Source organism: Bos grunniens, chromosome 1 (assembly GCF_055505025.1).
Source record: "Bos grunniens cultivar Pamir isolate PY7600 chromosome 1, Bosgru_T2T1.0, whole genome shotgun sequence".
In the NCBI taxonomy this organism is placed as follows: Eukaryota; Metazoa; Chordata; class Mammalia; order Artiodactyla; family Bovidae; genus Bos; species Bos grunniens.
The window spans coordinates 55070345-55142433 of record NC_141165.1 but is presented as its reverse complement, the minus strand read 5'-3'; the positions used below and the strand labels follow the sequence as shown (position 1 = coordinate 55142433).

Genomic DNA, 72089 nt, shown 5'->3' with positions numbered 1-72089 from the left:
AAAAGGAACACAGCTCTATTAAGGATTAGGGGTTTTCCATTCAGTCATTGAAAAAAAATATGAAAAATATTGCAAAAATACAAAGGTAAGTGTTTCTAGAACTCTTTAGAATAACACTAACATCTTTTGGAAGCTTGTAATCAATTAATATTTATAAAGTAGATATAAGTAGCTTTGGACTTTGTATATGAGTTATTTATAGCTTATTTCTACTTCTACCAAACCTTTCCTAAAAAGTATCCTATTTCTCTGTACCATGTAGGGCTTCCCTTGTAACTCAGCTGGTAAAGAATCCACCTGCAATGCAAGACCCTGGTTCCATTCCTGGGCTGGGAATGTACCCACATGTACTATATGATACTTGAAATTAGTTTCAGTTTTTCTAAAAAAATGTTCATTCAGCCTACATCAATAATAGCTTACAAGGTTATTGGAGACATTCCAGATTTTCTTTTAAATTTTTGTGAGAAATAATCCAGAAGAAGTAGTAAAATAGCAAGTTGTATGTAATAAATAATGAGTATGTAATAAGGAACTTAATGCTTCCTTCACTGTTCATCCTAGCTTTGGTAACATTTAATACTTACTAAAATTGTCAGGTTAAGAAAAAGTATATATAGGAAACTTTGAGCCTGGTAGGCTACAGTGCATGGGGTCGCAAAGAGTCAGACACGACTGAGCGACTTCACTCACTCACTCGCTTCTTCACTGACCATTTTGTCGCTTAGTGGTAAGGAACCTGCCTGCCAATGCAGGAGACATAAGAGACATGGGTTCGATCCCAGGTCCAGAAGATCCCCTGAAGGAGGAAATGGCAACCCACTCAGGTTATCTTTGCCTGAAGAATTCCATGGACAGGGGAGACTTGCAGATGACAGTCCATGGGATCACAAAGAGTCAGACATGACTGAAGTGATTTAGCAAACAAGCAACTAGAAATATTAGTAACATAGTTACTTTAATAGGGAATTGACTTTAAAGAATTACCAATATGCATTTACTACTCCTCTGTAAGAATTTCAATGGGAAAAAATCACTTCTCCAAATTGTCAAAAACGTTTTTATATATTCTAGATAAAATAACATTTTTCTAAGGTGAGTTTTTGCTGGCACTCACTTAAAACAGTGGTATATATTTGAGAAAATAAATTTAATGATGATATTGATGATGATAATTTTTAATCCCATGTGACAAAAGTTTTTGTCTTGAGTGAGACAAATTCAATTGCCATAGATAATTATAATATTCTTATTAATACCAGCATTGTATTTGCATATTTCTTGAGTAATAAACTTTTACAGTGTCATCTCAAGACAGAGCACATATGGAAAAGGAAACGTTCTGTGAGATATGATTTTAACTAATTTAATTTGGATGAGTAAATACAAAAATTTTGAAGTGAAATACTAATTAAATGTCTTTATCTGAGCTTAAGGAAATTTTTTTCTGATCTCAATGTTTTTGTCCTTCAAAAGTCAGTAATATGCTTGAACTTAAGACAATTTACTTACTAACTATGGGGAACCTAGAAAATAGTGTTTATTATCCCAAATCATAAATATACATCATATATATATATACATATATATATATAAACTGCAATGTAGAGTATTAAATACAATTAACTTTTATTGAGAGCTAACTATTGACCAGGTACTCTTCTAGATCAGATAATACTCTAAACTCATGCTTATTCCATTTTATTTTCAATCCACCTGCAGTGCAGGAGACCAGGGCTTGATCCCTAGGTTGGGAAGATCCCTTGGAGAAGGGAATGGCCATCCATTCCAATATTCTTGCCTGGAGAATTCAGAGGAGCCAGAAGAGTCTGGCAGGCTACAATCCATGGGGTTGCACAGAAGTCAGACAGAACTGAGTGACTAACACTCACTTTTGATAGTTGCTGAAGTGAAAGAAAACAGATTTTCCTGTAAGAAAAGCCTGTCTTTGCCCAAGCTTATTGGACCACTCCTGATATCTTCGAACTGGACACTTGAGTTCCACTTGAGCCATTGGAATTATTTAACTATGCATGATGTGAAGAAATGGTAACTAGAAATTTGAAAAGAGGCATTTATTTGGTTTTGCTTGGTAACTAAGTACAGTATGGAGTGTTTGTTTTACTTTTAAAAAGCAATTTTCCTCAGAGCCAGTAAGACATCTGAATTTAAATAAAGATATCTTACAGAAGATAGTGCTTTTTAGGGAGATTATACACTCTATAGCCACCACCAAGAGAGAATAATAATGAACTGCATAAATAAATGGTAAACCAAGCAATAAAAACTCTTAAAATGTCAGTGAGTTATTATTTAATCATGCATATTCATCCATGGTTATATGTTACTCTGGTATCGACGACAGACTAAATGTCATTTCAGCATTCCTCAAAGTAGTATATTGGGAAATAATAGAAAAAAAATCCAAACAAAACAAACCAATGCAGCTTACATACATACATACACAGACACTGATCTGTTGTAATGAAAAAGCATTCTATATTTCAACAAGTAAAGGAAACCTTGGTACAAACAACTGAATAAATAATTTTACAGATGGATTTCTCAGATGCTTTCATCTATGTATTTATTATTTTTTAAAATCATTGATTTTTAGCCTTTAAACTTTTAATTTTGCTTTTTTAGCTGCATTTTGTGGCTTGTGAGATATTATTTCTTTGACCAGGGATCAAACCTGTGCCACCTGCACTGGATATGTGGAGTCTTAACTACTGAATCACCAGAGAAGCCCCCTTGGATGTTTTAATTTATAGTGCTACTATGACAATGTGCACTGAGGATCTCTAAGAAATAGGCACCTGAGTATTTTCACAAACATGCATATTCAGGGAATGCTGCTTCAGGTCACTCCTCTGAACATCTCTCAGAAGAGGATTACTGAGTTGCATCAATGTATTAACTATATGTGGTTTTAGAAATTGATGTACATTAAAGATGTATGGCTAAGTATACTATAGAGCAAAATTCAGTAATAGCTAGTCTAATTTGTGGCAATGTAGCTGGATGATTATTCGCAAAGCTTTTAAGCCAATAAGAATCTGTTCTTTTGCTATTAAGGGATAGGATTTGTAACTAACTGAACAATCAATAGGGAAAGACAGAGAATATATTGTGATATGGAAGTTATACTAGAGGAGAAAAGATGAAGTTTGTCATCAATTTTTTAAAACATTTTATGTTAAGATACTTGAAAAAAACAGGTTAGAAGCTAAAATTTAAGAGTGATAAAAGTTAGATGGTAGAATTAGTGTGCTCTGGTATATTTTCCCCTCTCAATAAGAAATATAAATTATGCAAAGTAATACAAACTACATAAATAATTTTTCTGTTCAGTCCTAGTGAATGATAACTTTAATAATAAGCTTACACATTCTTTTAAAAAGTACAATAAAAGCATGATCTGTGAATAAAGACTAGATGTGGAGAGAAATTTTAAAATCTCCAGAAGATACAGAAAGGTTTACTTTAGCAAGAAAATTTAATGGTCATAATTTTCACTAATTATTGCACACCCATACTTTCCTTTATCTTAAGTTTTATTTTGAAACACATACCTGGACTGAAGACATTCAGTTCTTATGGGGCTTGATGTCCTTTATTGCTTCTCTCCTGAAACAAATAAGTACAGTCAGCCCTTCGTATCCAGAGGTTCCAGATTGAAAGATTTAACCAACAGCAAATGGCAAATATATATTTTTTTAAATTCCAGATATTTTCAAAACACAAAACTTGAATTTGCCCTGCTTGCAACTATTACAAAAGAATTACATTGTATTGACATTAGGTCATTATAAAATAAGAGACTTGAGCATCCATGAATTTTGGTATGAAGGAGGGTCATGGAACCAATCCCCTACCATAGCTATATGAGTTTTGGAATATTTGTGTATGTCTCCATATAAAATTTCTTAAATACAGATAATAGCTGATAGGTTTTCAATAACAATTGTTACTGAATTATCTTAATTTTATCTGTATCAGTTTACTAGAATATACAATATTACAGGCCAATGCTATGGCTTATTCTATGTTCCTCTTCTCTACCTTGAATTCTGTAATTCTTATTTTATTCTTTGTATTTCTTAAAGTAGTCGTGAGAAATGATATTCAAAATCTACTATCTGGAAGATAGTGTGCTTGTTATTCATGGAATTGGTCACTGTTCCCATACCTATTGTAATGAACAGAACTAGAAAATATGCATAATTTAAAAAAGGAAGTATTTTGGGAATTATATTGATATTTCTAGTTTAAATGTAGAATTGTGTGGTTTTATTAAATCCTTAATATATTGTAACAGGAGGTAAAGGGGGAGGGTACAATTTTTGAAAGAATGACCTAACCAAAAGACACAACATAAACTGATTAGAATCAAATGGGATCAAGTTGGCAGAAAAGACTAGACCTTGATACTCAATCAGCAAGTGAAATGACACACCCAGAGGTGCCATGACAGTTCCAAGGCACTGCTAAACTACCAAGGAATGGGTGGTGATCCAAATCCTAGAAATCTCTACCCCTTCCCCCAAATAATCTTCCCACTCATTAGCATATGAAATTCCCACCCTATAGAAATTAACCATGCCAAATTTTGGGGCCACACTTGCTCTCTGTGATGCCCCACACTCTGTCTATGGAGTGTGCTGCTCTCTGAATCTGAATAAATCCACTTCTTACCTATCACTTTGTCTCTCACTGAATTCTTTTAGTGATGAGACATCAAGAATCTGAGCTTCAGATTAGGGTTAGGGTTAGGGCTAGGGTTAGGGTTAGGGTTAGGGTTAGGGTCCTAAAATCAGGCACCTTGGGTTTTGGATTTGTTTGTGTCCCAGCTACATGAGTTCAAGTCCCCAGCAGGGTTTTGGCTGGATTCGAGTCCCAATCTGTGGTATATGGTTTCAATATCATCTATTTTCTCTTACACTTAAAATATTAGTTCCCTAAACATTACTGAAACTATTTGTGATGCTTATTTCAAATAGGTATTGACTCTAACAGTATCACTAAAAGCTGTTTAAGATTTTTTTCCTTTTTTCTCCCAATTATTTTTATTTACAATCAAATTTTATATTTTAAGCTCAGTTAAAATATTTCCTCTCTGCATGGTAGAGCTATCTGCTCAACTTTAATTACTCTGTTTTGTTCACAGATTATAGGTGTTGCTTTTTTTCTCCTTTGATTTAATTTTGTTTTATAATTATGCAAAACTTTTACATGCTTCTAATGCCAAATCTACAAAAGAGTATATTCAGAGAACTGTAGCTTCTGTTTCCTTCTTGTTTCTGTCCTCCATATTGTCAACTTAAGCACTTAATGAATTATTTTTCCAGTTTAAAAAGGTAAGCAAATATGTATAATTTAAAATTTTATTTCTAATATACCTGTTGCCATAAATAATGTTTTAATAATTTGCATACTTAAATTTATTTTATTATAACATCAGAGTCTCATGAAACTCAAAATTACACTAAATGACAATAACTCAGCAAAAGGAGACTTCTGGGATGGTGGATGTAAAGGTAGACATATTATATGTAACACAGCCTTTGGTTGAAGGAAATAAAAGTTATTAAGTACTCAAAAGGTATAGTAAAACTTGTAGCTAAGCAAAATAATTTGTTTTGTTTAAACTTCAAGATGACAAAATATAGCTAAGATCGGTTTTCATATGTGGTTTATGGGTCAAGATAGAATGTCATGATAGTCAAATGTTATAGAGAAAATTAATCATGTTTTCATATATACGTATGCAGAGAAAGATAAAATTATTAAATAATAAATAGAAATAGAAACTAAGATAATTTAGTGTGTACACACATACACACACAGATAAAGATCGAGAGAGAGGAAGAGATAAGGAAAGAATAGAAAGCAAGAGATACATAATTAGAAACCAAAAAAAGATTTATATTAAAAAGCATATGCTTCATAAGTCTGTAATATTTATTTAATGCAGATTAAATATTTGACTTTGGTACTCTTTTTCTATTATTGCTTGAAGTGTAATTGATATACCATATTATATTAGTTTCAAGTGTACAACATAGTAATTCAATAGTTTTATAGATTATGCACTACACAGTTTTTTTTATAACATATTTAGTTATAAATATTTTTCACTTTATCAAAGGAATATAGTTTATATAATTCAATATTACTATGCCCACTAAAGAATCCTTAAAGGCCTAGCAGAACAGAGAGTATATAGAAATGTTCCAATATTATATTATTATTTCGTCAATGGTGGTGCCAGTGGTAAAGAATCCACCTGCCAATGCAGAAAGAGCAAGAGATGTGGGTTCAATCTTAGGGGATCTCTCAGGAAGATCCCCTGGAGAGAGAAATGGCAACCCACTCTCACATTCTTGCCTGAAAAAATCCCATGGACAGAGGAGGCTAGCAGCCTAGCAGGCTACAGTCCATGGGGGTCACAAAGGGTTGGACATAAGTGAACACAAACATACATATTTTACCAATGAAGCATCCAAATTTCAAAGATAACAAAGATGTTCATAAATATAACAAATTAAAGATTAAAAATCAGAGGAAAGCCTATATCTTTTAATTCTATTTTTATTGTACCATGCCATCTCTGACAAATAGGTACTAGAAGAATCTGACTCATTTAAGATAATTATATGTGATATAATAGCTTGTATTACTCCTGTGTGGTATCAAAATAAATGAGAGCTAAGAAGTCTCATAATTTCAAAATTAGTCAAATTATTTTTCATGCATTGTCTCATTTAATACATACAGAAGCTTTGAGATACAACATTATTTACCCCATTTGTTACATTAGAATCAGAGTGAACATGTGGCTTCTCTAAACTCTCATAATAAGAGAGTATATGGGTTAAGAAGGGATTCATAATTTGGAATTTTGATTCCAAAAAAAGCATTCTTTCTACTAATATATAATTTTAAATGTTATAACCACTTAATCTATTGGTTGAGTCATTTATGCAATAAACATTTATTGAACAGAAGTTGGTATGAATTATTTGACATATTATCAATTATTATCTGAAAAACAAAAATTGCAATAAGATTTAACTTCTGTTCAACAAGAACTCACAATATACACAGGAAATAAAGTGAAAGTAGACCAAAGTTAGTGCTCCAAGTATTCTAGTAATCAATTCTTTTGTTGTTATAAACTTTTTGTTTCATAAGTGGTGTCAAATGGTAACTTCCCAAAATTTGCACTATTCTAGAATACTGTATCTTTAATTTGCTTTAAGATGCATAAATGAATGATATCATTAATAATATCGTTAAGTACAATGACTGACATAAGAACCATTATTAGTTATAATTGCAGCAAGAATTGTTAATAACTATTGTAATAAAGCTAAGAAATGTTCATAATTTTTATTCATGCTGTTAAAATAAAAATTCACCTTGGTTAAATAATGTATGCTAAGTTGAAATTTTTCACAAAAGAGTTATCTCCTCTCTCTTTAAATAATCCTACTGACAAGAGGTCAAATAATAACCACTGTGAAACTGAAATATATCAAAAGAATTATTGGAATCATTCATCATTTACATATTGTATTACTAAAGTGCAAGACTTTTTTGGACTTTAATGAATTCCATGCTTATCTTTGAAATTTTGACTTCCCAGTCATGATATATTCAGTGTCTGAATTGGAATTTCTTTTTCCATATGTAAAATAGATACCAATGGGAATTTGCTGTATGGCTCAGGAAACACAAACAGGGGCTAGGTATCAATCTAGAGGGGTGGAGTGTGTCGGGAGGTGGGAGGGAGATTCAAAAGGGAAGAGATATATGTATACCTATGACTGATTTATTTTGAAGCTTGACAGATAAAAACAAAATTCTGTAAAGCAATTATCCTTCAATAAAAAAATAAATAAATAATCTTTTTCAGTAAAATGTAAAACACATTTAAATAAACATTAGGAAAAGTGGTCACTTGCATAGGATATGAGAAATTCCTTTTGTTTTGATTTTCTTTTTTTCCAGTTTAATTTGGTCCCCACCTTCATTTACAATGCTTTGGGACCTTTCCTATTTTTTCCCCCATAATTAAATGATTCTAGATATCCCTTTTGAAATCAGATTCAGTTGCAATTTGGGAACTGATTCAAACTAACTATGTGTCTATGGGGAAGTCATAACTTTTATATGATTTACTTCCTTCTCCTGTAAGATGATGATTTTTTTAAAAAGCCTCAGTTACAACAACAAAAAAAATCATTAAGTGTATGCAGTATATATGCTCCAATTTATAACATTTTCTATGGTCCTTTTTAAAGTAAGAGTTAAACTGAGAGACGTGAAGGTATTTTAAGTAAAATTAAACAACAAAATAATCCTGTGTTTAAATGCATAGTTATAGCTGCAGGGAGAGAGTCCTCCTCCTCCCTACATACAATAGTGTTTTTCTTCTGAACCAAAGGAAAAATTCAAGAATCCTGTGTTTATTAAGAATGTACCTTTCGTTTTGGACAAACCTATCCATTTAGTAAACTTTATCTGGCTTCTTTCAGTTAACTTACCTACTTAAGAAATAATATCTTAATAAACAAAAATTGTTTTTTTTTTTTTTTTTTTACTCTAGAAGTTCACTAGCCCTACTTTGGAATAATTTTTTTCCATGAAATTGAATAATTTTATTGCTCATTACTTTTATAAATGACTTATTTTTAATGAAAATGTGAATTTTTATAGCATTGTAAAAACAAATACATGTATAGTAACGTACAGTTTACGATTTCTTGGTGGTGCAGTGGTCAAGACTCTGACTGCCAAAGCAGGAGACACAAGAGACATAGGTTCAATCTAAGGATTGGAAAAAGCCACTGGAGTATGGAAAATCCCATGGACAGAGAGCCTTGGTGGGCTATAGCCCATGAGGTTGTAAAGAGTTGGACATGACTGAGCACATACACACTTTCAAATAAACTGATGTGCTACAACTGTTATATTATTCCTAAGCATTATTACTCCTCATAGTGTTAATTACTCACTTGTGTCTGATCTTTGCAACCTCATGGACTGATTGTAGCCCATAAGCTCCTCTGTCCATGGAATTCTCCAGGCAAGAATACTGGAAGATCCCCTTCTGCAGGGGATCTTCCTGACCCAGGGATAGAACCCAGGTCTCCTGCATTGCACGCAGATTGTTTACAATCTGAACCACCAGGGATACTCATGACTTCTCTTGGGCAGTTGTAAAACGAAGATGTATACTCAGTTATACTCTACTTTGAGGGAATATGTATTTAAGCATATTTAAGGATGTCAGAATGTGGCAGCAAAATTTCCTCAGGGGTTCTTATGCCTTTATGTTATATTCTCAATAGATAACCTAATAGTTAGTGTTTATTTTTTCTTACAGATGTAGCATTGATTTAAAGCCAGTAACAATATCCACAGGAACAAATATGAGCCTTTCCAACTTTAAAGTTCTTAGAAAAGAGATCAGACCTACATCAAATGCAGTTAAACAAACAAAAAAAAAAAATCAAAAAAGGACACCTGTTTTTTCTTTTCACATAATGGTGTGAATAAAGTGAATAAAACCTATATATCCTTTGTCTATATTTTATATCTAGTTCTGGGTAATCTAGATTTGTTGCTTAAAAAGACATAAAGAATATTTTAATGATTTTTTCCTACAATTCTAATTTTTAACTATTAATTTAATTTTTAATTATTTTCTTTTATATGCAATTCAGTTATCATAGTAGTTTCTGTCTTTCAATAGCCTTGTTAATTATTAAATTTCTCTTAGACTGTATTAATAACTTCCTAAACAATTTGAACCTATACTCAGTCTTGATTAGTGAATATAATTCCTAAAATATTACATTCATAAAATCATTCACTTTATAATAAAAAACATGCTGTGTGGCCCAAATGTCTATTGGATGAAAATTCAAGTGAATTGTGCTGGAATTAAAAATCTCCATTACCTATGTCCAAACAACAATTCTAAAGTGTTTGCTAACAGCAAATATTTAATGTCACAAATTTGTCTACTTAGTTGCCTATTTAGTAAGTCATGTGTAATATGATAGTATGAGCTATCATAGTTGTTGAAGTAATCATAATCAGTTCAGTTCAGTTCTGCTCAGTCACTCAGTCATGTCCGACTCTTTGCATGTCTGACCCCATGAACTGCAGCAGGCCAGGCCTCCCTGTCCATTACCAACTCCCGGAGTTTACCCAAACTAATGTCCATTGAGTTGGTGATGCCATCTAACCATCTAATACTCTATTCTCCCCTTCTCCTTCTGCCTTCAATCTTTCCCAACATCAGGGTCTTTTCAAATGAGTCAGCTCTTCACATCAGGTGGCCAAATATTGGAGTTTCAGCTTCAACATCAGTCCTTCCAATGAACACCCAGGACTGATCTCCTTTAAGATGGACTGGTAGGATCTCCTTGCAGTCCAAGGGACTCTCAAGAGTCTTTTCCAACAACTCAGTTCAAAAGCATCAATTCTTCAGTGCTCAGCTTTCTTTATAGTCAAACTCTTACATCCATACATGACTTCTGGAAAAACCATAGCCTTGACTAGATGGACCTTTGTTGACAAAGTAATGTCTCTGCTTTTAATATGTGTCTAGGTTGGTCATAGCTTGCCTTCCAAAGAGTAAGCATCTTTAATTTCATGGCTACAGTCACCATCTGCAATGATTTTGGAGCCCAGAAAAATAAAGTCAGCCACTGTTTACACTGTTTCCCCATCTATTTGCCATGAAGTGATGGGACTGGATGCCATGATCTTAGTTTTCTGAATGTTTAGCTTTAAGCCAACTTTCTCACTCTCTTCTTTCACTTCTATACTATCTGCCATAAGGGTGGTATCATCTGCATATCTGAGGTTATTGATATTTCTCCTGGCAATCTTGACTCCAGCTTGTGCTTCCTCAAGCCCAGTGTTTCTCATGATCTGCATAGAAGTTAAATAAGCAGGGTGACAATATACAGCCTTGACGTACTCCTTTTCCTATTTGGAATCAGTCTGTTGTTCCATGTCCAGTTCTAACTGTTGCTTCCTGACTTGCATACAGGTTTATCAAGAGGCATGTCAGGTGGTCTGGTATTCCCATGTCTTTCAGAATTTTCCATAGTTCATTGTGATCCACACAGTCAAAGGCTTTGGCATAGTCAATAAAGCAGAAATAGATGTTTTTCTGGAACTCTCTTGCTTTTTCAACAATCCAGTGGATGTTGGCAATTTGATCTCTGGTTCCTCTGCCTTTTCTAAAACTAGCTTGAATGTCTGGAATCTCACAGTTCATGTATTGCTGAGGCCTGGCTTGGAGAACTTTGAGCATTACTTTGCTAGCGTGTGAGATGAGTGCAATTGTGAAGTAGTCTGAGCATTCTTTGGCATTGCCTTTCTTTGGGATTGGAATGAAACTGACCTTTTCCAGTCCTGTGGCCACTGCTGAGTTTTCCAAATTTGCTGGCATATTGAGTGGAGCACTTTCATAGCATCATCTTTCAGGATTTGAAACTTCTCAAATGTAATTCCATCACCTTCACTAGCTTTGTTCTTCCTGTTGCTTCCTAAGCCCCACTTGACTTCACATTCCAGGATGTCTGACTCTAGGTGAGTGATTACACCATCGTGATTATCTGGGTCATGAAGATCTTTTTTGTATAGTTCTTCTTTTTATTCTTACCACCTCTTCTTAATATCTTCTGCATCTGTTAGGTCCATACCATTTCTGTCCTTTATCAAGCCCATCTTTGCATGAAAAAATCCCTTGGTATCTCTAATTTTCTTGAAGAGAACTCTAATTGTTCCTATTCTATTGTTTTCCTCTATTTCTTTGCATTGATCGTTGAGGGAGGCTTTCTTTTCTCTCCTTGCTATTCTTTGGAAACTCTACATTCAAATGGGTATATCTTTCTTTTTTCCCTTTGCTTTTCACTTCCCTTCTTTCCACAGCTATTTGTAAGGCCTCCCCAGACAGCCATTTTGCTTTTTTGCATTTCTTTTTCTTGGGGATGGTCTTGATCCCTGTCTCTTCTACGATGTCATGAACCTCTGTTCATAGTTCATCAGGTACTCTGTCTGATCTAGTCCCTTAAATCTATTTCTCACTTCCACTGTATAATAATAAGGATTTGATTTAGGTCTTACCTGAATGGTCTAGTGGTTTCCCCCACTTTCTTCAATTTAAGTCTTAATTTGGCAATAAGGAGTTCATGATCTGAGCTACAGTCAGATTCCTGTCTTGTTTTTGCTGACTGTATAGAGCTTCTCCATCTTTGGCTGCAAAGAACATAATCAATCTGATTTTGGTATTGACCATCTGGTGATGCCCATGTGTAGATTCTTCCCTGTGTTGCCATGACCAGTGCGTTCTCTTGGCAAAACTCTATTAGCCTTTGCCCTGCTTTATTCTGTACTCCAAGGCTAAATTTGCCTGTGACTCCATGTATTTCTTGACTTTGCACTTTTGCATTCCAGTCCCCTATAATGAAAATTGAATGAAATAGATTGTAGGATAATATATTCATTCAGTTTGTACTCTCTCCTGAGGGTCTCTTGGATTGCAAGGAGATCATGTTAGTTAATCCTAAGGGAAATCAGTCCTGAATGTTCATGTAAGGATAGATGCTGTGCTGAAGCTCCAATACTTTGGCCACCTGATGTGAATAACTGACACATTGGAAAAGACCTGATGCTTGGAAAGATTGAAGGCAGGAGGAGAAGGGAACGACAGAGCATAAGATGGTTGGATAGCATCACCTACTTGATAGACATGAGTTTGAACAAGCTCTGGGAGATGTTAATAGACAGGGAAGCATGGCATGCTGCAGTCCATACGGTTGCAAATAGTAGGACATGACTGAGCACCTGAACTGAACTGATGACCTATACTTTTTGAATACTTTTTGTTGTATGGCAGAAATCACTACAACATTGTAAAGCAATTATGCTTCAATTAAATTTTTTTTAAAAAATTCAAATGATTCAACTGAAAAAACAAAACAAAACAAAAAAAAACTGACCGAAATAACTTCACATGTTCTTATAGACAGATCTGGCTTGAGAAGTTGGAAGAAATCTAGGATGAAATTAGACTTTTAGAACTCGCCCAAAGATAAACCAAAAAGTGACTGTTTCACCGACCACACAATTTAATTTTTGTTATCAAACCTTGACGTTATTTGAATTTCAAGAGAAATCCAACAGATATTATTTATCTTTGTAAAATTTGGAAAGTAATAGTTATAGCTGCTGCTGCTGCTGCTAAGTTGCGTCAGTCGTGTCCGACTCTGTGCGACCCCAGAGACGGCAGCCTAGAGGCTCCCTTGTCCCTGGGATTCTCCAGGCAAGAACACTGGAGTGGGTTTCCATTTCCTTCTCCAGTGGATGAAAGTGAAAAGTGAACGTGAAGTTGCTCAGTCATGTTCGACTCTTAGCGATCCCATGGACTACAGCCCACCAGGCTCCTCCGTCCATGCGATTTGCCAAGCAAGAGTACTGGAGTGGGGTGCCATTGCCTTCTCCCAGTTATAGCTAATGAAGACCAAAACAAGAAGGCTCAATATTGAGAAACTGAATATTCAGCTTTTGTAATATCCATAAATTTGAATTACTGAAAATTAACATCTCTTTACTTGCAAAAAGTAAAAGATAAAATACTTTGTTAATGAAGTTTTGAAAATATAAAAGAGGCATTGTTAAAATCATGTTATAGATGGGAAATCTAAGACTGAGGAAACCTACTGATAACTAGCCTCAACTCAGATAGAGACAGATGGTAGAGACAGAGATTGCATATCGGCCTTTGAAAAGCTGAACTATGTTCTTTTTAAAGGGATAAATCAGTAAACTGTGGCTCAGTAAGAAGCAGTTTTTCAAGCCTAATTTAGTCTGTGCTCATTTAATAATGTTTACCTTGTTTTCGGGCTCAATCCCTGAGTAGGGAAGATCCCCTGGAGAAGGGAATGGCAACCCGCTCCAGTACTTTTGCCTGGAAAATCCCATGAACTGAGAAGCCTGGTAGGCTACAGTCCATGGGGTTGCAAAGAGTCGGACATGACTGAGGGACTTCACTTTAACTTTGACTTTCACTTTCTTTCACCTTGTTTTCTACTACTTATTTTATTATATAAACCATTAGCTTAAGTCAAAGTCAAATTTGTTTCTAGAACACTTTTTAAACGGTTGAAATATCTTTAGTTACCATATTCTATCTTCTGGAGTTTCTAGCTATTGAATTATTATTTGCAATTCAAGGATGTTTCAAATATAATTCTTCTAAGGAACTTCTATCCTGACATAAAAATTACTTAAATGATCCTAGGAAATAGCTCAGTAGCCATGTGACTATTAGCAAATTATTTCTTTATTCTGAGTCTTGCTTTACTCTTCTACCAGATGAAGAGGTTGAATCAAATAGTCCCAACATTATCTTTTGTAAGTACTATGATTGTCAATTAATCTTCAAATTAGTCTTTCTAATTCTCAATTAATCTGTAAATATATATAATAATAATGCCTACCAGACAGGGCTATGAAAATTAAGTTTGATTTTATTTATAAAAGGATTAAACAAGAGAATTGGGCCTAATGAGTATTCAACAAATGGAATTATTATTTCTGTTATTGTTATTATCATAATCAGAATATACAGTATACCTTTAGGAATAATTACAGATACTGAATCAATATTTGGTATTTAATAAATATTAATAGACTATTTGCCAACATTTATTCTTCTGCAGTTTATTTGTACCTTGAGATTTGCACATATGGAAGGCACACTATAAAGTTTTTTCAGTGTAGTACTTTTGAGTTTGCAGAGAGGAGGTAATCAAGCCCAATGTTTCAAGGGCAGCCACCTTCTCCAAAGCTCAGTTACAGGCTCACATTAAAATATAAACAGATAGCAGTTCAAAGTTTTATTGGCTGGAATGTTTTTTATTTTAATGACACAAATCCCTAAAGTCATGCTGATAAAATTTTAATGTAAGTTCATGCAAAACTCTGACCATTTGAAGATAATTATTTGGAAAGCAATTACTTAGAAATACAAACTATTTGTGTATCTAAATTTCCCTTTCATCTAAATTTGAGCTTTGCCATAAAATTGTAATTGTTCTATCTCCCACAAAGAACATCTGAAATCATCTTCTTTGAAGCAACACCTTATCTTCTGTTCACCTTTTTTACTTGTGCATTCATTTTGCCCTCTTTTTGTGCTTTTCCATAATAATCAACCTTCTGAACCAGTATAGCTGCCCCCTTGTTTCTGACATTTCACTCGTTGTCAATCAGGCAATTCTTGAAGTTTTGTCTCTGCCCCTCCTTGTCATTCATTGTATATTCTAGAGAAGTCAATTTCTTCTTTCATTTTTTTACTCAAACATTGCTTGGCATTCTGGATGCCCAATATTATTATCCTTTTCTTCTCTACTCAATTTCAAAATTATATTTTCCTTTATTAGTTTTATTTTACTCCAAAAATATCTATCCCCAGCAAGCATATTCCCTAACCTATAATCTTTCCCATCTCTTTATTTTATTTTTTATTTATTTATTTATTTTTTATATATATTTTTTTAAATTTTATTTTATTTAACTTTATAATATTATATTGGTTTTGCCATATATCAAAATGAATCTGCCACAGGTATACATGTGTTCCCCATCCTGAACCCTCCTTCCTCCTCCCTCCCCATACCATCCCTCTGGGTCGTCCCAGTGCACCAGCCCCAAGCATCCAGTACTGTGCATCGAACCTGGACTGGCGACTTTTCATATATGATATTATACATATTTCAATGCCATTCTCCCAAATCATCCCACCCTCTCCCTCTCCCACAGAATCCAAAAGACTGTTCTATACATCCGTGTCTCTTTTGCTGTCTCGTATACAGGGTTATAGTTACCATCTTTCTGAATTCCAGGACTGGAAGAAACACAAACTGGAATCAAGATTTCCGGGAGACCACTTCATGGGAAATAGATGGGAAAACAGTGGAAATAGTGTCAGACTTTATTTTTCTGGGCTCCAAAATCACTACAGATGGTGACTGCAGCCATGAAATTAAAAGACGCTTATTCCTTGGAAGGAAAGTTTTGACCAACATAGATAGCATATTCAAAAGCAGAGACATTACTTTGCCAACAAAGGTTCGTCTAGTCAAGGCTATGATTTTTCCTGTGGTCATGTATGGATGTGAGAGTTGGACTGTGAAGAAGGCTGAGCGCCGAAGAATTCATACTTTTGAACTGTGGTGCTGGAGAAGACTCTTGAGAGTCCCTTAGACTGCAAGGAGATCCAAGCAGTCCATTCTGAAGGAGATCAGCCCTGGGATTTCTTTGGAAGGAAGGATGCTAAAGCTGAAACTCCAGTACTTTGGCCACCTCATGCAAAGAGTTGACTCATTGGAAAAGACTCTGATGCTGGGAGGGATTGGGGGCAGGAGGAGAAGGGGACGACAGAGGATGAGATGGCTGGATGGCATCACTGACTTGATGGACGTGAATCTGACTGAACTCCGGGAGTTGGTGATAGACAGGGAGGCCTGGCGTGCTGCAATTCATGAGGTCGCAAGGAGTCAGACATGACTGAGCGACTGATCTGATCTGATCTAATCTGATGTGTTAGTATACTGTATTGGTGTTTTTCTTTCTGGCTTACTTCACTCTGTATAATAGGCTCCAGTTTCATCCACCTCATTAGAACTGATTCAAATGTATTCTTTTTAATAGCTGAGTAATACTCCATTGTTTATATGTACCACAGCTTTCTTATCCATTCATCTGCTGATGGACATCTAGGTTGCTTCCATGTCCTGGCTATTATAAACAGTGCTGCGATGAACATTGGGGTACACGTGTCTCTTTCAATTCTGGTTACCTTGGTGTTGATGCCCAGCAGTGGGATTGCTGGATCATAAGGCAGTTCTATTCCCAGTTTTTAAAGGAATCTCCACACTCTTCTCCATAGTGGCTGTACTAGTTTGCATTCCCACCAACAGTGTAAGAGGGTTCCCTTTTCTCCACACCCTCTCCAGCATTTATTGCTTGTAGACTTTTGGATCGCAGCCATTCTGAATGGCATGAAATGATACCTCATAGTGGTTTTGATTTGCATTTCTCTGATAATGAGTGATGTTGAGCATCTTTTCATGTGTTTGTTAGCCATCTGTATGTCTTCTTTGGAGAAATGTCTATTTAGTTCTTTGGCCCATTTTTTGATTGGGTCATTTATTTTTCTGGAGTTGAGCTGTAGGAGATGCTTGTATATTTTTGAGATTAGTTGTTTGTCAGTTGCTTCATTTGCTATTATTTTCTCCCATTCTGAAGGCTGTTTTTTCACCTTGCTTATAGTATCCTATGTTGGGCAGAAGCTTTTAAGTTTAATTAGGTCCCATTTGTTTATTTTTGCTTTTATTTCCAATATTCTGGGAGGTGGGTCATAGAGGATCCTGCTGTGATGTATGTCGGAGAGTGTTTTGCTTATGTTCTCCTCTAGGAATTTTATAGTATCTGGTCTTACGTTTAGATATTTAATCCATTTTGAGTTTATTTTTGTGTATGGTGTTAGAAAGTGTTCTAGTTTCATTCTTTTACAAGTGGTTGACCAGTTTTCCCAGCACCACTTGTTAAAGAGATTGTCTTAATCCATTGTATATTCTTGCCTCCTTTGTCAAAGATAAGGTGTCCATATGTGTGTGGATTTATCTCTGGGCTTTCTATTTTTCTGTCTTTGTGCCAGTACCATACTGTCTTGATGACTGTGGCTTTGTAGTAGAGCCTGAAGTCAGGCAGATTGATTCTTCTAGTTCCATTCTTCTTTCTCAAGATAGCTTTGACAATTCGAGGTTTTTTGTATTTCCATACAAATTGTGAAATTATTTGTTCTAGCTCTGTGAAGAATACCGTTGGTAGCTTGATAGGGATTGCATTGAATCTATAAATTGCTTTGGGTAGTATACTCATTTTCACTATATTGATTCTTCCAATCCATGAACATGGTATATTTCTCCATCTATTAGTGTCCTCTTTGATTTCTTTCACCAGTGTTTTATAGTTTTCTATATATAGGTCTTTAGTTTCTTTAGGTAGATATATTCCTAAGTATTTTATTCTCTTCGTTGCAATGGTGAATGGAATTGTTTCCTTAATTTCTCTTTCTATTTTCTCATTATTAGTGTATAGGAATGCAAGGGATTTCTGTGTGTTGATTTTATATCCCGCAACTTTACTATATTCATTGATTAGTTCTAGTAACTTTCTGGTGGAATCTTTAGGATTTTCTATGTAGAGGATCATGTCATCTGCAAACAGTGAGAGTTTTATTCTTCTTTTCCAATTTGGATTCCTTTTATTTCTTTTTCTGCTCTGATTGCTGTGGCTAAAACTTCCAAAACTATGTTGAATAGTAATGGTGAAAGTGGGCACCCTTGTCTTGTTCCTGACTTTAGAGGAAATGCTTTCAATTTTTCACCATTGAGGATAATGTTTGATGTGGGTTTGTCATATATAGCTTTTATTATGTTGAGGTATGTTCCTTCTATTCCTGCTTTCTGGAGAATTTTTATCATAAATGGATTTGATTTTGTCAAATGCTTTCTCTGCATCTATTGAGATAATCATATGGTTTTTATTTTTCAATTTGTTAATGTGGTGTATTACATTGACTGATTTGCGGATATTGAAGAATCCTTGCATCCCTGGGATAAAGCCCACTTGGTCATGGTGTATGATCTTTTTAATGTGTTGTTGGATTCTGATTGCTAGAATTTTGTTAAGGATGTCTGCATCTATGTTCATCAGTGATATTGGCCTGTAGTTTTCTTTTTTTGTGGGATCTTTGTCAGGTTTTGGTATTAGGGTGATGGTGGCCTCATAGAATGAGTTTGGAAGTTTACCTTCCTCTGCAATTTTCTGGAAGAGTTTGAGTAGGATAGGTGTTAGCTCTTCTCTAAATTTTTGGTAGAATTTAGCTGTGAAGCTGTCTGGACCTGTGCTTTTGTTTGCTGGAAGATTTCTGATTACAGTTTCAATTTCTATGCTTGTGATGGGTCTGTTAAGATTTTCTATTTCTTCCAGATTCAGTTTTGGAAAGTTGTACTTTTGTAAGAATTTGTCTATTTCTTCCATGTTGTCCATTTTATTGCCATATAATTGCTGATAGTAGTCTCTTATGATCCTTTGTATTTCTGTGTTGTCTTTTGTGATCTCTCCATTTTCATTTCTAATTTTATTGATTTGATTTTTCTCCCTTTGTTTCTTGATGAGTCTGGCTAATGGTTTGTCAATTTTATTTATCCTTTCAAAGAACCAGCTTTTGCCTTTGTTGATTTTTGCTATGGTCTCTTTTTTTTCTTTTGCATTTATTTCTGCCCTAATTTTTAAGATTTCTTTCCTTCTACTAACCTTGGGGTTCTTCATTTCTTCCTTTTCTAGTTGCTTTGGGTGTAGAGTTAGATTATTTGACTTTTTTCTTGTTTCTTGAGATATGCCTGTATTGCTATGAACTTTCCCCTTAGGACTGCTTTTACAGTGTCCCACAGGTTTTGGGTTGTTGTGTTTTCATTTTCATTCGTTTCTATGCAAATTTTGATTTCTTTTTTGATGTCTTCTGTGATTTGTTGGTTATTCAGCAGCGTGTTGTTCAGCCTCCATATCTTGGAATTTTTAATTGTTTTTCTCCTGTAATTGAGATCTAATCTTACTGCATTGTGGTCAGGAAAGATGCTTGGAATGATTTCAATTTTTCAGAATTTACCAAGGCTAGATTTATGGCCCAGGATGTGATCTATCCTGGAGAAGGTTCCCTGTGCGCTTGAGAAAAAGGTGAAATTCACTGTTTTGGGATGAAATGTCCTATAGATATCAATTAGGTCTAACTGGTCTATTGTATTGTTTAAAATTGGTGTTTCCTTGTTAGTTTTCTGTTTAGTTGATCTATCCATAGGTGTGAGTGGGGTATTAAAGTCTCCCACTATTATTGTGTTATTGTTAACTTCTCCTTTCACACTTGCTAGTATTTGTCTTACATATTGCGGTGCTCCTATGTTGGGTGCATATATATTTATAATTGTTATATCTTCTTCTTGGATTGATCTTTTGATCATTATGTAGTGACCTTCTTTGTCTCTTTTCACAGCCTTTGTTTTAAAGTCTATTTTATCTGATATGAGTATTGCTACTCCTGCTTTCTTTTGGTCCCTATTTGCATGGAAAATCTTTTTCCAGCCTTTCACTTTCAGTCTGTATGTGTCCCCTGTTTTGAGGTGGGTCTCTTGTAGACAGCATATGTAGGGGTCTTATTTTTGTATCCATTCAGCCAGTCTTTGTCTTTTGGTTGGGGCATTCAACCCATTTACGTTTAAGGTAATTATTGATAAGTATGATCCTGTTGCCATTTACTTTATTGTTTTGGGTTTGAATTTATACACCGTTTTTGTGTTTCCTGTCTAGAGAATATCCTTTAGTATTTGTTGGAGAGCTGGTTTGGTGGTGCTGAATTCTCTCAGCTTTTGCTTGTCTGTAAAGCTTTTGATTTCTCCTTCATATTTGAATGAGATCCTTGCTGGGTACAATAATCTGGGCTGTAGGTTATTTTCTTTCATCATTTTAAGTATGTCTTGCCATTCCCTCCTGGCTTGAAGAGTTTCTATTGAAAGATCAGCTGTTATCCTTATGGGAATTCCCTTGTGTGTTATTTGGTGTTTTTCCCATGCTGCTTTTAATATTTGTTCTTTGTGTTTGATCTTTGTTAATTTGATTAATATATGTCTTGGGGTGTTTTGCCTTGGGTTTATCCTGTTTGGGACTCTCTGGGTTTCTTGGACTTGAGTGATTATTTCCTTCCCCATTTTAGGGAAGTTTTCAACTATTATCTCTTCAAGTATTTTCTCATGGTCTTTCTTTTTGTCTTCTTCTTCTGGGACCCCTATGATTCGAATGTTGTAGCATTTAATATTGTCCTGGAGGTCTCTGAGATTGTGCTCATTTCTTTTAATTCGGTTTTCTTTTTTCCTCTCTGATTCATTTATTTCTACCATTCTATCTTCTAATTCACTAATCCTATCTTCTGCCTCTGTTATTCTACTATTTGTTTCCTCCAGAGTGTTTTTTATCTCATTTATTGCATTATTAATTATATATTGGCTCTTTTTTATTTCTTCTAGGTCCTTGTTAAACCTTTCTTGCATCTTCTCAATCCTTGTCTCCAGGCTATTTATCTGTGTGATTCCATTTTGATTTCAAGATTTTGGATCAATTTCACTATCATTATTCGGAATTCTTTGTCAGGTAGATTCCCTATCTCTTCCTTTTTTGTTTGGTTCGGTGGGCATTTATCCTGTTCCTTTACCTGCTGGGAATTCCTCTGTCTCTTCATCTTATTTAAATTGCTGAGTTTAGGGTGTCCTTTCTGTATTCTGGCAGTTTGTGGAGTTCTCTTTACTGTGACGTTTCCTCACTGTGTGTGGGTTTGTACAGGTGGCTTGTCAAGGTTTCTTGGTTAGGGAAGCTTGTGTCGGTGTTCTGGTGGGTTGAGCTGGATTTCTTCTCTCTGGAGTGCAATGAAGTGTCCAGTAATGAGTTATGGGATGTCTATGGTTTTGGGGTGACTTTGGGCAGTCTGTATATTGGAGCTCAGGGCTGTGTTCCTGTGTTGCTGGAGAATTTGCTTGGTATGTCTTGCCCTGGAACTTTTTGGCCCTTGTGTGGTGCTTGGTTTCAGTGTAGGTATGGAGGCATTTGATGAGCTCCTGTCAATTAATGTTCCCTGGAGTCAGGGTTTGGACTTAAGCCTCCTGCTTCCAGTTATCAGTCTTATTTTTACAGTAGTCTCAAAACTTCTTCTCTGCAGCCATTGATAAAACATCTAGGTTAAAGATGAAAAGTTTCTCCACCGTGAGGGTCACCCAGGGAGGTTCACAGCATTACATGGAGAAGAGAAGAGGGAGGAGGGAGTTAGAGGTGACCCAAATGAGATGAGGTGGAATCAATAGAGGAGAGAGCAGGCTAACCAGTAATCACTTCCTTATGTGCACTCCACAACTGGACTGCTCAGAGATGTTCACTAAGTTATACAGAGAAGAGAAGAGGGAGGAAGGAGACAGAGGTGGCCAGGAGGATAAAAGGAGGGAATGAAAAGGAGAGAGACAGATCCAGCCAGTAATCAGTTCCCTAAGTGTTCTCCACGTCTGGAACACACAGAAATTCACAGAGTTGGGTGGAGTAGAGAAGGATTAGGGAGGAGACACAGGCGATGTGGTGGAAAAAAAGGAGAATCTGAAGGGGGAGAGAGCAGTCAGGCCAGTAATCTCACTCCCTAGTAAAAAAACGGGTTCTGAAGATTGGGTTCTTAAAGGTACAAAATTGGTAACAAATACCTAAAAGCAAAAATTAAAAATCTAGAGTAAAGTTTGGAATTTCAAAAATACAATGTTAAAGAAAAGAAGAAGGAAAAGAAAGAGAGAAAAAGAAAAAGAAAAAAAAAGTCACAAAAATTATGAAGAAAATGTAAGTACAAATTTGATAACAAATACCAAAAAGCAAAAGTTAAAAAATCTAGAGTAGAGTTTGGAATTTCAAAAATACAATGTTAAAGAAAAGAAGAAGAAAAAGAAAGAGGTAAAAAAAAAAAAAAACAAAGTCACAAAAATTATAAAGAAGATGTAGGTACAAAATTGATAACAAATACCAAAAAGCACAAATTAAAAATCTAGAGTAGAGTTTGGAATTTCAGGAATACAATGTTAAAGAAAAGATGAAGAGAAAGAAAGAGAGAAAAAAAAAGTCTCAAAAGTTGTAAAAAAAAATAGGTACAAAATTGATAACAAATATCAAAAAGCTAAAATTAAAAATCTAGAGCAGAGTTTGGAATTTCAAAAATACAATGTTAAAGAAAAGAAAAAGAAGAAGAAAAACAAGGTCACAAAAGTTATAAAAAATATATATATGAAGTTTGCTTTTTAAAAAAAAAGGGTCTTTATTTTTTTTTTTTTTTGCAAAGTAATAGTAGGTTATAAAAGTGAAAATTAAAGGAGTAATAGAGGACTTAAATTTTTTTAAAAAAATTAAAAAAAAAAAAAAGAAAGAATGATCATTAAAATAGTAAAAAAATATATAGGACTTTCTCTGATGTTGTTGTGGGTGTTGTGGGTTCAGTTCATTTTCGGCTAGGTTCTTGTTCCGGCTTATAGTCCTCAAGATCTATAGGCCCCTTCCTATGTAGTCGGTACTAACCACAGGGTTTTAATCTATTGCCTGTCGCTTCCAAGGCGGTTCCCTCTGTTATAGCTTCTTCTGTTTGCTGGTCTCTTCAGTGTCTGATTTCCGCCCTGATACAAAGGGGGCGGTGGTGGACACCTTTTGTTTTGTTTTGTTTTGTTTTTAAGGCTCACTTTTTCAGTCGTGCTGTGGGGAGGGAGGAACACTGCAAATAAATAAGACTGGCATGTGCTCGCAGTGCCTCAGCCACACTGGGCCTGCCTCCACTCACAGCGCGTGTAGCCTCCCTGCCCACACTGCTCAGGCTCTAGATTGCTCCGCCGGGAACCATCTGTGGCCGGCCCTGGGCTGCTTGCACCTCCCAGGTCTAAGCCGCTCAGGTTCAGGCACCCGGGTAGTGTTCAGAGGCACAGACTCGGTTGGGCCTGTGTTTTGTGCCCTTCCCAGGTCCGAGCAGCTCAGACAAGAAAGACAAGCATATACTTGTCTTTCAATGATGAGGTGTTTGGCTAGCGCGGTTGCTGTGACTTATCACCTCCCCGCCGCTGGGTTATCTGGGTATACAACCGGCACACCTTCTCAGGCGGATGTTGACTGTCCAGAACCCCAAGAAGTTTTAGTTAGCAAAGAAGCCTGCTTACAGTTTTGTAGATAATGTCTCTCTGGGGCTGCAATTGCCCCCTTCCGGCTCTGGCTGCCTGTCACCAGAGTGGGGACGGTCTGCAGCCGGCTATCTCTGTACAGTCCTTTGTTCCGTGCGCAGGCCTGGCCATGTCTTAGGTTAGGGCTGGCTTTTTGCGTGGTAGATATCCCACAGTCTGGTTTGCTAGACCAAATTATTTCGCTCAGGTAGCACTCGGGGTATTCAGGCCAGATCCTTACTCTAAGTGATGCAGTCCAAGCCGTGCCTCCCTGCCCAGCCCCCACTTGCTAATGGCGGATGCAGGCGTCTGCGCTGCTACTCCGCTGGGGGAGTTACCGTAGGGCTCCCCTATGGTAACTATGGGTTTTAATTGTTTATTTATTTTTCCTCCCTGTTATGTTGCCCTCTGTGCTTCCAAGGCTCAGCACAGACTCGGCAGTGAGAATGTTTCCTGGTGTTTGGAAACATCTCTCTTTTTAAGACTCCCTTCCCAGGACGGAGCTCTGTCCCTCCCTCTTTTGTCTCTTTTTTTGTCTTTTATATTTTTTCCTACATCCTTTCAAAGACAATGGGTTGCTTTTCTGGGTGTCTGATGTCCTCTGCCAGCATTCAGAAGTTGTTTTGTGGAATTTACTTGGCGTTTAAATGTTCTTTTGATGAATTTGTGGGGGAGAAAGTGTTCTCCCCGTCCTATTCCTCTGCCATCTTAGCTCCTCCCCTGTTTCCCATCTCTTTAAATGCCACAATCATATAGGAAGCTAAATCCAAAATCTAAAAGTTATTATTGTTGCTTTTCTTTCCCTCAACCCCATATCAATCATCTTCACAAGAACACCTCAAATCTGTCCATTATTTTTTTATATTTACTGCCACCATCTTAGTGCCACCAGTCCTCATTGCTTCTTAACTTCTTCTGTTTTCTTGTATGCTTTTTTCCAGACCATATTCTATACAATATTCCAAGCGATCTTCTTAGAATAAAAAAACTGTATTTTGTCCTTGCTTAAAATATTACAGATTTCTCATTGTAGCTATAGCAAAATTCAAATTCTTTTACCTGTTATACAAAGTTTTTCGTGATCTGACTCCTGCATACTTCCCCAAGCTCATATCTTGTTATGTTCTCACTTGTTCACTTACTTTCTAGTCTTGACTCAAATTACAGTTGACTCAAATATAGTGGAGGTTAGGTCACCTATTCTCTGCAGTCAAAAATCCTACACTGAAAAAACTTCACAGTCCACACTCTGCATGGTTCCACAACCTGCAGATTCAACTAACCAAGGATTGTGTAGTACTGCAGCATTTATTGAAAAACAAATCTGTATATAAATGAACTTGCACAGTTCAATCTCATTTTGTCCAAGGGTCAATTGCATTTCAGTTCTTTCAACAAACTGTCAACTTGATTTCTGCAAGGCAGCAGCAAGATCTTATTCCCTGACCAGGAAGTGAACCTGGGTAGCCTTGATGAGAACCAGGAATCCTAGTCATCATACCAGCAAGGGTTAGAGGTTAGAAGTTATTTTTCCATGGAACTTTGTCCCCAGGGAAAAATATATTTATCATGGAGGCAAAAATTGTAAATGTAGGTACAAGTTTATTATTAGAGACATAGCACAGCAAGTGGGAGAGCACCTAGAGAAACAGTTTGTTTAGTTAAGACAGAAGCAAGGCAGAGATGCACACCTAGGGAGAAAGAATGTAAGCATACCTCCTAGTGAAGAGGAGCACAGTAAAAAGCCGTTAGGTCATTTATAAAGATCAGCTCTTCTGGGTCTTTGTCTTCCTTCAGGCCAATTATCTGATTTCTTTTTCCACACCTGACCTAGCCTGGGACCCTCCCTTGGGTGTGTATACACCTCTCAGTCAAGATGGGTCTCAAAATGAAGGCTTCTGGGAGGAGCAAGACTCATGGAATCTTTCTGCACATGTGTAGTGTCTCCCTTGTCCCAAAAGAAGAGATAAGGAGATACCTTAATCCTTTACTCAGACAGGGTTTTACCACTATGCCTTTGCCATGACTATTCCCTTAAGGTGTTTACAAGAGATAAACACTGGCTATTTATTGTTTCTGTTGTTACTTCCATTTCAGAGGGCAAACAGGAGGCTGATTATAAATGCCTCAAATCACCAGAGGGTCGACACCTAATGGAGACGCTCTATACAGTCAGTAAAAACAAGACCAGGAGCTGACTGTGGCTTGGATCATGAATTCCTTATTGCCAAATTCAGACTGAAATTGAAGAAAGTGGAGAAAACCACTAGACCATTCAGGTATGACCTAATTCAAATCCCTTATGACTATACAGTGGAAGGGAGAAATAGATTTAAGGGACTGGATCTGATAGACAGAGTGCCTGATGAACTATGGATGGAGGTTCCTGACATTGTACAGGAGACAGGAATCAAAACCATCCCCCCCCAAAAAAAGAAATGCAAAAAAGCAAAATGGCTGCCTGAGGAGGCCTTACAAAGAGCTGTGGAAAGAAGGGAAGGGAAAAGCAAAGGGGAAAAGGAAAGATATACCCATTTGAATGCAGAGTTTCAAAGAACAGCAAGGAGAGATAAGAAAGCCTTCTTCAGTGATCAATGCAAAGGAATAGAGGAAAACAATAGAAGGGGAAAGACTAGAAATCTCTTCAAGAAAATTAGAGATACCAAGGGAACATTTTAGGCAAAGATGGGCTCAATAAAGGACAGAAATGGTATGGACCCAACAGAAGCAGAAGATATTAAGAAGAGGTGGCAAGAATACACAGAAGAACTGTACAAAAAAAGATCTTCACGACCCAGATAATCATGATGGTGTGATCACTCACCTAGAGCTAGACATCCTGGAATGTGAAGTCAAGTGGTCCTTGGGAAGCAACAGGAAGAAGAAAGCTAGTGGAGGTGATGGAATTCCAGTTGAGCTACTTCAAATCCTGAAAGATAATGCTGTGAAAGTGCTGCACTCAATATGCCAGCAAATTTGGAAAACTCAGCAGTGACCGTAGGACTGGAAAAGGTCAATTTTCATTCCAGTCCCAAAGAAAAGCAATACCAAAGAATGCTCAAATGAAATGAAGTCGCTCAGTCATGTCTGACTCTTTGTGACCCCATGGACTGTAGTTTACCAGGCTCCTCTGTCCATGGGATTTTCCAGGCACTAGTACTGGAGTGGATTGCCATTTCCTTCTCCAGCAGATCTTCCCGACCCAGGGATCGAACCCAGTTCTCCTGCATTGTAGACTGACGCTTTACCTTCTGAGCCACCAGAGAACTCTCAAACTACCACACAATTGCACTCATCTCACATGCTAGTAAAGTAATGCCTAAAATTCTCCAAGCCAGTCTTCAGCAATACGTGAACTGTGAACTTCCATATGTTCAAGCTGGTTTTAGAAAAGGCAGAGGAACCAGAGATTAAATTGCCAACATCAGCTGGATCATCAAAAAAGCAACAGAGTTCTAGAAAAACATCTGTTTCTGCTTTATTGACTGTGCCAAAACCTTTGGCTCTGTGGATCACCACAAACTGTGGAAAATTCTTAAAGAGATGGGCATACCAGACCTCCTGACCTGCCTCCTGAGAAATCTGTATGCAGGTCAGGAAGCAACAATTAGAACTGGACAGGGAACAACAGTCTGGTTCCAAATAGGAAAAGGAGTACACCAAGGCTGTATATTGTCACCCTGCTTATTTAACTTATATTCACAGTACATCATGAGAAATGCTGGGCTGGAGGAAGCACAAGCTGGAATCAAGATTGCCAGGAGAAATATCAATAACCTCAGATAGGCAGATGACACCACTCTTAAGCCTGAGAGTGAAGAAGAACTAAAGAGCCTCTTGATGAAAGTGAAGAGGAGAGTGAAAAAATTGGCTTAAAGCTCAACATTCAGAAAACGAAGATCATGGCATCCAGTCCCATCACTTCATGGCAAATAGATGTGGAAAGAGTGGCTGACTTTATTTTTCTGGGCTCCAAAATCACTGCAGATAGTGATTGCAGCCATGTAATTAAAAGACACTTACTCCTTGGAAGGAAAGCTATGACCAACGTAGACAACATATTAAAAAGCAGAACCATTACTTTGCCAACCAACGTCCATCTAGTCAAGGCTATGGTTTTTCCAGTAGTCATGTATGGATGTGAGAGTTGGACTGTAAAGAAAGCTGAGTGCTGAAGAATTGATGCTTTTGAACTGTGGTGTTGGAGAAGACTCTTGAGAGTCCCTTGGACTACAAGGAGATCCAACCAGTCCATCCTAAAGGAGATCAGTCCTGGGTGTTCTTTGGAAGGACTTATGTTGAAGCTGAAACTCCAATATTTTGGCCACCTGATGTGAAGAGCTTACTCATTGGAAAAAACCCTGACGCTTGGAAAGATTGAGGGCAGGAGGAGAAGGGGACAACAGAGGATGAAATGGTTGAATGGCATCATCAACTCAATGGACATGGGTTTGGGTGAACTCCTGGAGTTGGTGATGGACAGGGAGGCCTGGCGAGCTGTGGTTCATGGGGTTGCAAAGAGTCAGACAGGACTGAGCGACTGAACTGAACAAATGGAGCCCACCTATCCCTTGTCTCAAGAAATGCAAACAGGAGGCTCATTGTAAACATCTAAACTGGAACCCATAGATATCCTACATCACACTGAAAAAAATTGCCCATACTGAGAGGGTAACAGGCAGCAAGGCTAGGGGTCTCCCAACAGAGGAAATAGGCTGGAAGTGTCAGACATTTTTCTCTCTCTCTTCCTGCAGAAGGAAACAAAAAAGTGTTAACTTTTTTTCCTCTTCTCTACACAAATTTAAAAAGAGGTTTCTCTTAAAATTCTGTGTTGCCATGAAATCAACATGAAGACAAGCTGAACTTAACTTTTCTCAAACCTTGAGCTAACCAATGCCTTTTTCTTAAGGAAATGTTTATCTTAAGCTATGTAAATGAGGAATATATTTACCCTAGATTCTGACTTCAAGTCTTTGAGGATTTGAAATTGCTCAACTGGAATACCATCACCTCCACTAGCTTTGTTCTTCCTGATGCTTCCTAAGGCCCACTTGACTTCACATTCCAGGATGTCTGGCTCTAGGTGGATAATCATGATACCATCATGATTATCTGGGTCGTGAAGATCTTTTTTGTATAGCTCAGGGTATTTTTGCCACCTCTACTTAATATCTTCTGCTTCTGTTAGGTCCATACCATTTCTGTCCTTTATTGTGTCCATCTTTGCATGAAATGTTCCCTTGGTATTTCTAATTTTCTTGAAGAGATCTCTAGTCTTTCCCGTTCTATTGTTTTCCTCTATTTCTTTGCATTGATCACTGAGGAAGGCTTATCTCTCCTTGTTATTCTTTGGAACTCTGCATTCAAATGGGTATGTCTTTCTTTTTATCCTTTGCCTGTAGCTTCTCTTCTTTTCACAGCTATTCGTAAGGCCTCCTCAGGCAACCATTTTGCCTTTTTACACTTTTTTCTTGGGGATGGTTTTGATCCCTGCCTCCTATACAATGTCATGAACCTCTGTCCATAGTTCTTCAGGCACTCTGTCTATCATATCTAATCCCTTGAATCCATTTCTCACTTCCACTGTATAGTCATAAGGGATTTGATTTAGGTCATATCTGAATGGTCTAGTGGTTTTCCCTACTTTCTTCAATTTAAGTCTGAATTTGACAGTAAGGAGTTCATGACCTGAGCCATAGTCAGCTCCCAGTCTTGTTTTTGCTGACTGTATAGAGCTTCTCCATCTTTGGCTGCAAAGAATACAATCAATCTGATTTTGGTATTGACCATCTGGTGATGTCCATGTGTAGAGTCTTCTCTTGTGTTGTTGGAAGAGGGAGTTTGCTATGACCAATGTGTTCTCTTGGCAAAACTCTATTAGCCTTTGCCCTGCTTCATTCTGTACTTCAAGGCCAAATTTGCCTGTGACTCCAGGTATTTCTTGACTTCCTTCTTTTGCATTCCAGTCCCCTACAATGCAAAGGACCTTTTTTGTGGAGTGTTAGTTCTAGAAGGTCGTGTAGGTCTTCATAGAACCGTTCAACCTCAGCTTCTTCGGCATTACTGGTCAGGACATTGACTTGGATTACTGTGATATTGAATGGTTTGCCTTGGAGATGAACTCCAATACTTTGAAACTCCAATACTTTGCTACCTAATGCAAAGAACTGAGTCATTTGAAAAAGCCCTGATGCTGGAAAAGATTGAAGGAGAGAGGATAAGGGGACGGCAGAGGATGAGATGGTTATATGGCATCACTGACTCAATGGACATGAGTTTGAGTAAACTCTGGGAGTTGGTGATAGACAGGGAGTCCTGGCATGCTGCAGCCCATGGGGTTGCAAAGTGTTGGACATTACTGAGCAACTCAACTGACCTGAACTGTCTTCAAGTCGGTTCCACCTAAGAATCAGAAATGACTTGACAAACCAGTGTGTTTTACCCACACATTGTTCTCCTAATCTGTGTTACCTGGTGCCGATGTTATCTCAAAGTGCATGTTGTGGGTGAGGGGCTTATTGCTGCTCTGAGTTTCCGCTTTCTATAGTTAACAGCTTGCTCATAGCTATATAGCATTGGGCTAAAGACTAGCAGGGGGGCACTCTTTCTTCCCTCTTCTGAAGCTTTCTCTATTTCTTTTATACTTTAATAAAACTTTATTACACAAAGCTCTGAGCAATCAAGCCTCATCTCTGGCCCCAGATTGAATTATTCTATTTTGTAGGCCAAGAATCCCAGCATCTTTCGTGGTTCAGCAACAACCTTTCAAAACTAAAAGTTGAGATTATGTTTTCTTCAGCTGCCTTTCTGAAGACTTCCAGCCTAAGAAGTAATCTCTCAGATAGCTTAAAGGGACTGATCCTAATAGGTAAGGGAGGAGCCAGGATATATAAATATTTTTGCAAAGAAGACCAGAAAGTTGGTACATCAAAAGAGAAAGAAAGTGTCACTCAGTCGTGTCTGACTCTTTGAGACCCCATGGACTGTATTCTGCCAGGCTCCTCTGTCTATAGTATTTCCCATGCAAGAATACTGGAGTGGGTTGCCATTCCCTTCTCCAGGGTATCTTCCCCACCCAGGGATTGAACTCAAGTATTTTGCATTGCAGGCAGATTCTTTATTGTCTGAGTCACCTGGGAAAATCAGTATATCAATAAATTACTGCTGAAAACAAATACAAATAAACAAACAAAAAAACCCAGAGATCTCAAATTAATGAATTTGGCATTTTTCTATGTATAAGAAAATGTCAGACTTTGGGCTCATTGAAATCCTTTTGATATTCACCTTAGCTATCTAGGACCAGTATGTTTCCCAGCCTGCATTCCCTTAAGGTTCACCTTGAGAGGACTGCAGTGGCTTGGTAGCTGCAACATCCTTTGTTTACTGATCTGGCAAGCAACATTTCTCATTCACAAAGCTGTACCATTTTCTACTGGAAAGACTTTTCTTATCTTTGGGATCCTATCTGGAATGATTTTCCTCCTATTTTTTACTTGGACAGTTTCATCTCATCCTTCAAGTCTTATTTTAAATTTCAGTTAAGTCAGGAGGAATTCTCTGTTCACTTGATTTAAAAGCCTAATCCTCTCCCTCAGCCCTTTTCTCTATCTAGCCCCCTTTTTTTCAATGCATATTATCCCTGTTTATTTATATAATATTTATCAGTGCTCTTACCTTTTATTTAGGTTCCTGTGCAGAAATCATGCTTGTTTCATTTTTCAACAAATCCCCAGTGATTAGCACTGTACCAAACTTATATAAATTGTCAGGTATGATTTGTTTAGTGAAGCAGTAAATAAAGCCTGAAATTCCATCCTATGGTGTTGATTTTTTACATTAATAGAATGATAGAAACTGTCTAATGAGAATTCTTTCAAATTTCTACTTTTCACTTCAAATTTCTTCATAATTTAAATTATTTCTTCTCTCTCCATTTTCAGAGAAACACTTAACTACTTGAATGACTGGTCTTGTGTCTGCCAACCCTCCCAGAATTTTTCTTTTCCCTTTGTATTTTTAGGTTATCTCTTTTCCTCTAGTGACCTTGGCTTCTAAGAACTCAAGAAATTCAACCCTTGACTATGCTCTTTCTCGCCCTTGTATGCTTTGAAAGCATAGGCTATACTCTATAGTATTTTACAACCCACTCCATCACCTAACATGGCCTCTGCCAACAGCCCTCTCACTAAAATGTTTCTCAAAAAAAAAGATTGATTCATCAATCACAAACCTCTCTCTCTTTGGGTTTATTCTGGTTAATCTTACTATTGCATTTGACTTTGAGGCTGCCAGTTTGAGATCCTTGTGGTAATCTTAACTTTCAGTTGATTTTTCTCTGTATCTTTTGATAGTTTCTCTTCTTACTCTGAATCTAAAATGTGGAAGCATTTTTACTGCAAATTCTCAACTTTTTGTTTTTTTAAAACTATTCTCTGTGAAGCTATACATTGATTTCACTGTTCAACTCTGTATAGAACAGAGTTTCATTCATTTTTATACTTTATATATGAAAAGTTTTCAATAAACATTTCTTAAGTAGAATTGATTTAATGTAGTATGCTTTATTCTTAACTGTAGTTTTAGATTTGAATCTGTTAAGTGGTACTGATACGGCCACCCTCAAAATATCTGCTGGATCAGTTGGATCAGTGGGGCATAATATGAGTTAATGAGCCTTTCTTTTAAAGATGATACAAGCTGCAAAAGAAATAAAACCCTTTTCTACAAATTTCCTACATTAGATAACCATATTAGTCACTTCTCAGAAATAATGAAGAAAAATAAATATAAAGAGGACTGCTAGAGATAGCATAGATTTTATGCAACAATCATATTATTCTTTTAATATTGAATAATAGATGCTGGTAAAGGTTCAATGTTAAATTAAGTATACAAAATCTTATAGATCCATTTTAAATCTAATTAAACATAACTCATACCAGGTAGAGTTTGGGTCCTTCTACCATACGGCATACACACCTGCCCCACTGATATTTTCTCAAGCCTTCTGAGACCTGAGCCATCTTTAGAGATACTGCTACCTATATTATACTAATACTGCTACTTACAAACAAATTGTGCTACTAGGTCTCAGTCTTAAATGAGTTCTCTGGTATTTGTAACTTTCAAATATATATGGAGATTCTAAAAGCTACAGCATAATCCTTAATCAGAGAAATAAAAAGTATGTGACTAGGAAAAGTTGCTTTAAAAGTGGAAGGAGAGATGGAAATTTCCTAGTGGTCCAGAGGATAAGACTGAGATCCCACTGCAGGAGACCCAGGTTCAATCCTTGGTTGAGGAACTAGATCGCACATGCTTGCTGCAACTGAGTCCTAGGGCAGACAAAATAAGAAATGATGTTTTAAAAAATGGAAGGAAAGAGATTGGACTAAGGTGGTAGAGTGAGCCTGTGAATCAATTCCAATGAAAATAACAGGACATATTTACAAAAGACAGCCATCGTGGCTTTAAAAAGACAAATATCATAGATAGACTTTTTGAGATATACCTAAAAGAAAGTTGTAAGTTCAAAGGGACAGAGAATTTCAAGGTACTTGAATCACTGCCTGGATTAGGTAGAAAGAGAAAAATAGAATAATTATTGGCCACAAAACAACTAACACCATAATGGTTGGGACATTAATAATTATCTTCATGATTAACTAAAATATTGCATTTTAGAAAACCTGGTTCAGGGGGATCCTTATATATGCCAGTAGGTGACATTAAAGATGGTTGGTTACTCTAGCTGAAGCAATGGTTGCTTCTACTTTCCAAAGCTTGTGAGTAAAAGACTAGGTAGATGCTGAGTAGTCTTACTTTGTGTGCATGCTAAGTTGCTTTGGTCATGTCCCAGTCTTTGCTACCCTATGGACTGTAGCCCGCCAGGCTCCTCTGCCTATGGGATTGTCCAGGCAAGAATACTGGAGTGGGTTGCTGTGCCCTCTTCCAGGGGATCTTCCCGACCCGAAGACTGAACCCATGTCTCTTATGCCTCCTGCATTGGCAGGCAGGTTCTTTACCACTACACCACCTGGGATGCCCAGTCTTACTTTGCACCTTCACAAAAACAATAGGAGAAGGAACGGAAATGGAAAAATGATTAATCTGTGCACTTTCTTTCTGAATAATGAAGTGGTTTTAACTTAGAGTGTTGCTGAAACAGATACTGGGGATATGGAAAGAGAAAAGGGCCCAGACATAAAATAACCTAGATGATTATGAACTTTGACAACTGTAAATCAAGCTATATGTGTATCTTGCCACTTCATCTCATATGTCCACCATGTCCACATTAATACCAACCGTAAGATCCTGTAATGGAGAGCTCTGTTTACCACTGAATGTACACTGATTTTCATCTAGGTGACAACATATATTTACTTGCTTCTGACTTTAAGTATGATAAAAAAATCTAAATATATGTAATGCAATTCACCAAAAGTGAGGAGGGCAATCCAATGAAAAGAGGTTGTTAACTCTCAGAATTGTAAAATAGATCTCAATGAAACAGTTAATAGAGGAAATACTTTAAAAAATATAATTAAAATACCCTCAATATGATTCTAACCTAGATAATAGTGAATCTACAGAAAATTATCAAATTATCATAAAAGTCTTCATATAAAAATATCAAGCCAGAATATATGGATAAATATTTTTCCTAAGGGAAAAATGTCTTTAAAAAGAGAGACAAAACATGATTGAATTAATGAGTTAGAAAAGGGAGCTGATGGATTTCTGAGAAAAGTAGTCTCTAAAACTCTCAAACATGTCTTTTCAAAATGTCTCAAAATACCTTTACAAAAAGGCAAAGACATAAATACTGAAAGAGAAATAAAAGGAAATATGAACATTTTTGAATATGATAAAAAATCCATAAGGGAGAGCAGACTGGATAAGAGAACAAATACGAAAAAAAAAAAAATCAAAAACATTTCTCTTAGTTGAAAATAAGTATAAGATTATGGTTTGAAAGGAAGACAAACAGAATTTCTGAATAATGCATCACACTTACAAGATAGAAGGAAAATCCTTAAAGTTTCTTTCATATGAATGAGGTTATGAATAATACTAGATGAAGTTCATGGATAGTTTTAATGTATTTGATGCAATGTATTAGAAGACAATTGAAGTTGCTAGTCATTAGATACTTTATATAACTTCTACTAAAAATATGGTTAGACTTGTTGAAACTAAATCTTATATTTAATATTTACTTTATAACAGTAAACAAAATAGTTACATGTAAAATTTATTTAAATATATAGCATTCATTGTTTTTTTCAGGAAGTATGTGTACTTAGGGAAATTCATCAACAATGTAAAAAGCATATTGGGGAAATCTAAAAATATAAAGTAAAACTCTGTTTAGCAGTCTATATCAATAGTTTAAAGTAGAATTTCCCAACTCTGCATATGAATAACCACTGGGGAGATTTAAAAAGTATTACTTCTAAAGACCTATTTCCAGAGATACTGACTAAATTGCATTGGATGGCACCCCTGGAATGACAGCTTTTCAAATCTCCCAAGAGATTCTGGTGTTCACCCAGGAATGAAAAATACTGATTGTAATTAACAGTATAGGTTATTAGTCACTATTAGTATGTGTGTTAATCACTATTAGCACATGCAGTCTTAGCACTATTAGCCAACATTAGTCACTATTAGAATGAGGACCTCTTTCTTTCCAGCACTTTGCTCCTGTTCCCAGTCAAGTTTCCCCTGGTACACCTAGAAGAAAATTTGGTACCATTTGTATATGTACTGATGCTGCCTTCATACTTTTATTTATCTTTAGAATTAAATTATTTATTTCTTCCTCAGTACGTTGCATTGCTTTGCTCAGCAGAGGAATGATGCAGGAAAGAAAATGCTTTTACTTCTTGCATATCATCTCCACAATGTTAACTTTGAGAAAATAAACTTGTGCCTTTATGTGGATCTGTTTGTGTGGAAGCTTTCTTTTTTATCTTTTGAGAATAATCAGAGGAAACAGATAGATAAATAAAAGAAATAAAAAGTCAGCTAAATGCTAATATTGCATATTAGTCTTCCCAGAGTTTGTGGTAGAATTGGAGGAATGGGAGGTTTGAACAACTGGGATTTTCATTGGCTCCCCATGGGCACACTCATACTCTTATTCTTGGTTACTTCTCTAGGGATTTCCTTTCTTTCATGTGTGATAGCAGTTGCAATTCATTATCAGAAAAACTAGGACTCAGAAAAAGAAGTATCATCTTGAAAAGATAACTCATATTTTATAATTCAAAAATGAGAACATTATGATATTAAAAATGATGATAATCAGTAAAACAAATTACAATGGTGTTAAGTATAGATTGTTTTTATGAATGTGAGTATGGGTAAGATAATGAAGATTAGTGCTTTATAAAGTAAGATTTTTTTGTTCTCATTTTGTTAGCACATAAACTAAAATTGGATCAATACAGAGCTTAGAATGATGCCTGCTCAATGTTGACATGCAGAGAAGAATTCTGTATTTTGTGACAATAGTTAACAATACTGTATTGTATAATTGAAATCTGCAGAGGATAGAGATTAATCTTTTTCCACACATGCACACACACAAAAACAAAATTATAACTATGTAGAGGTGATGAATAGATTAATTAGCTTGATGTAGTGATTCTTTTACAATATATACTTATATAAAAAATCATGTACATCTTAATTATATATAATTTTATATGTCAATAAAGTTGTGTGAAAATTTAAAAAAATCAGACCTTTTAAAGATAGTGTTTATTGTTCAGAATGTTTATTGTACTATTTCTAAAATCTCATGGATTACTTATTCTAAAAATCACACACTACAATGACATAACTAATGCACATCTTGTGTTAGATATTCCATGTGCTATTTTGAATTTGTGTTGATAGAAAAATATAAATTGTAATGAACAATTTTTATTATTTGAAAACATATTTCTAATTTTCATTTTCCTTTATATGTGGTGTCATTTTTATTGCAATAAAGAAAAAATGTTTATGTAATTAATATTTATGTCAATTGGAAAAATATGATTTAATTTTCAGTGAATGACCAACTCTCATTCACATGCACTTTTGAGACTACTGCTATAATCTAGAATGAGAAGACTGTTATTTTCTTTCATGACAGATCTTGCACATTTTGATGATTATTCTAGTCTTTTTCTCTTAATTTTAGGGGAACTCCAGAAACTTTTGATTCATTTTCAGGTATTAGTAAAGGGTTAGAGGAAAGGAAAAAATAATTCCAAGTGTCCTGAAAATTATCCCTTGTTTAAAAATTTCAAAATCCAACAAATCTCCCAGATCAGATACTGAGGGCAGAATTAAGAAGAGCATCTCAGAGCTCCCTCAAGCTTATGGAAGTAGGTGTGTATAATTTTCTCTAGCAATATGTGTCTTTTAGCAGATGGCTGAGTGGGAACTGGACTTCCCAGGTGGTGCAGTGGTAAAGAATCCACCTGCCAATGCAGGAGACGCAGGAGACCCAGGAGATGCAGGTTCGATCCCTGGGTTGGGAAGATCCCCTAGAAGAGGCCATGGCAACGCACTCCAGTATTCTTGCCTGAGAAATCCCAGGGAGTCACAGGGCTGAATAGGGCAGAGCAACTGAACACACTGAGCATGAGTGAGAACTGAGGCCTCAATTACTCCAGCTGCAGGAAAGTTGCTGGCTGACACGGCTCAACTCTATCCCTTTCCAGGTATTGGCCTCAACTCAAAAGATCTGCTTTGCCTAAATCCACACTGCATTTGCAGGGCAGCTAGATTCTGAGGATTGGTTTATAGGAGTTCATAGAAGATAACTCCCTTTTCTTAAGACAGGATGATTCTATAAGGCCATCAGAGCTTGAGAACTCCCCAAGGGGTGTGCTAAGGCCTTTACTGTGTTTGTCTTGTGGTTCTCCTTCCCCTGCTCAACCCAACTCCCCTTCTCCAATAATCTTTCTGCATGAAATTCTCAGAGTCAGCTTCCCAGAGAAACCTCCCTGTGATGTGGCTATATAGATAAAGAACAAAAGCCAAAACATATATTCACACCATGTGTTTAAAAAAAAAAAAAATCTTCTGGGGACAACCTCACAGTCAACACCTCTTGAGGCCCCAAATGAAAACACCCAGAACTGTTCACATACGTTCTAAGAATTTCTTTTTGACCTTCCCACAAAAAAATGAACATGTATGAATACAAGCTTTGCTGTCTACTCTATAAAATCATCTTCAAGACTAATGGCTTCTTTCAAGGTTGGAAAAACTGTAATCTCTTTTGTGCAAATAACATATTTATCAGGCAGATTGAGGAGCTCCAGTAACTAAATGACAGCTCTGATTTCTAGGTATTAATACATAAGGTGATGGATTCCTACTCTCTAGAAAAAAAAAAAAAAATTGAAAACTTGTAACAAGTTGTAACAATCAAGCAGCAGTGGACAGTTCCTGGTAACTCTGTATTATCAATTGTACATCTAGGCTTTTAGGCATATTATGAAGCTTGCATCTGCCTTATGTCTTTAGAGCTCTAGAGTAAAGATACTAGACTGAAAAGAGGAAAAGAAAAATAAACAATTGTCCTTTGGTTTTGCTTGAACTGCAAAATGAAGCTAAGTGGTTTTTAACCAGTGATTTTTGCTCCCAGAGGACATTTGAAATTATATGGAGACATTTTTGGTTGTCTCAGTTTTGGAAAGGAGAATGCTATTGTCATCTGGTAGGCAGAGACCAACACTGCTGCTAAGCACCCTACAATGCACAGCACAGATCACTAAACAAAGAATTACTTGCTCCAAAATGCCAATAGGTTGAGGAAACCTGCCAGAAGCACTCAGTAATTAAGGAACGGACAGATTTATTCTATTCCTTCTGTGGACAATTGCTAAACTGGCCAAACAATTTCTCTAAATGTGGCACTATTATATAAACAAGTCCACAGTTAATTTTTCTTTCTTTCTTATGTTGTAGACTTTCACAGTTTATATGGTTTTTCCAGAATTCTTAACATCAGCAGATGAAGGAAAAATGATGAAAATAACAGAAATATACAATACTACTCCGATCTGCTATTTGAAGTTGCATATATAACTTACCATCAAACATGAGAGTGTAAGATACATATATATATATATATATATATATATATGTATGTATATATATATATATATAAAACTTATCTTTCTGTTATTTTGTATGTTTGAGGTTATGTGAAAGAAAAATCTTTGGCATTAGATAATAATACTGGCAATATGACTTCTGTGAAAATAAGATTACAAATTTTTCCAGCAGCCTTTTCTTGTAAAAATGTTGGTGAACTGCTGCTCCAACACTTCAATTCAATAAGTATTTATTGTGCTTACAACAGATGTTGTTATGGAGGCTGGATAGAGTAGCATATCATTCCTGCCTGGACAATTTACATTTTTCCACATGGCTGACTGCTTTGAATTGGAACAATCTATCTGTCTAAACAAACTTAAAATTTATTTTCTTTGTATAATCTGCTTTTAGAGAAACAAAAAGACGGCTTTATTTTCTAGCTCAAGTCATTAACACTACAGGATGAACCTCAGAAGAGTCTATTTAAACACAGATATGTTTTATCATTATAAAATACTACTTGCAGAAGGTTAATTGATCATCTAGTTAGATCAGTTTGATTTCTTTATTTAGCCAGAGAAATAGTTGATGTAGTTTAAAAAATCTTATAATAGTCTATTTATTTATTAAGTTAGATAAGACTTAAAGTTGTTACTTTAATTGTAAAGGCAGAGTCAATCTCAGGTTTAAAGGTTGATTCTCTCCTAGCAATTGGACAGCTCCACTACAAAAATCATGATGCTCTGAATTAGATATTAACACCACATATGCAGTCCTCAGAAATTTGATAGTGTTCACTGTGAAATGTTCATTGTTTACAAGAGAATACAAGGATACTTGTTAAAAACTATTTCTCCATTGAGATCTCAAAGATGGTTTAGTGATCACCAGAATGATACTATGTTACCCTCTCTTTTGTTACTAGTCTATGGACATGGAACAACAGACTGGTTACAGATAGGACAAGGAGTTTGTCAAGGCTGTATATTGTCACCCTGCTTATTTAACTTCTATGCAGAGTACATCATGAGAAACGCTGGACTGGAAGAAACAGAAGCTGGAGTCAAGATTGCCGGAAGAAATATCAATAACCTCAGTTACGCAGATGACACCACCCTTATGGCAGAAAGTGAAGAGGAACTCAAAAGCCTCTTGATGAAAGTGAAAGTGGAGAGTGAAAAAGTTGGCTTAAAGCTCAACATTCAGAAAAGGAAGATCATGGCATCCAGTCCCATCACTTCATGGGAAATAGATGGGGAAACAGTGGAAACAGTGTCAGACTTTATTTTTCTGGGCTCCAAAATCACTACAGATGGTGACTGCAGCCATGAAATTAAGAGACGCTTACTCCTTGGAAGGAAAGTTATGACCAACCTGGATAGCATGTTCAAGAGCAGAGACATTACTTTGCCAACAAAGGTTCGTCTAGTCAAGGCTATGGTTTTTGCTGTGGTCATGTATGGATGTGAGAGTTGGACTCTGAAGAAGGCTGAGCACCGAAGAATTGATGCTTTTGAACTGTGGTGTTGGAGAAGACTCTTGAGAGTCCCTTGGACTGCAAGGAGATCCAACCAGTCCATTCTGAAGGAGATCAGCCCTGGGATTTCTTTGGAAGGAATGATGCTAAAGCTGAAACTCCAATACTTTGGCCACCTCATGCGAAGAGTTGATTCATTGGAAAAGACTCTGATGCTGGGAGGGATTGGGGGCAGGAGGAGAAGGGGACGACAGAGGATGAGATGGCTGGATGGCATCACTGACTCGATGGACATGAGCCTGGGTGAACTCCAGGAGTTGGTGATGGACAGGGAGGCCTGGCATGCTGCGATTCCTGGGGTCGCAAAGAGTCGGACACAACTGAGTGACTGATCTGATCTGATCTGATGAAGTCTTCAAAAGTCAGGAAGCATCTTTGGCTTGAGGAAAATAGACAAAGGACACCCTTGTAGATGGACAGGCAAAGGTGTTCAGTCCTCAGAGATGGGCAATAGAAGAAAGTTGAAGTCATTGGAAATTTACAGGAGCATCTGGATCACATTGCCTGTCAGGTGGAGGATCCTTTAGTCAGGGTTTTAGTAAGTATCAGCCAGTAGATCTGTACCTATTACAAGTGCTAGCAGGAAAACATCTGAGGATCATTTATCTTTAGTGAAAGCTGGTAATGGGACATCCCAGGTGGCACTAGAGGTAAAGAACTCACCTGCCAATGCAAGAGATGTAAGAGACATGGGTTTGATCCCTAGGTCAGGAAGATCCCCTGGAGGAGGGCATGGCAACCCCCTCTAGTATTCTTGCCTGGAGAATCCCATGGATAGAGGAGCCTGGTGGGCTGCCATCCACAGGGTCAGAAATAATATATCCTAATAACAAAAAATAAGTAGCAGATTATCCAGATTGCCAGTATTCAAGTATCATCTCCACCACTTGCTAGCTATATAGAGATACAAATATCTTAACCTCTCTGTATCTTACTTTCTTTACCTGTAAAATCAGAAAATAATAGTACATCTCTGGTTGTTAAAAATATTAGAAGAGTTAATATATGTAACATTAATAGTTTGCATGTTAGCTAGTATTACTGTAAAATATTTTAACATCAAGTGCTAGCCTCTGAAATTGGAGAATTAGTATGTTTTATTTCACAAATTTGTTTGAAGTTTGTGTTAGTCTAGGCAATAAAAAATAGCTTATTAAAAACCAGAGGCATTACTTTGCCATCAAACGTCCATCTAGTCAAAGCTCTGATTCAACAACGGTGTGATTAGCTTGTGAATTCTTCTGATTGGTTGGTGATGAGGTAAGTAGGATTCAGCATCATCAACCTTCAAGTTCCTACTAATGTGGGGCCTACATGTTTGTGGACAGCATGCCACTATTAACCATTAATCCTTCCATCTAGTGGGGGTTTCGTGTGTGTGTGCCCTGCTGTATCTGATTCTTTGCATCTCCATGTACTGCAGCCCACAAGGCTCCTCTGTCCATGAGATTATCCTGGCAAGAATACTGGAATAGGTTGCCATGTCCTCCTGCAGGGGATCTTCCTGACCCAAGGATTAAACTTGTGTCTCCTGCATTGGCAAGCAGATTCTTTACCACTGAGCTACCTGGGAGTGGGGGCTTCAGTATCTGCAAAACAGCGAAGATATTGTTGTTTCTCCATTGACTCACATCCTCTCCCTTTTCTAATTAATAACTGTTTGAATCTGCCCCTCAGAACACAGGGAAGGTCAGGGAGCCTGAATGAAACCTATTTCCCATAATCAAATAAATGGGGGACACAGAAAGGATTTTGTGCACAGGATTGCCACAGGGCACTGCTTGGTATCAAAATAACCTAAGGTTTAGATTCTACTCTTAAATAAGAGTGGTTCTAATTAAATAGTACCTAATTACTTAGTGTTTTCAAGAAAATAGATGAAAATATTAAAAATGGAGCTACATTGGATGTGAAACTAATCTCCAAAACATAGAATTTTAGAATAAAGACTTGGCCTTGGGATTAAATGGAGAAAATAAGTATTTAGTACTTTCATGGATATCATTAGGAAGGAGTTTAGAAAGAAATTCTAAATAGGCTCAAGAAGAATTTACATAAATCATAAATAATGCACCAAAGGAATTATGGATATTTAGGTTACATAATTACATGCTAGGGTTTTTTTAAGGAAAATTGCTTGAAAGGAAATGTTAATTCTCTTCCCAAAGCAATCTTTATTGCTTCTGTTAGAGACAAAATATTATCCCAGTTGGATTATTTTAAATGAGCATGATGCTTATCATGTACATAGACATTATTAGTGAGTATTAGACCCTGCAGTATAATAGAAAGAAAAGTGAATCTGAATCAACGTGGATTTTTGATTGGCTCTTGCTGCCTGGCTTTTGCTTCTGTAAAGCTATATGAGTATAGGCAACACAATTTATTTCTAGGAATCTTTCTTAGAGGTAAGGTGAAAAATAATTCCTATCCTTACCTTACAATTTTAATCAAGACCAGACAAAAGCAAATTTATAGGTCTTTGTAAAATTAAAAAATATAAAATATAAGTAATAATAATAATTATTATTATAATTTTGCCTTAATTAACCATGTCATTTAGCCTTAATTAACCAGGAAAATGACCATGGTAATTTACCATGGTCATTTCAAACAAATCACATCCATCCCAAAATACATAATGATAATTTAAGATATTTATAGCTGATAGAGATTGATCTGAATGACTTTATATAATTCAAATTTTAGATAAATTTTAATTAAATGAGGAAACAATCTTTTTGAAAATTTAAAAATGCTAAATACCTCAATTTTTATTTTAAGCTTATTTAGGTGTGAAAATATATAATGCAAAATTCAGGAATTTTATTATAACATCAACTAGCTGAGAAATAGATAACTTGAAGGAAAATTGAGGTTGTTCACACATACTATGTCCTAAGAATATGGACCATTTTTGGAAATGAGAATATCAATTCACTGAGCTTAATATGAACATATATAAATTTCTCCAGTTTTCTAAACATCTTTCAGTGACTTTTCTGAGGTTAACATTAGTTCCATTTATGTGATTATTTTACAGGAAAGAGAAATCATCAAAAACATGCTTAACAGCTCATTTTCAAATCATTTTCAAATAATATCAAGAGAGAAAAAATATATATATGACAAGTCAAGAGACTAATTCACTGAAGCAATTCAGGCTACAAAACTTCTGAATTTTTTTCTCCAGATACCTCTATTTTCATTTCACTTTTTAAATCTGTATATATACACAAGTCAGTGTGCCTGTTCAGTCATGTCCACCTCTTTGCAAGCCCATGGACTATAGCCTGCCAAGCTCCTCTGTCCATAGAATTTTCCAGGCAAGAATACTGGAGTGGGTTGCCATTTCCTACTCCAGAGGATCTTCCCAGCTCAGAGATCAATCCCATATCTTTTGCATCTCCTGGACTGGCAGGCAGATTCTTTACCACTGTGCTACCTGGAAACCCCATTCCTCTCACTTCACTCTTCTAAATCTATATATACAAGACATTTACAGCAAACATTGTATTGTTGCATAAATAAAGAAAAAATATATATTTTTATTTTTCTACTCCAAAATCCCATAATAGCCTCTCCTTCAATGAGGTGAACAAGTTCAATCCCTTTTTCTATTCTCCCGATACCTTTCTCAATGAAGCTACATGGGTCCCTGCTGAACAGACAGTGAGCCACATGCCCCCTCCCTCCCTACTGTTAGTTGATTCCAAAGAGTAGATTCTGATTCATACTTGACTAACCTGTTTTTCTGTCTATAGAGTTGGAAATTGTATTGAAGATACATTAATCCTATTTAACCTATAACAGTACTAGAATGAGGACTTGGCCAAAGAGGCAAAAAAAGAAAATAGACAGAGAGAGAGAGAGAGAAAGAAAGAAACAAACAACAACAACAAAAAACAACAAACAAAACCAGGATTAAACTCAAAGCACAGCAGAGAAGAAACCAAGAAGTTCTAGAAATGCTATTTTTCTTGTAGATTGCTAGTTTAATGCAAGTCCCAAATATACTTTCTGCTCTCAGTTTAATTATGGTACACTCTCTTCCCTTACATTAAATTTCCCTTTTCTGCTTAAGCCAATAGGAGTAAATTTTAGTTACTTCCAACAAAATAACTTGCCTATGGAATAAAAAAAAAAACAAATAACTTGCACAATTATATAGTTTCAATTGAAGCAAGTGACATACAGATCTTAAGAGGTAGATTCTTAGGTCACACTGCTGCTGCTTCTGCTGCTGCTAAGTCGCTTCAGTCGTGTCCAGACTCAATTATTCCACTGCTTCTTCTTGGTCAAGGTTTTTTCATGCAGTCCATTTTATTTATTTCATATTATTTTTCCATTTAAATTCTCTTATTATTTTCTCTCCCCAACCCCATTAGGTCCCATGTAGCAAAGATAAAGCCCTATAATTTGGTGAAGAAAAATAAACCCAAAGCAAAACATTGCAAACATTTTATAAATTTTCAATTAGAGGAATACAGTTTTCAGAACACATATCTTTTAAATGTAGTGTTTTTAATTGACTGTAAACAACAGAACATTCCTGGAAGATGTAGTATTGCATTCTTACCATTATTCCTGTTCAGGAGATCTCTTTGAAATGTAAGAAATTATAAACGATGAATAGTTGATTAAGCTCTGATAGGAAAAAAAAAAGAGAGAGAGAGCAGAGATAAAGATTCACTCATTCATGAACAGTTCTTACTAATTTTCTTTTTTTTTTTTTTTTCTTTTTTTTTTTTTTTTTTTAATTCTCTTTATTACTTTTAAAAAAAAATCACATGCTCCCCATCCTGAACCCTCCTCCCTCCCAACCTCCCCATACCATCCCCCTGGGCCTTCCCAGCGCACCAGCCCCAAGCATCCAGCATCGTGCACTGAACCTGGACTGGCATCTCGTTTCATACATGACATTTCACATGTTTCAATGACATTCTCCCAAATCTTCCCACCCTCTCCCACAGAGTCCATAAGACTGTTCTATACATCAGTGTCTCTTTTGCTGTCTCGTACACAGGGTTATCGTTACCATCTTTCTAAATTCCATATACATGCGTTAGTATACTGTATTTATGTTTTTCCTTCTGGCTTACTTCACTCTGTATAATAGTCTCCAGTTTCATCCACCTCATTAGAACTGATTCAAATGTATTCTTTTTAATGGCTGAGTAATACTCCATTGTGTATATGTACCACAGCTTTCTTATCCATTCATCTGCTGATGGACATCTAGGTTGCTTCCATGTCCTGGCTATTATAAACAGTGCTGCGATGAACATTGGGGTACACGTGTCTCTTTCCCTTCTGGTTTCCTCAGTGTGTATGCCCAGCAGTGGGATTGCTGGATCATAAGGCAGTTCTATTTCCAGTTTTTTAAGAAGACTTCAGATTTAGGGTACAAAGAATAAGATACAACCAACAAGCATTTTCAGCACCTTACAATTAAGATCAAAGCCTTCAAAAAATCCAGCTGTGAGTTTCTTTTAATTAGCTTGCTACTCAGTATAACACATATTGCAAGTATTCCTTCTTGAATAACTTTCTTGAATAATGCATCTGGGAGTATAGTCAGTTGAGCATTGATGCAGCTGGGTAGCTTGAAAGATGAAAATCAAATGTGAATTCTGATGAAGTAATTTCATTTTGAGCCTTTCATATTTCTTCCCCCCTAAATTAAAAAGAAATGAAACCTTGAGTTCAGCTGGTTCACTGCCTACTCCATGCCAATTCACATTTTTAGATAATAAGAGTATTTTGCCCAAAATGAATACTAAGCACAAAATTATATTTTCTCATCTAATGGTGAGAAAAAAAAATGTTTTATGTATAGAGCTCATAGTAATTTGCTGTGATAATATAATAGCTGACCTGCTTTGTTAAGGAAGGTGAAAATGTTATTATTGCTAACAGAGTGTAATGTTGCTGTAATGTTTTATCATGAGATGTTGTCATCTTTATAAACATTCAGTAGTAGTATGTTCAGTTTTAATAAGAATTCTATTGTAAAATAACTATAATGATTATCCTGGAATAATCTTTTTATTATGAAATCATATTGGTAAGTTTTCAGAGACCATTTTCTTACTATATATTTGTAATGCAATGAATACAGTGAAATTTAATCAGCTGATAACATCATAATTTCAAACACTATAGCTATGAAATTCAATGAATATAATGGAAATATATCGTTGTTTTAGTTACATTTATGATAGGTCATTTAATTACGGTATAGATTTTATTTTTAGCTAACATTGTTTTGTGTTAATAATTATATATATTGGACCTTAAAATTTTAGAATATAAAAGTTTTACTCATCCATTAACTTATTCATTTATTTATCCAACATATATTTATTCAGGACACACTATGTGCCAGGTAGTAGATTAAGTACAGGAAATACAGAAAAGAATAATACAAAGGTTGGCTTTCAGATTCCCCCCCCCCTTTTTTTTTTAAAGAAAAGACCACCTTATAAACAAAACTAGACTTCATACCTATCAGATTGGCCAAAAAAAAAAGTGACAATACAAAATGATGTCAAGGATATGAAGAAATGGGATCACTCACACATTGCTCAGTTCAGCCACTGTAGAAATCTGTCAATTTGTTATAAAACTAATCATGCAACTACCTTATGACTCAGCACTTGCACTCCTGGGAATTGATCCCAGAGAAGTGAAGACTTGTGTTCATACAAAAATCTGTATACAAATGTACATAGCAGTTTTATTTGTAATAGTTGAAAACTGGAAACAGTCCATATTACCTTCAAAAAAGTAAAAAATTTAACAGTGATACATGCATATCATGGAAACTATATCAATAAAAAGGAACTAACTTGAATCATGTAACAACTTAGATGAAACTTCAGGAAATTATATTGAGTGAAAATATCCAATTTGCAATGCTAAAGTTTGCAAACTTCCACTTCTATAATATTTTTGAAATTATACAATTAAATGGAGAAAAGATTAGTGGTTGCCAGTGGAAGGGAGGTAGGTGTCTTTTTTAAAGGGCAATGTGAAGGACTGTGATGGACCTTTCAGTATCCTAACTGCTGTGGTGGATTCATGAACATAAAGACATGTGACAGAACTGTATAAAACTAAATGCATACACGCATACACACATACACAAGTGAGTACAGATAAAACTGGGGAAATATAAATAATGTCAGTGGATTGAATCAATTTTAATATTTTGGTTGTGATATATTACAGTTTTTTTTTAAATGTCAGTATTGGGGGAAACTGAGTGAAGTTTACATGGAAAGTATTATTTAATATAACTACATTGAATGCACAATTATCTCAAAAGTGTCAATAAAATAGTACAATGAAATACGAAGTTGCTTTCATGGAAGTCTGCATAGAATATAGTAGGAATAAAAGGAGAATGGAGTGCATGAATGCTTGCGACTATGTGCATTTTCTCCATTGTTGATTTAATTGATTCACCCACTAATTTGTTATGTATTTATTGAGCACCTAGTATGTTCTAGGCACAGATTACATAACAGTGAATGAAACACATAAACATTCTTGGCCTCATGTTACTTCCATTCTACTGGAGAGAAAAAACATTTTTAAGTGAGTGAAACACATAATATATTAAATTGTGAAAAGCTATATAATGAAAAATAAAGCAAGGGATGGGGAAGAAAAATAAAGCAGGAGGAGTGGCATTGGGTAGGTGAGAAATGTGATGACATTTACTATGAATGAAAATGGTGCTCTTGGACAGAAATACTATTTTATTTTATTTTTGTTTATTTTTTGAAGATTAACATAATTGCACAAGTCATAAGGTTAAAGTTGGATGAATTTTTACTGAAACTATTGTGCAGTCAACACCCAGATAATAAACAAAATCTACCTCAGGGAGCTCACTTTATGCTACCCTCTGGTCATAGCAAAACTAGCAGGGAAACATATATACAGATAAAATAAAATTAACTCCTCTAGTTTGGAGGCTATATTGTAGATCTGGAGACAAAGATCTGTTTTTGAACCCTGGCTACATCTCTAGCTCTTCTCAAATGGCCTTCAGTTGTCTCATTTGTTAAATGATATTAATGAACTTAGTCCACATGATGTTATGAATGCCAGAGATAATGAATGTACCCTAAAATTTATTAAGCCTTGTATACATTGCTCCTTAGAAGAAAAGCTATAACCAACCTAGACAGCATGTTAAAATGCAGAGACATTATTTTTCCAACAAAGGTCTGTCTAGTCAAAGCTATGGTTTTTCCAGTAGTTATGTTCAGATGTGAGAGTTGGACTGTAAAGAAAGCTGAGCACTGAAGAATTGATGCTTTTGAACTGTGGTGTTGGAGAAGGCTCTTGAGAGTCCCTTGCACTGCAAGGAGATCAAACCAGTCCATCCTAAAGGAAATCAGTCCTGAATATTCACTGGATGGACTGATGCTGAAGTTGAAGCTCCAGTGCTTTGGCCATTTGATGTGAAGAACTGAAAAGACCTTGATGCTGGGTAAGATTGAAGGCAGAAGGAGAAGGGGATAACAGAGAAGGAGATGGTTGGATGGCATCACCAACTCAATGGACATGACTTTGAGTAAATTCTGGGAGTTGGTGACGGTAAGGAAGGCCTGGCATGCTGCAGTCTATAGGGTTGCAAAGAGTCGGACATGAATGAGTGACTGAACTGAACTGGACTGATACATTAAAACTTTTATTAAAACAGGTAGAAGGCTCAATTTTCTTAACAGCTACAAGACCAATTTTTAAAGGAGATTAATTATTTGAAAGTTATATTGAGGTATTCTAATTCCTATTTAACTCATACTCTACTGGTAATTCAGGTATCATTTATTTTGTTTTTCATTTGTATTTTTTAACATTTAGTATTTAATAACATGGCTTTCTCTAGATATGTTATTGTGATTGACAGCTTTTGAATATGCCTGTTTTTAAAATGTACCAAGTAAATGTGACCAAAGCTGTATATTTTGTCCCAAGGTAACAACTATGTATATGATTTCTTTCTGTTATTCTATTTTGCAGGTGATATACATTTCACATTTCATAATATTTTCCCAAATGTAGTAATACTGTGTAGGAGCCAAGTCTTGCTTCTGATTTATAACTTACTTAAACTGTTCCCTTTTTAATCAAATTGTAACAGTGTGTTATTTGTAATCAATTTTTCATTCAAACTGAAAAGAACAATATAGCCAATAGTCCATAATGTTTATTATATTTAACTGTAGGATGATATTTTGCAATTAGTTGGGGTGTTGCAATATTCTTTAAATATAAGTTAAACCAATCAGTTAGTATGAAGAATAAATATTAAGTGGTCAAATGGCCTAGTGTGTTATGTTTCCTACTAAATAATTTCTCAGATTGAAAATGAAGTTGCTCAGTCGTGTCTGACCCTTTGCAATCCTGTGGACTGTAACCCACCAGGCTCTTCCGTCCATGGGATTCTCCAGGCAAGAATACTAGAGTGGGTTGTTATTTGCTTTTCCAGGGGATCTTCCTGACCCAGGGATTGAACCTGGGTCTCCTGCATTGCAGGTAGACACTTTATGCTCTGAGCCACCAGGGAAGGCCAACTTCTCAGATTAGACTTGGTTTATTCCTCTGTGTAAAATTAAAAAGACATACTTTGTGTGTAAATGTCAATTTAAAGACACCAGTAGAGCAAAACGAAGACTCTAGGTACAGAGAGTAGCTGGATTCTGATCTTTCAGCAATTATTACATGGGTGATACATGTTACTCAAGTCACTCCGTCACGTCCAACTCTTTGTGACCCCATGGACTATAGCTCACCAGGCTCCTCTGTCCATGGGATTTCCCAGGCAAGACTACTGAAGTGGATTGCCATTTCCTACTCCAGGGGAATCTTCCTGGCCCAGGGACCGAACCTGTGTCTTTTGTGTCTCCTGTGTTGGCAGGCAGATTCCTTACTGCTAGTGCCACCTGGGAAACCCAACATGTTGGGGGTTAGGAATAAGAAAATAAATAATTTGTTCCAAAAGAAAGCTAATACCCTAGTGATAATTGAGACTTGACTGTCTTATTACAAAATCTCCAAAATAACCTAATCTCCTAATTTTATTATTTACATGAAATAAAATTAAACCAAATAGTTTGTCAGTCTACTTTCCCAAGAAATGTCTAAGATAAAGCCCATATCTTCATATCAGCCTGCTCTTAGCTTATATGTCAGTTTGCTTTCCCATGAATTATTAAAGATAAAGCCCATATTGAAAAAGCAAGAGAGTTCCAGAAAAATATATATTTCTGATTTATTGACTACACCAAAGCCTTTAACTGTGTGAATCACAACAAACTGTGAAAAAATCTTCAAGAGATGGGAATACCAGACCACCTTTCCTGCCTCCTGAGAAATCTATATGCAGGTCAAGAAACAACAGTTAGAACTAGACATGGAACAGCAGGTTGGTTCCAAATCAGGAAAAGAGTATGTCAAGGCTGTATATTGTCACCCTGCTTATTTAACTTACATGCAGAGTACCTCATTTGAAATGCCAGATTGGATGAAACACAAGCTAGAATTAAAATTGCTGGGAGAAATAGCAATAACTTCATATGTGCAGATTACACCACCCTTATGGCAGAAAGCAAAGAACTAAAAAGCCTTTTGATGAAAGTGAAAGAGGAGACTGAAAAAGTTGGCTTAAAACTTAACATTCAGAAAACTAAGATCAACTACAACATCTAGTCCCATCACTTCATGACAAATAGATGATGAAAAAAATGGACAATGAGAGACTTTATTTTTTTGGGCTCCAAAATCACTGCAGATGGTGACTGAAGCCATGAAATTAAAGGAAGCTTACCCCTTGGAAGAAGAGCTATGGCCAACCTAGAGAGCATATTAAAAAGCAGAGACATTTCTTTGCTGACAAGTTCCATCTATTCAAAGCTATGGTTTTTCCAGTAGTCCTGTTTGGATTTGAGAGTTGGACTATAAACAAAGCTGAGCACAGAAGAATTGATGTTATTGAACTGTGGTGTTGGAGAAGACTCCTGAGAGTCCCTTGGACTGCAAAGAGATCCAACCAGTCCATCCTAAAGGAAATCAGTCTTGAATATTCATTGGAAGGACTGATGCTGAAGCTGAAGCTCCAATACTTTGGTCACCTGATGCAAATAACTGACTCATTGGAAAAGACCCTGATGCTAGGAAAGATTGAAGGTGGGAGGAGAAAGAGGAGATAGAGGATGAGATGGTCGGATGGCATCACTGACTCAGAGGACATGAGTTTGAGTAAGCTCTGGGAGTTGGTGCAGTCCATGGGGTTACAAAGAGCTGGACACAACCAAGTGACTGCACTGAACTGATATCTTTATCTTTATTCTTTTAAAGATAAAGTAATTTTATTTCTTAAATTTGTACAGATTAGGTATACAATTTTAAGTATATTCAGGGTTTCCTTATGTACTTAATTTATTTCATCATATTAATTCTGTGCCTAATGCAAAGGAAATGGAGAATATCTCATTTCCTGTTTAAAACAGCAATCATTTTATTTCCAACACTTATATCATTTTAAGAGTTATTTTCTCTTGATGAATGAATTTAAGTAGAACCTAAAGGATTTAAAATACTTACAAAATTAGCTTCATTCTATTTCAATTAATTGACAGTTTTCTCAACAATTACACTTAATAAAGATTTATTCAATAGTTTCAAACAATGTTAATCACAAAATCAAGACTCATAAATAGTGACAGAATTTCTTTTCAATTTAAGAATATAATTTTAATGTATTGCAAAAAATCTTATACTTACTTTACTTACATAAGAAGATTGTACGTTAGCCCTGAATACTCTCTTTTCCAAAAATAAATTTAGATCAAGACATTTACACAGACAAATGAAAATATTTCAAATATCACAGTAACCTCCCTCCCAAGAATGATAATTGCAATCATGTGCAAATTTCTGAGATTAAACTGGAAAGTGACAATTAGCGGCTATTTACATTGAAGTCACCATGTTTGTTTTACAGCGATAGATAGTCTAGAATCTGAAGTCTAGACAGCAATCTATATGGTAGTCAACAGGAAGAGTACACTCAACAGGATTTCCTAGGAGGAATACAAACTCAAATGTTTATAATGGCCAAATAACACTTATTATGTTTGTGATTTTGTTGCAAAGAGTTTTGGCATTGGCAAGGCTATATCGTGTGTGCACATGCATGTGTGTGTGTGTATGTGTGTGTACATGTGTGTACATGCATGTACTGGTTAGTTTAGGTTACACCCTAGGCAAATTCATTGCTCAGATCAGTTACTCACCCTTTAGGAAAGGTATGTAATCAGTAAGTCCTCATATGAGAGATGGTTACTTTAAGTACTTCAAGCTACCTATCTACACATGAAGTTTCACTAGTTAGCAAAATAATTGTCATTTTTTTGTGAAAATATTATACTTCATATTTTTCAGCTTGCCTAAAGTATTCTTAGAACACCCATGCAAGAGATACTTCTTGTGATATACCTCATATCCCCTTAGCTTCACCTTCCTTCTAGCAGCTACTACAGTAATCTTTCTAGGAAGGTTTCCATGCAGTTTAATATTAACAAGACTTGCGGCCATCTTTAAGAAGTATGGATAAAAGAATGCAAATCAGACCACAGGTTAGTCACTTTTCCTACAAGTTTCTACTCTCCTTAAGGTTTAATTGATCTGAACACTTTCTCCTGAATATACTAGTTTACTTGCTTGAAATATTTTGATCTACTCAGGAATATTTATGCTATAATAGATGTTTAATAAGTTGGAAATTTCAGTGTGCAACCCAACTTTGATGTCTTTCCTGAACTCTTCAAATTAATGCATCTGCTGCCATCTCTGAGAAAGGAAAATGATTAAATGGACTGTGAGTTTTGTCTTGTAAAATACTCTATGCTTAATTTGCCTTGAATTGCTCTACTGTTTCCACAAAGCTTCATGCATTTTTAAATTGTATTTCATGATTTTAGTTGCCTATATTTTAAGATAAGTAAAATTGATAGTATTAAGGAATCTACATCCAAGATAATTGGCTATTTTCTTTGTAAGAAAACACAGACATAACATCATATTCCTGATCTTCAGAATTATAAAGAGACAGTTATCACAAAAGACTAATTCTCCAGGGCATATATAGTATATAAACTTCTATCAGCTTCCTCAAATTAAAAAAATGACAATGTTAATTCAGGTTTTCTGCTGTTTTTTAATTAGGTTGTTTGTTTCTTTGGTGTTGAGTTTATGAGTTCTTTGCATAATTTGGATATTAACCCCTTATCAAATATGCTTTCTGCAAATATCTTCTCCCATTAAGTAGGCCACATTTTCATTTTGTTGACAGTTTCCTTTGCAAAAGCTTTTGCATTTGATGCAGTACCATTTATTTTGTTTGCTTTGCTTGAGACAGATCCAAAAAAATAGGACTATGACCAATGTAAAAAATCGTACTATCTACATTTTCTTCTAGAAGCTTTATAGTTTCAGGCCTAACATTTAAGTCTTCAATCACTTGTGTATTTATTTTTGTATATGCTGTGAGAAAGTAATCTAGTATGATGCTCTTGCATGTAGCTATCCAGTTTTCCTAACACCATGACTGAAGAGGCTGTCTTTTTCCTATTTGTTGTAGATTAATTTTGCCCCCTTTGTTGTAGATTAAATGTGGGTTTATTTTTAGGCTCTCTGTTCTGTTCCATTAAATTCGGTGTCTGTTTTTGTGCCAGTACAATAATGTTTTTATTATTGTAACTTTATACTAATAGTTCAAAAACAGGAGTGTGAGACCTCCAGCTTTGTTCTTTTCTCTCAAAATTGCTTGAATACTTGGGGCATTTTACATTTCCATATAAATTTTAGAATTATTTGTTCTAGTTCTGTGAAAAATGTCATGGGTATTTTGGTAAGGATTGCATTGAACCCAGTAGATTGTTTTGGGTAATATGGTCATTTTAATGATGTTAGTTCTTCCAGTCCAGAAGTTTGATCTATCTCTTAATTTGTCTGCATTATTTCATGAGCATCCTATAGTTTTCCATGTACAGGGCTGTTTTTCAAAGAAGATATGCAGATGGTGAGACATAACACATGAAAAGATGCTCAATATCACTAATCAACGGAGAAATGCAAATCAAAATAACAAGGTACCACCTCACATCTGTCAGAATGGCTATCATTCTAAAGAAAACAAACAACAAGTATGCCAAGGATGTGGGAAAAAATGGAACCTCCTTTCACTGTTGGTAATATTGCAAATCAGTGTAGGTACTATGAAAAACAGTATGGTGGACTCTCAAAAATTAAAGACAGAAATGCCATATGATCCAGCAATTTCACTCTGGGCATTTACCTGAAGGAAACAAAACCACTAATTTGAAAAGATATATGCACGCCAAATAGTTACTACAGCATTCTTATATTACAAGATATGAAACAAACTATGGATAGTGGTAAAGAAGATGCTATATATATATATATACACACACACACATATGTATTTGAATATTAGCCATACAAAAGGAAATCTTGCCACTTGAAACAGCATGGATAGATCTAGAGGGTATTATGTTACGTGAAATAAGTTAGGCAGAAAGTGACAAAAATTCTGCAAAATCGTACATATATAAGGAATCTAAAAAACAAAACAAGCAAACTAATAAAACAGGTCACAAATAGACTCATAGACACAAAGAACAAACAAATGATTGTTAGCTGTTAGAGATGTGTGGGAGTGGGTAAAATGGGTGAAAGGTATTACGAAGTACAAATCTCCAGTTATATAACAAATAAGTGACAGGGATGTAACATAAAGCATAAAAATATGGTTAATGATATATAGTAAATTTGTATGGAAACAGATGGTTGCTAGACTTGTAGTCGTGATCATTTCATAAAATAATCAAATGTCAAATCATTATGCATGTACTTTAACATAATATTGTACATTAACTATATTTCAATAAAAAGTAAAATAAAAAATTTGAATGGCAATGTTTTATCTAAAGTTAGCTTTATACCATGTCTTATCTTATTAAATTTGTATTTGTAATGTTTTGTAGAATCAGGTTTCCAGATGTTTTCTTATTAAAAAAATATTAGAGTGGGGATGCTTAATTTAAATATTATTTTTACCAAACATTTGCTTATTTTGCAAAATGAGAGATAAGCTGGTTGCTTAATGTATCCACAGATACTTTCCATATGGAGAAGATGTACTTTTCATCACATGGTGCCTGAATCTGGCACCTTATGTGTTAGAGCTATAGCTAGGTTCAGAGAAACTATCAGATTATTGCAACTCAGTGGCTATTGCCTGCATGAATGACTTCTTATTACAACATCACAGATGGCTGGAACATTTCCTTGTTGATTGTTGGAATTAACAGTGCATCAACTTATTGTGGCATGAACTGTTTTTGCAAGAGAAAGAATAAAGTAAATGACCAGATGTATTTAATAGTATGCTTTTAATTTTTAGACATTCATATGAGGAACAGTTGTTGGAAATCTATATTATTAAAAATGGATGGTTTTAGTTTAATAAATACTAGTTTTAAAAAAATTATAAAGTCTGTACTTAATGTGGAACAAGAATAATTTTCAAGGAATTTGGTTTGATGATTTATCACTACATATCAATTAGCTAAAATTCATAATACAGAATAGTGTATATATATTTTCATTGAAAATAGAGTAGGGATAGTATAACTAAAAATGGTGAGTCTATTGTAATAAATATGGGAATAACTTATAATGGAATAATCAGGTAGAACACTCCATTTAGACTGTGTTTTCTTCTAAATTATCAGTTGGACAATGGGAAACTTGGAGTTGTAAACATATATTACCAGTACACAAATTTATTATTTATGTGTTTGAGTTTGTACTTTTGATAGTAATGCAGAACTTGTAAATAAACTAGGTCAATTGGATAATTTGAAATATAATCTGAAAGGATAGCTGACTGACTAGAAATATTGGGTAAATTTGTATTAGTCATAAATCTTGATGAATTGTAGTGACCAAATTTGCTGCTTTTCTACATCTTGGAAGAAAAATTAATAAGCATTTGGTAAAGCTGAAATTATGGAATTGGGAACAGTAATAGTTGCAGGACACCGGAACAGTTGGAGAATTCTGGTTTCCTAAACTCTTCTAAAGTGCTCCCTAATCTAGACCCCTAATCCAACGTGGATGTGACAAACCCGGACATTTATAGAAAGAGGTATGATCCCAAGTCACTCTACTGTGACCCAGAGGGTAACAGAGTGCCGGGGACCAGCCCCGGCTGATCCAGGGTATTCGAAGGAGAGACGGCATAGGCGAGGATCAGGATACAATAGCTTCAATTAGATATTACTTAAAGATATAAAGAGTAATAGAATAAGGATAGCTCAGTAGGAAAATTCAGTGGAGAAAAGAGGCTGAGTGGCTTGGTTTACGCGGGAGACCAATAAAACTTCAAGACAAGAAGTTTGCACCACTTACGTAGGCCGCAGGCGTCCTTCCGTTCTCCCGAAGGAGAGGAGACACTGAGGCCTCCCCGGTCGGATCTTAGAAGCCCAGGCATAATTAGTAAGCATGGTGGGTTCCGCGCTCCAGATGGAGACTCAACCAGAGTGAGAGAGAGAGCGACATGGGGAGACCAGTATTTCGAGAAACTGATCCCCATTCTTTATTTTCCAGAGTCTGTTTTTATACACTAAGATGTTATACAAAAGTCACGTGGGGACAGCAGTCCTGACTTTTATTAAAGTCAGGTGCTTCACACAAATGTATACAGAGGTCTTAGGGGTGTTACATCATCTTCTGGCCAGGGGGGCCTGCTGACAATTTACGACCCTCTCCTTGTGACAGCGGTCAGTCACTCAGGACACTTATTTCTCCAGGGCTGATTATTCTCAAAACAGACGCCACCCAAATAAAGTTACATTCCTACAGGGTGAGGGTGTAGTGGGTTTTAGTTAAGGAAAGAATTTACTTAGCCTAAGGTCTAACGTGATTAATATCAAAGGTTAATACTTATTTCTTCTATATATTCATTAATGTGTGTAAGGGCAGGGGATGTGGAGACTTAGCAACAAACATTGGCTCAACAAATGAAAAACGCTTCACCAATACAATTTCTAATCAGCCCATTATACTTATACTAATAGTTTTCTAACTTTTCTAAGGAACCTGTTTTTAGAAGGTTTAAAGCATCTCGTGCCTCTCACGGTTGGGAGGCTGTGAGCAATCACATGTGGCCGGACGAGCCTGTCAGGCAGGCTAGAGAACCTTCAGAGGAGTTTGTAGGTTAAAACACTCTTGTCACACCCAAGAGTTTTTATTGACTGGAGCTCTAGGTTAACTCCTTCTCCGAAAGAGGTGGTGGGGGACAGCCCCCCGTAAAGTCAGAGGTGTAGGTAAGAGCACAAAGTAGTAAAGTAGGCAGGCTCTGGTTATGGGGGTAGACGCTCGAGGATTTCCAGGGGGACTCCTGAGGCTCGATCCCGCCTTTGCGTATGTCGAGCCTCCTTCCTCATGACCTTTGCCATGGGCGGAGTACCTCACTCTGGCCCCCAACAACAGAGAACACAAAGAGTGAACCAAACATTCTAATCAATCAAAGCAAGTGCAGAGTATCACAATGCTGCTGCTGCTGCTGCTAAGTCGCTTCAGTCGTGTCCGACTCTGTGCGACCCCAAAGACGGCAGCCCACCAGGCTCCCCAGTCCCTGGGATTCTCCAGGCAAGAACACTGAAGTGGGTTGCTATTGCCTTCTCCAATGCATAAAAGTGAAAAGTAAAAGTGAAGTCGCTTAGTCATGTCCGACTCCTAGCGACCCCATGGACTGCAGCCCACCAGGCTCCTCCGTCCATGGGATTTGTCAGGCAAGAGTACTGGAGTGGGGTGCCATTGCCTTCTCCGAGAGTATCACAATAGGTACTGATAAAGTAACCAGAGTTTTAGGAATGACTAAACATAAGTGACCTGACATTTACTGGCAGCCTTCTAAACTTTAGTGAAGGTAATGACACCTTTAGGATAATTCTAAGCCTGGGATACAAGAGATTGTTCTTGATTGCATAGTATATCAAATGTGAAGCATATACAAAAAGTAATACCAGTGGGAAGTGGACTAAAGAAATAGTATACCTTTGGGGATGTAGCCTCAAAAGATTCTGTAAACCAAGAAACTCATTTGGCCATCAAGATAGTAAGACCATGAAATAATCCGTTTATTCACTCATTAAATTATGAAAAAGTGATTTTGAATACTTAAGATAATGTCATGCATTATGATAGATTCTGGGGACATAATAGTAACCAAAGAAACATGATCTTATAGAATTTACAGGTGAATAAGGAAGATAAACAATAAAAAATAATAAAAAAGAAAATAATCAATAATTCTGCTAAGTGAGAGAGACAAATAAGAGAATTAAAAAAAAAAAGTGACCAAATTTAGATAATAGGATCAGAGAATGGACTTTCTGAGACAGTGACAGATAAGGTGAAAAATTAAAAAGGGTATCCACAGGAAGAAGATTGGCATGAGGTAGATAGACTATCAGGATGAAGATTCTGTTTTATTTTATGAAAAAATATAAGCATTGTGTTAAAAGAATCTATATCCACTTTGAATCTTCATTTCTATATATTAAACATGCTTATTAAAATAACATAAATTTATTGAATTATTGAAAACTATCACACCTCTAAAAAACTAAATTTAAATATTCAACTAAAGTACATAGAAATTATTCTATAAATGCATTCCTAAATTTTATTTTATTTAAAAATTTACACATTAAAATGTGTGTACATTGTAAACTATCAATTAATTTTAATACTAATTTGAGCTCACAAAATATTTATTTTATTTTCCTTGTTTTTGTCCAAGGCTTTTTCAAAAATTTTTTACTATTTGCATGATGATTTTATTTTGTTTTAGAGCATCAGAAATAAAAAGATATGGATACTTGAAATTCATATCCAAGATACAATTTGATCATAGGGTTGTATTAAAAGGCTCCAAATTTCCTAAAAGTCCCAAGTTTTTGAACTTTTTCTCCAGAATAAACACATCCACTAAAATACACCAAAACAAACAAACAAAATCCTGAATGCAATTTGAATGGAAGTTTCCTAAGTAAAAGAGATATCTTAAAATTCCTTATGGGGGAAAGAAGAAAAAAGAATGAAGTACTTTTAAAGCGGTGGCTTGGGAAACTCAGAAATAAGCTGACATTAACAAGGCCCCAATTGGTGCAATGAAATAAATATGACATGCTCAGTCTGCGTTTATTGCTGTAAGCCTCTGCTTCTTTCATTTGTTTTTGTTACTTTGTTTTTTTTTTAGCCTCTGCTTCTTTAAGGGATGGAAGTTGGAAAATTCAACCAAATACCAACAGGATTCAATTTCTTTAAGATTCCAAGTGCGTGTTCTCAGGAGCGAGGACAGTTTTGTCTGTTCTGCAGCATCTTGCTGTGTAATGTATGGCAGTTCCAGTGAACTGTGAGGTGAGAAGTCTCCCAGTCCTAGGAAACCAGAGATATGAATGTGTTGCCTTTTGTCCATTTGGGCTTGGAGGAGGGTAGGTTGTGTGAAGGACATCAGTTTATAGCTGATGCCTATAATCTAACACTGAAATTATTGTTTGGCTATGCCGCCAGCAAATCTGCTTATGTTTTCAGTTTCTACATGATCCCCCTGTGGATTTTCATACTCAATTCTTTACAAACCATTGGTTTTCTTTGATGTCATATTCAGGGTTTTCCAATCATCATAATAATTAGGTTGAATAATTTACTTTGTTTTGTCCATTTATAATTCCCTTTTCCAAGTAGGTTTACCTCTGAAAGTTGGCTTTCAGTATTATCTTACTACAAGAGTTGTATTTTCATGTAATTTCTTTCAGAGAAGAGTTCTCAAGTATAGCCTATCCCTTCCTTCTCTCCCTAACTACCATATCCTGTTCCACTCCCCATTTTTGATGGTTTGCAATATCATGTTCTAAATTCAGTTTCCTTTCAAGAGTCTAAATACACAGAAGTGTTGCAGGAAGGGGGACCCCTTCCAGGGCCCGAAACTGGGCTCTTGTCTAACACTCGGAAATGAATTGTCTGAGGAGACACATGTGCTGACAAAACAAGAGATTTTATTGGGAAAGGGCACCCGGGTGGAGAGCAGTAGGGTAAGGGAACCCAGGAGAACAGCTCTGCCACTTGGCTCGAAGTCTCCGGTTTTATGATGTTGGGGTTAATTTCTGGATTGTCTTTAGCCAATCATTCTGACTCAGAGTCCTTCCTGGAGGTGCACTCCTTGTTCAGCCAAGATGGATGCAAGAGAGAAGGATTCTGGGAGGTGGTCAGACATGTGGTGTCTCCTTTTGACCTTTCCTGAACTCTTCCTGTTGGTGATGGCTTATTAGTTCCATGTTCCTTACCAGGACCTCCTGTTGTAAAGCAACTCATGCAGATGGTTACTATGGTGCCTGGCCAGGGTGGGCAGTTTTAGTCAGTGTGCTTCCCCTAACAGAAGGAACCTAGATATTCCTGGGAAATTTGACTTTCGCCTGCTACTTCATAAGTGAGAGGTCAGCAAGTTGGTACAAATAATTAGACCAGCTATTTGTGTAAGTAATCCTTTAATTACTGATTCCTTCCCCTGCAGCCCACACCTCTTCTCCACACTGAAAAGATGTACTTGTAATTTGAGCTTCGGGGCTTCCCAGGTGGTAAAGAATCAGGTTGCCAATGCAGGGGACCCAAGAAATATGGGTTTGATCTCTCCTCAGGAAGATTCTCTGCAGAAGGAAATGGCAAACCACTCCAATATTCTTGCAGGGAAAATCCCATGGACAGAGAAGCCTGGTGGGCTACAGTCCATGGGGTCACAAAGAGTTGGATGCAGCTGAGTTCTACTAGTACAATAATTTGAACTTTATTGTAAAGGATCTGCGCTATATTCATTGATATAGACACTTTTGTGTTCTGTCAAAAATTCAGCAAATTGCTATGCTTCTTAGGATGCCTCCATTCTCAATGGTTTTATGGATTTGACCTTTGCATATAATTTATGTAAATAGAATTTGAGAAAGTAAATTCCTGTGTTCAGCTCACCATATTGAGCTAGAAATCACCTTTTCATAAATTGAATCATCATCTACCTATCACCTATTTTAAGCTCATCTATTTTGATTACTTGTCCCAAGATATACATCACATCCTTCCAAGTAAGGTCATAAAGCAAAGCAACACGCTGACTCCCAACTCAAAGACTCAAGTTTTGGGAAAAGCGGTTGCCGATGGAGATAAATTTGAAGGAAATGGCAGCCCACTCCAGTATTGTTGCCTGGAGAATCCCAGGGACGGGGGAGCCTGGTGGGCTGCCGTCTATGGAGTCGCACAGAGTCGGGCATGACTGAAGCGACTTAGCAGCATTTTGATTACTTAAAAAAAAGACTCCCATATAAAATTTACTGGCCTTTGAAATATAAAATTATTTAATGCAGAGCTCACCGTATATAAGGAAAAACAGAAATATCAAGTTGAAATAAGGAGAAAAGTTATTAATGACTACAGATAATCCCAGATTATGATTGTTTTGACTTTATAAAGGTGTGAAAAGCTATGAATTCAGTTGAACTGTACTTTTCCTGGGCTAGTGAAATGCAGTCTGATGCTCTCTGGTGATGCGACAGCTCCCTGGCAGCCATGCAATCTTGAGGGTAAAAGAGAAAGTGAAAGTCGTTCAGTTGTGTCTGACTCTTTGTGACCCCACGGACTATACAGTCCATGAAATTCTCCAGGTCAGAATACTGGAGTGGGCATCCTTTCCCTTCTCCAGGGGATCTTCCTAACCCAGGGATTGAACCCAGGTCTGCCGCATTGCAGGAGGATTCTTTACCAGCTGAGCCACCAGGGGAGACTGATCTTGATGGTAAGAAATCTATATACTTACAACAATTCTGTACCCATATAATCATTCTATTTTTCACTTTTAATACTGTATTCAAAAAATTACATTAAATCTTTAATATCATGTTATAAAATAAGGATTTGTGTTAGATGATTTTTGCCCAAGTAATATAAGTGTTCTGAGGCCCTTCAAGGTAGATGAGGCTAAAGGATGATGTTCCATGTGTTAGGCATGTTGTTTTTATTGTTTAGTCGCTTGGTCATGTCCAACTCTTTCGTTACTCCATGGCCTGTTAACCCACCAGGCTTTCTTGTCTATAGGATTTTCCAGGCAAGGATACTGGAGTGGGCCATGATTTCCTTCTCCAGAGGATTTTCCTGACCCAGGGATGGAACTCACGTCTCCTGCATTTGCAGGTGAATTCTTTACCTCTGAGCTACATTGGAAGCACACATTAGGCATATTAAACACATTTTGATTTAAAAATGGGTTTTTTACGATGTAACCTCATCATAAATTCAGGAAGATCTGTATTTCCATTATTTCCTCAATCTCACACTGAGAGGATACATTTAGAAGGGTGCATCAACTAAAGCAGATATGTGTGGGTACACATCAACTTCAATTAATACTTAGAGTGAGGATGTAATTAGAAAATATTATAAAATTGTTATAAAAAGAACATTGAGGGTTCTGTCCAATATCTTATTAAGGATCTTCTACTTCAAACTACTTTGATTAGTTTCCTTCAGAGTTAAAAATATATTAAGAAGCTGAAAAATTTCCAAAACTGAATTTTTTTGGTAGATAATAAGATATTATCTACAAAAAAAAAAAAAAAAAGATATTATCTACAAATTTTCCCCTCTCCCTTTTCTTAAGTTTCAGACTATTTTCTACTCAGTGGTGTTTGCATGTTAAAATTCTGCTTTTTAAAAAACTTTTTTTGTTTGTGTTTTTATTATAAGTCATTGCAAAGACTTCTTTGGTAGTTGATAGTGTACAAAAGTATAAATAATTTCTGTTTACACTTATAGAGATTTTATTCAATTTTTAAATTTGTAGATTGAATAAATTTTTCTCATTCTTTTTGTGGGTGAAAGAAAAATATGTGACATAAATTGTTTAACTTTCTGACAAGAGTGAGTGGATGTGTTAGTCACTCAGTCATATCTGACCCTGCAACCTCATGGACTAAAGCCCACCAGGCTCCTCTGTCCATTGGATTCTCCAGTCAAGAATACTGGAGTGGGTTGTCATTTCCTTCTTCAGTGAGTAGATGAGTTTACTTTAAATGAATAAGAAGGGGATAATCAGATAATTTCCCTTTTCTCTGTCATCTTGGGATCTTTTTTTTTTTTTTTCTTTTTTGAGGATTCTGGGCTCTTTGATCTTATTTGTCTTTTTGTACATTTTAGGCGACAACAAGCTCCTAAGTTATCATCAATGCCCAAAAGTTTTTAAAATGAATAAAAATATTTTGAATGTTTTTCTCATATTCTTGTCACAATGAATGTGACTAATTTAGAGAATGTTTCAAAAGTAATCTTTTTTGAGGAAGCTAAAGTTTGTATTAATGTTAATATAAAATGTTATTTTCATTAAAGATAAATTCATTCACCTAAAAATTAAAAGAAAATGAATTTTATGGATTTCTTTAGAGCAATGGATTATCACATTTATGGAGTGGTAATCTCAGGCATCATGACAAACTTTTCAAATGACTACCATCATTTAGCATATATTAAAGAAATTAATGTTTGGTCAGCATAATATATATAAAGAAGTCCATTCGGAAGTATAATGTCAAAGGATTTTCAACCACCAGTGTCCAATGGGGCATTCTACGTGGCTTAGATGGTAAAGAATCTGCCTGCAATGCAGGAGACCTGGGTTCAATCCCTGGGTCAGGAAGATTCCCTGGAGTAGGAAATGGCAACCCACTCTAGTGTTCTTACCTGGAGAATTCCATGGACAAATGAACTGGCAGGCTACAGTCCATGGCATCTCAAAGAGTCAGACATGACTGAGTGACTGACACTTTCACAGTGCTCAATATAATATAAGCATATAAGAAATCATAATTAAGATATATGCTCACAACATTTGGTACTTAAAAAATATTCACTATCTTTCAAAACAAAAAGTACACAGGGCAGATGATAAGTTGGCTAATAATTAATTATTCTGATAAAAATTTTTACATATAGTTGAGTTTAGTCGCTCAGTCATGTCCGACTCTTTGCGACTGCATGAATTGCAGCACACCAGGCCTCCCTGTCCATAACCAACTCCCAGAGTTCACTCAAACTCATGTCCATCGAGTCAGTGATGCCATCCAGCCATCTCATCCTCTGTCGTCCCCTTCTCCTCCTGCCCCCAATCCCTCCCAGCATCAGAGTCTTTTCCAATGAGTCAACTCTTTGCATAAGGTGGCCAAAGTACTAGAATCTCAGCTTTAGCATCAGTCCTTCCAAAGAACACCCTGGACCAATGTCCTTTAGAATGGACTGGTTGGATCTCCTAGAAGTCCAAGGGACTCTCAAGAGTCTTCTCCAACACCACAGTTCAAAGCATCAATTCTTTGGCATTCAGCTTTCTTCACAGTCCAACTCTCACACCCATACATGACCACTGGAAAAAGCATAGCCTTGACTGCTGCTGCTGCTGCTAAGTCACATCAGTCGTGTTTGACTCTGTGTGACCCCATGGATGGCAGCCCATCAGGCTCCTCAGTCCATGGGATTTTCCAGGCAAGAGTACTGGAGTGGGGTGTCATTGCCTTCTCTAGCCTTGACTAGACAGACCTTTGTTGGCAAAGTAATGTCTCTGCTTTTCAATATGCTATCTAGGTTGGTCATAACTTTCCTTCCAAGGAGTAAGCATCTTTTAATTTCATGGCTGTGATCACCATCTGCAGTGATTTTATAGCCCCCCAAAATAAAGTCTGGTACTGTTTCCACTGTTTCCCCATCTATTTCCCATGAAGTGATGGGACCAATGCCATGATCTTAGTTTTACGAATGTTGAGCTTTAAGCCAGCTTTTTCACTCTCCACTTTCACTTTTATCAAGAAGCTTTTTAGTTCCTCTTCACTTTCTGCCATAAGGGTGGTGTCATCTGCGTATCTGAGGTTATTGATATTTCTCCTGGCAATCTTGATTCCAGCTTGTGCTTCTTCTAGCCCAGCGTTTCTCATGATGTACACTGGATATAAGGTAAATAAGCAGGGTGACAATATCCAGCCTTGACGTACTCCTTTTCCTATTTGGAACTAGTCTGTCATTCCATGTCCAGTTCTAACTGTTGCTTCCTGACCTGGACAGACACTATATAAATAAAATCCAAAATTACTCTTAGAAAACACATTTTCTGTTCACATCATAATAGTTAAATTTAAAGATATGCTCCTGGTTATTTAAGAAAAAAAAATAGAGGCCAGAGAATTTTTTTGAGCAAGTATCAACTTCTGTCATTTTTAGCAAATATTTCACACTCTTGGTTTCTCAATTATCTACAAATAAAGGTCTTATTATTAGTTTTACTCAGGGATTCATTAACATCTAAAATGTTCTTTGGGGTTAATGGCAGTCTCCAGCAACTAAATACTAGGACAATAGGATGGCATCATTATGAATTTTAAAAAATATAATTTTTAGAGCAGTTTTGGGTACACAGCCAAATTGACTAGAAGATGCAAAGATTTCTAATATTTTCCCTTCTCCTGTACATACACTACTCCCTTTCTATCAATATGCTGCACCACAGTGGTACATTTATTATAATTGATGAATTTATATTGACACATCATCCACAAAGTCCATAGTTTATATTAGGGATCACTTTTAATGTTGTACACTCTGGGTTTGGAAATAGCATGTGTCTGACATTATAGTATCATACAGAATATTTCCTTGTCCTACAATTCCTCTATAGTCTGCCTATTCATCTTTCCCTCCCTAAGCCCTGACAATCATTCATCTGTATACCATCTCTGTAGTTTTTCTTTTTCCGTACTATCATATAGTTGAAAAATGCCATTGGACTATCAATAGAGATTGCACTGAATCTGTAGATTAGTAGTTGGTAGAATGGACATATTAACAATATTAATTCTTCCAATCCATGAGCACAGGATATCTTTCCTTTTAATTGTGTCTTCTTTGGTTAATTCCCTTTGATTGCTTAAATATAATGTTTTACTGATAAACAAAAGAAACACATATTCTGAAAATCTCTTTTCTTTCATCTGTGTGTTGACTTTTGATGTTTTCATGGATTTTAAAATTAATTGAGGGAAACCTACTTTAAATGTATACCAGATAACAAAATAGTATTTCTGAAAAAATAGTTTAAAAGTTAACAAAAAATGTCTTTTCTGTTGACATTTGGACAGATGACATACTAGAAAACCTCTGGTCATAAAATTTAAGATGCTGCAATGAATGACAGTTTCTCCTCAGCTAATTGACAACTGGGGACAAAAATAAATCAAAGGAAGTACATTACAATATTACTCAAAGGAACAGTCTTTTAGGAAATGTAGTGTTTTTTTTTTCTTTTTTGAAAAGAAGACTGCATTTTTGAATTATAACACTGAGCAGTTGGTTACCTCTTGTAAAGATAAACATTTGTTACAAAAATGATGATTATCCAATAAGAAGCTAATAGGCAGTGCTAATATAATCAAGAAAGTCATTCCTTTAAGGATTTAATGTGCTTTTATTTAAGTAATGTATCAGAATTATGTACATTATATTCAAATTCTTTGTATGACTCAAAATTATAGTCAAATATCATTACGTAGTTTTCGTAGTTATTTTCACTCAAGCATAATAATCACCAAATTTCAAAGTTTCATAGAAGTCTCATTGGTGTCATGATTTCCACCATTATTGTTTTTCCTTGTAATACACCTTATACAGATTCAAAAAATAAGTTGCATTTTCCCAAATGAAAAGTTTATGAGGAAACTGTGTGAATATTAATTAAAAACTCACCCTTGTGTCTCATAATGTGATATAGGAAATGTAATAACAATAAAAATAAGTGTTTATATTTGTCTTTGTCTAAAGAGTGAGTTGGGGAAATTCCAATCTTTTCCAAAGTAAAATAATTTTTCTCCTGAAATTGTGTAGCTAATTGCATTATTAAAAAGGAGAAGTAATTAGGTTTGAACACCTGCACTGTAGTTTACATTGTGCTTGATGCATACTGCTCAATTCATGACAAACTATTCAAAAGCCCAAAATGAAATTAAAAAAAAAACACATTATGCAAATTAGCTTTTTGAATGATAAGTATTTTTTAAGCTTATAAGATTTTATTTTTGTTCCAACTTGATATCATTTCTTGCTGTTAAAATTATTTTGCTTTGATTTTATGATAGTACATGATAGTTGTGGAGTGTACTTTCATTTTTATTTAGAAGAATGTAAAAACCCTTACACAAGTAAGGTATTTTTTAGGTTTTGGAAAGTGCCATGGTTCCATGGAATGTAAAATTATGGATGCTGATATCCTCACAGGGTACCTTTAGAATATTTACCATTATCCCAATAGAATAGATGATAAATTGAGGCTCAAAGAAATAACAAGCTTTTTCAAGGCCATCCTACAAATGATAAAGAGGTGATGGCAAATTCAAAGAGAAACAAATTTAAATCAGTTGGAAGCTGATGAAAGAATCTATCAGCTACCATTGATTGAACTATTCATGGGTAGTATTTCTTTCCTGGAAATGTCCGATCATCTTTAAAAGTGATACATAGGATATGTTTTGGTAACATTTCTTAGAGACAGTTTATGGTGTTCAAATGTGATATCTTGGCTGCCCTCCCTGGAAATGCCTCTTGTTTTTCTCAAATATGTATTTGGTGACTATATTGTGATGTGGATTCTGGTCATTAAAGGTGCAAGCAGACATTTGGGAGAACATATGATTTGAGAGGTATAGATTGATTATCCTTCCTTGAGAGAAAGACCAGCTGCTACTGCTGCTGCTGCTGCTGCTGCTAAGTCGCTTCAGTCGTGTCTGACTCTGTGCGACCCCATAGACTGCAGCCCAGTCTATGGGGTCGCACAGGCTCCCCCAGGAGCACAGAACCCTAGGCTCCCCCGTCCCTGGGATTCTCCAGGCAAGAACACTGGAGTGGGTTGCCATTTCCTTCTCCAATGCATGAAAGTGAAAGTGAAGTTGCTCAGTAAGTGTCCGACTCTTCATGACCCCATGGACTACAGCCTACCAGGCTCCTCCGTCCATGGGATTTTCCAGGCAAGAGTACTGGAGTAGGTTGCCATTGCCTTCTCCGTGAGAGAAAGACCAGAGGTAAGTTTTAAAAATAAATAAAAATTAAAAAATCATTAAAATAAGGGAAGTCATGGTATGAAATGAGAAAAGTTGCTCACAAGGTAATTAGCTACACTTCAAGCTAACTATAAAAACAATGGTAATCATCATAGCAGGGGGAAATCCAAGTCTGTGGAAATCCAGGTAAATGCAGTGAATGAGGCAGATAGTCATGATGGATAGGAGAGTCTCCTTTGTCTGGGGAGCTGAGGTTCAGGGCAAAAAGAAAAAAAAAAAATCCAGCCCCTAGGGGCAGGAGGCTTGGTTTGGAATTCAGTCACAGGTGAAAATAGAAATCAGTGAGCTACTAGGAATAGTAACTGCCTAATTCCTATCTAGGAAAAGGACTATTCTGAATCTGGGGAAAAACTGATTACATTGCTGGTGGTGAAAAGAGACACTTGTAGGAGTTCCTAATTTTAGTTCCTAATTTGGAGTAGCAGTTCTTACCTGATTTTCACTTTAACATTAGCTGGATTCTTTATCTCTTTCCTTCACTCTATCTTTTGTTCAAAATGTGCATGCCCAGAGAACCTCAATGGGGTCATATTGTGCAAAGTCAACCACAGATGACAACAGAATTTTATAATAATGTGCTTGATGAATATTAATATGATAATTTTCTCCTGTAAGGAGTAAATGACCAATTTTATAAACATAAATGGATATATTTAATAAAATAAATTTCAGAATACTCTTTTTTGGAGTTTATGACAGCAAATTATCTTTCAAGATTCATTTTGTCATCTTTTCACAAAATTTGAGGTCTTATTAATCCCAGAATCAAAACCCCATGAATCAAAACTCTGTTTAGAAAACTGGTACAGTTTGATATGTTTGTCGGGGATAGGTTCTAGGTTATGGAATAAATGGCAACCCACTCCAGTGTTCTTGCCTGGAGAATCCCAAGGACGGGGAGCCTGGTGGGCTGCCATCTATGGTGTTGCACAGAGTCGGACACAACTGAAGCGACTTAGCAGCAGCAGCAGCATACACATTATAGAACAAAGTTCCCAGCTTTGTCCAAACTACATTCATTGTAACAAGCAGAATGTTCATGGGATGAATGACTGGGCTTTATTTCTCTGTATTACAAGGGTGCTGATAGGAAGAATTTTAAATATGTTTTAAAAAATTACATAAGCGTTGGAGGATTGTAAATATTCTAAGAGCAGTAACTGTCTGATCTTTAGAATGTATATTGGTTCTGATCACGTATATTTACATCCAAATAGGGTAGGTGGAAATACAATGTTAAGAAACTGCAAATAATAATAATAAAATTCAAAAGAACCATTACTATAAAATGTCTGTGTGACCCACAGTGCAAGATGTGAGCAGGATTAGTCATAGTACAAAGAGTGGGACCAGGATGGCAGTAGGTTCCGTGTGATAGTCATCAATGTATTAACAACAGAAGTTTCAATACTTGCTGTGATTACAGCTATCTTTGACTTCGTCATCACTGGACATTAACATTCTTACTGTTAAACCCAATCTTTTAAATTTTGGATTCACAAACTTGCACTAGATAATAGTCACAGCATCAATTCATGGGTGACTTCAGGGGGCCTCAATATCACGTCTAGTTTTAGTATCAGTAGAAATCGCCTTCATAACTCAGTGAAGGAGTAATAGAATAGTAAAGTAGCAATCGTATGTGTCAGAAGGTTCATTATAGGAGACTAATCCCTCTAGACTGGCAAAACTATCTTGCCAGTCAAAGGACAAGGGCTATTTAAAGGAACTGGTTTTCCTACAAGTGTGGAAGCAGAACCACACTTGAAAAAGTGTACTTGGTAGCTGAAAAAAGTACTTGGTAGCTGACATTGATATCTCTAGAATGGCAGGATCTAAGAAAAATATATAACACTTTTTTTTTTACAGATAGAAGATAAAAATGTATTTTATACATGCTTTATTATAATTTTTTCATTAAGGAACATCCCTGGAGACCTAAAAATCCTAATTGAGAAGAGAGAGAGGAATTTAAAAAAGAATGTACCAAAGTTATGAATTCTAAAATCAACAGTATGAAGAAGCTGCATTTGGCTTGGAAATTGCTTCTTGGGAATGAGAAGTTGTTGGATTTGAGGAAATATATTTATACTGTCAGGAGAAAAATAAAATGTGAATGACATGATGAACAGTGCTCAGGTTCTGTGCCTAGGAAGTATTACCAAAAGGAAATTGAATAAAGAAAGAAGTGAAGAACCTTTTTTCAGCAGTCAAAGCAGGTGTATGAAGAATTGATATTAATATTAAAAATAAAAATTTTCAGTCTACTTGGAAATCATTTTATAGTGGTAATTAAATAATATAATAACTTTCTAAACAGCTTGGAGAATTGAAATTTACCTTTCTCTTGCCTGTTTTAATTTTTCTTGTCCCTATAGAAATATATGATGGCACATAAATTACTGAGTTAACATTTTAGAGAAGTGGAATTTTTTTTTTATAACCAAGTAACTATTTCCTATAATTACAAAAGTATTCATATTTATTAGAAAATTAGATTTTTTTTTTTTTACTTAGTTCCACTTTGCTCAATTGTGGTCGTAAAATTATAATTTGCTATCAGAGATCAGGGCTATGGAAAACAAAACTGAAGACAAAAGGTAAGAATTCTTCATTGCTTAGTAATTTCTATGACTCTAATATTATGCTATCTGAGTTACTGATAAAAATTAACCACTAGTAGAATGCTTTATATTTTCCAGCTTCCTCAGCAACTTTAAAAATTGACAGTGTTGCCAATATTTTAAAATTAGAATTATATACAAATCAGGAAAATAGATGTGGCCTTGGCATTTCTTTCATGTTTTTGGTGCAAGATTCATATCTTTCTCAAGGATGTGTCACGAGCTCTGCTAATCTGGGAGATTTAGAAAGCAGAGTCGTCAAGTGTCAGAGTAGCCAATTAAACCTTTACTCACTCACTGTGATGGTATATGCAACAGTCTAAAACTGGTGGAAGCACTGAGTTCCTTGTTCCGAACCCTCACTCTTTCCCCAATAGCAAAAAGGGCAAAGCGCAGATAAATCAGTTCAGTGATCATCCCAGTTCTTAGGGGATGCAGAACAAAAGGTTTTAGGGGCAAGGGGAGGGTGAGAGGGAAAAGTTAAGGGTGCATTAATAAAATATTGAGTACTGAGTTAGAGCAAGGTAGGCTTCCCTGGTGGCTCAGAGGTTAAAGCGTCTGCCTGGAATGAAGGAGACCCGGTTTCGATCCCTGGGTGGGGAAGATCCCCTGGAGAAGGAAATGGCAGCCCACTCCAGTA

At 36.1% G+C, this 72089-nt stretch overlaps 1 pseudogene; it reads left to right on the top strand.

Annotated features, from left to right (window-relative positions):
* Positions 1–36290: 36290 nt before the first annotated feature.
* Positions 36291–36389, top strand: LOC147379464 (U6 spliceosomal RNA; annotated as a pseudogene).
* The last annotated feature ends 35700 nt before the right edge of the window (positions 36390–72089 follow it).